Genomic DNA, 72089 nt, shown 5'->3' on the forward strand with positions numbered 1-72089 from the left:
TGGCATTGATAAGATAACCAAAAGCAAACATTTAGCAAATACCACCGAGTTGAGCATTCTAAAGACACCACACAACTTCACTCAAGATTCACAACGTGAGATGGCTTCCGCTATGGACGTTTCATAGCTAGGAACACAGTGGCTCAGCATTCAGGTCACTCACTCAAATCAGGTAGGAGGGGCCAGGACTTGGGTTATCACACACATCTCAAGTTCTGCTGTCAAACAGATTTCAAATTGAGTCTCTCCTAAGGATCTCAGGTCCTAAAACCAAAGATTAATCTTGTCTTCTACTTGACCAATGTTCCTTAAGAAAAATTTGAGCCAGATACCACACTCCAATAATGATATAATCCTTAGTACTTGACAAATGTTCCTTAAGAAAATTTTGAGCCTGATACCACACTCCAATAATGATATAATCCTAGTAGAGCAGCCCAATTTTACTTTATAGCATTTTGAAATCCTAGTATCAATTCATTAACATTCAGGACATAAAGATGTGCAGAATTTGCCTTTGGCACAATTATCATTCACTTTTTTCTTCCTATAGTCAAAGAAGTCTGGGAGAATATTACGTAAAAGTGAAACAGCACAAGTTTGGATATTGTCAATGTGGAGCAGGCAGGTAACGAGGTCCCCCTTCCCTCTTTGATGGGAGCATGGTAGGGTCCAGATGCTTCAGGACTGGGGCTTGTTAGCAGAGGGGAGTCCATGGCCCTGTGCTCTTCTGTGTCCTTCAAAGAGTTCCTCGCTAGGTCCTCTGCCAACGCCCTCAGGGAGACCACTTTGTAACAGGAAAAAAAGCTTTTCAAATGACATGCTCTTCACTCATTTTTAGCATACCTTTGAGAAATTAAGATACATACTTGTGACAAAATATGACATGATACTGTGTTCCATATAAACCAGGGAAGGGGGAAGAGATCAAAGAACTGTGCATGAAAATATAGGTGGCTGACTCAGAAAACAAATTCGCCACTAAGTTCAAGTGAACCCAGACAGTAAGAAAACTATGGACACAGATTAATCCCCATCTCCCCAAATGGTAGAGGAGGATCGTTCCACCTCATCACTCTATTACACAAATAGATGTCTCCAGGTTACAACTCAAAGAGTATTAGTATCTGTATTATAATCCATCTTTGGAAAACAGACTATTTGAAAGAAGCAAAACCAAAATGCAACCGTGTGGTTTCCAGAGCAATTTATTCAGGAAAATCTATTCAATATGCCATCAACAGTTCTCCTGTGTGTATTGTGCTGATAAATAGACACTGAGAAGATTTAACAAGTTCATCATTTAATAAGTCTGAATTCATTTTCACCACACGGTATTGTACACGGTCATCTGTTGAAACAGATTTCTTTTTTAACAGATCTTAGTTTAAAAAAGTCATAGGTACTGTGAGTTCTGTATAAACTGGTGGACAGTAAGTTAGTTCCTTTGTTTTAACTTATAAGCCTCAACTTCACCGCAGAATAAAGAATGTAGGCCAAAGAAAGCATAATCGGTCACTCGTATAGAACAGTATTGTTTCTATAATTTGAAGCTTTCTGAATGGACGGGTTCAGGCCTGATGCAACTGTAAAAAGATTACTTAATGAATAGACTATATGGAAATTGTATAAAATGTTATTACCTTTTATCATTAGTAGCTTAAACAGCACTATATCACTAATTGCTATTCAAAATCAAAAACCTGTTTTTGAATCCCCAAGAAGGCAGCATGTGTACACAACCATACCACCTTGTACTTAGGGGTGTGTCAAAACATAATTCAACAGAAACTTTGGCTTTAGGAAAGAGTCACAAATATTTAAAAGAATGGCTTTGTCATTTTAAGTATACGGTCGGGGAAAAGTGTGCTTTAATTAAATATACATCATACCAGTGATGCTGGCAAGGTTGAAAGTTACTCCTAATGTTGATAGCTATAAAAACTAGTTTGTACATAACAAGACAATGAGAGGAAAAAGCAATCCCTTTGAAATAAAATTCTCAAATAAAAAATGTTCACAGTGGTTTGTATCAACAGTATGCATTTTATGACAAGAACATGTACAGATTCAGAGCACCCTAGGGCTCTCTTTATGTCCTAAAGAAAATGAACATTTACATGATTATGGGTTGTACTGAATTAAAAAAGATCAATTGTACACTTACTCCTTAGACAGGATAAACTGTCCTGGGGTGTACAGCTTTAACACCATCATTAAAATTGTTTGCAAAAGGAACAGAGAATTAAAAAACAAAACACTTTTCTTTTTGGAGTGAAGAGTCTTTCATTTGCTGTTATAACCAGCAAATGCCATTCACTAAATCAAAAATGGAAGGAAGGGCCCCCACAAACACAGATCTATCTGAGCAAGCTGACCAGTACACATTACAGTCTTAAAAATGAAGGTTATATACTCTATGTTACAAGTCCCGACTAGGCAGTGTCAAAACGACATCTATTTCTTTGCTTGCTTTGTGATCATACCCCTTGGAGGCGTTACAGGTCTCGTGGCATTTGGCTTCTTTTTCTCTGCAGGCTTTAAAATCTGGAGATTCAAAAGACAGTTCATTTAGGAAATATACTCAACCCCAAATCTTAAGAGTCCTTAAATTTCATTCAGACCTTCTGTTCAGATGGTGTTTACAACTGCCCCAACAACTGTAAAAGCCCCCCTAGCATATTAACACAAGCTATGTTGAATGTAAACATTTGGTAATTAACGCTATGACGAACAGATAAAATCTATTATCTGGACAAATTATTTTGTCTCTGAGTATAATGACAATCTTCTGAAATCTACACCTGGTAGTATCTTTAGCTACTCCTTCTGATACAGGGGAAAAAGTTTTTTACAAAAGTGTTTCTCCAACCTGTAGGGGATCCTTGCACAATCTTTGGAATTTTGAAAGCTGCAAGTTCTCTCTGATAATTGGTAAAAAACTATTTTAATTCATTTAACTGATGTGTGCCACATGATTTGGTGGCTGTATTTATGTTTATGACTAGGCTGGCTTGAAGTTGTACAAGTATCATAATAAGCAAATGAGAAAAAGGCTGAGGCAGATTCTAAACAATGCTTTTGTGCCAACTGAAGGCCAAATGATGTCATGGTACATTAACAGAAGTTTTGTGGAAGTTAGACTAGAGGGCAGAACTAAGTAAACACATAGCACAAGGCACTCAGTACTTTTCACATTCAAGTGGTGATTTAATTTTAGCTGAACATTACATTGTCATTAAGGTTTTAGATTTACAGTAAAAGAGCCATAAGCATTAAGGAGCCAATATGCAATGCAAAAATTTATAATTCAACACTGGGAAAAGGTGCCATAATTAATTTTTTCTTTTACAAGGGATCCACACATTATTCAACTATAATACACACTGGTTAAGGGAAAATAAAAACTTAGCCTACTCAGCATAAGTGAACACTAGGCAAAAAGTAGCAATTATATTTTTCAATCAGCAAAGTGTAAACATATTAAAAGGAAATAATGTTGAAAGCATGCTGTACCTGAAAAGAACACATTAGTGTTTCATCCACACTCATCATGGCACCTGCATTGTCAAACTCTCCACAATAATTGGGCGCAGAAAACAGAGTGACCAACTGCCTCTTTGCAAAAAATTCATATCCATCTTCAACCACCTTGAAGAGAAAATTTTTTCAATATAAATAGGTGCAAATATTGGGTGAGTAAAACCATGTTTCAGTTTCCCATTGAGCCTGATATCTTGTGTTCCAGAAACACTTTGTATAAATAAGCAATACCTACCCACCAAAATCAACAAGGAGAATCTGTGCTCACACACATGCTCTTAAGTGTACATGTAAAATTCAAAATCAATACCTGATGGGCTCTACATATAAGATCCAAATCATGCTTATGGAGAAATTTTGCAACCACTTCTGCACCAAATGTGAAGGACACTCCTCTGTCATTTTCACCCCAGCCTAAGACATCTTTATCGGGGTCAGACCACAAAAGATCACAAAGAAGACCTTGATCTGGTACATCAGTTGGTCGCATAATTCGCCGAATCTGCTCCATAGATTGAAGATCTGGTGATAAACCTATTCAATGAGGAAAAAAAAAATGAAGAAAGCAGAACTTTTAAAAGGATACTACCCCTTCAAAAGTTCCATTTGTCTACAGAGAAATTCAATAATCTTGACATAAAAACTGAAATCTATGATTATATTTTATTTACTTTTGGTTAAAAGAAAAAAAAAACACAGAAAAAGGACAACTGGATACACACTAGAATTATATGCAGTAATGCATGGGGTGCAGTAGGTTTAAACAGTACATGGAAACAATTATATTATACAGAACACTGTAAAATAAAATCCAGTGATTTAAAAAACTCTTCTATGGGCTTCCCCCAGTTGATGACAATAATGAGCGATGTTATGATTGATGGCTTATAATGACTGAGCTGAGAAGATAAGGATGCTCAGTGTGAGGTAGTTCTCTAGGAAACCTGCACTGTTCACAGACCATTAAAATCTACAAGAGCTTATTGTATCGAGTTACAATATGGGATGCATATTGTAAGAGTTAAAAACCATGTATCCAACTCTACCAAAACCTAAGTACAGAAGCACAGAGATAAAAGACATTATGCAGGCTTTTTGATGGCTGATTAATTTCAGACCATATAGGAAAAGAAATTCTCTTTGCAATTACTATTTTAATTACATTATAGAAAGCACAACCACTGAGCAAAGCAAAACAGCTTATAACATATATATGTATATATTTTCAGAGATAGGGTCTTGCTCTGTTGCCTAGGCTGGAGTGCAGTGGTGCGATCATAGCTCACTGCAGCCTTAAACTCCTGGGTTCAAGCGATCCTCCCGCCTCAGCCTCCCAAATAGCTACGGCTACAGGTGTGCACCATTACACCTGGCTAACTTTTAAAACTTTTTCTAATGACAGGGGTCTCGATATGTTATAGGCTGTTCTCATATTCATGGCATCAAGCAATCCTCCTGGCTTGGCCTCTCCAAAGTGCTGGAATTACAGATGCGAGCCACTATGCCTGGCCAAAATAACTTTTAAAATCCAAGTCAGAGAAAGTTCCGAGAGGATAAAAAACAATCAAGGGAAAATCTATTCATATCTTGAGTGTTCTAGAGGATCTCTGGCACAGCAAATTACACATTGTTCATTTTATAGTTAAAAACACTCTTCTGCCGGGCGCGGTGGCTCAAGTCTGTAATCCCAGCACTTTGGGAGGCTGAGGCGGGCAGATCACGAGGTCAGGAGATTGAGACCATCCTGGCTAACTAACACGGTGAAGCCCCATCTCTACTAAAAATACAAAAAATTAGCCAAGCGTGGTGGCGGGTGGCTGCAGTCCCAGCTACTCAGGAGGCTGAGGCAGGAGAATGGCGTGAACCTGGGAGGCAGAGCTTGCAGTGAGCCGAGATGGTGCCACTGCACTCCAGCCTGGGTGAGAGAGCGAGACTCTGTCTCAAAAAAACAAACAAACAAACAAACAACTTTTCTAAGCCGGGCACGGTGGCTTACACCTGTAATCCAGCACTTTGGAAGTCCGAGGCAGGAGGATTGCTTAAGCCCAGGAATTTGTGACCAGACTGGGCAACATGGTGAGAACTCATCCTTACAAAAAATAAAATAAAAATAAAAATTTTCTGCTCTATTTTCAAACCTAGCTTACAGAGTCTAGAATTCCCTGTAATAAATCAATTCCTTAAGATTTTTATCCAAATGATCCTGGCTGTATCAGAGTGAAAGTGCAATGCAACACATCAACAAAGGAGAGTGTTCTGTCAGAGAAAGTCATCCCAATGATAACTCACAAATGTTAAAGTGTTCACCCTTTGGAAGGGATCAAAACCTATTTGGAACAAAAATCAGCCCACCTACCTCCATGACAGCAGAATATCTTCTCATCCACGATGGCTGCTATCGGTAAACAGTTAAAACAGTCTGTGAAAGTTTTCCATAGTTTAATGTTGTATCTTCTTTTACCTGTGATTAAAAAGAGAGTATTACTGTTCCGTAGGCTCATTCTCTCAGGATTAACTTCCCCCAAAGCAAGATTCTGGGTGCCTTTTAAGCAAATGAAACTATGTTTTTATTAAGAATCTTAATAAAACCATCTTATTTTAAGGCTCTTTTAAAATAAGAGCTGGGCGTGGTGGGTCAGACCTGTAATCCCAGCACTTCGGGAGGCTGAGGTAGGAGGATGGCTTGAGCCCAGGAGTTCAAAACCATCTTGGGCAACATAGTGAGACCCCATCTCTTTAAAGAAAGACTCTCCTAGAGGGAAGGGGTTTAGGAGAGACACATATCTGATCTAAAAGCAATGACTTACATTTTCACATGAAATCTTTTTAAATTCCACAGAAGCATGAAACCAGAATTCCAGATTTGATAATGATTAAGGACTGCCATCAAATCCCAGGAATTATCTGGGAGCATCAATTCTGTTTGAAATTGTCTGCTCCGTCCAATCTCACCGAAGCTAGTCCCCTACTTCTGAATTCAATTACGAACTTACACATGTGGCGTTATGACCTTCCTTCTGAGGAAACCTGAGAGTTAGCACCCATCCCCCATATACGCCCCTCAATAACCTACTGATACCAGAGGATCCCCAGCCCTCAGTACTCTAGCAGGAGGCACAATGATCACACGGCAGTGGCTGCCTCTCACAGGCACTACAGGGCATTTGTTTCCAACACTGCACAGACTCCACATGCTCCCACAGGCCTGATGTCACAGGATGGTCATGTTCCCTCAACAGCACAGGCATCCACACATTCTGGAGTCAGAGTGCAGTTCTGACAGAAATATGCCTCTATGCACTGTTTCTACAGGAAACTGATGTTCTGAGTTTAAAACCTAGTCACATACCTTGCAAGAACAAATTTCTCTGGATTGGTTGAGGACTGTCCAATTGTCCAGATGCCTTTGTTTCCTGTACTTACTATACTAAGCACAATCTTTAAAAACCAGGAGTTTGGCCAGGCACAGTGGCTCACACCTGTAATCCCAGCACTTTGGGAGGCCGAGGCGGGCAGACCATCTGAGGTTGGGAGTTTGAGACCAGCCTGACCAACATGGAGAAATCCCGTCTCTACTAAAAATACAAAAATTAGCTGGGCGTGGTGGCGCATGCCTGTAATCCCAGCTACTTGGGAGGCTAAGGCAGAAGAGTCACTTGAACCTGGGAGGCGGAGGTTGCGGTGAGCCTTGATTGTGCCATTGCACTCCGGCTTGGGCAACAAGAGCGAAACTCCGTCTCAAAAAACAAAACAAAACAAACAAAACAAACCAAGAGTTTGTCCTTCGTCTCTTTTCCTGGGGACTACAGGGACATCTAAAGGTTTAAACCTATACCTCTCCTTTGAGAGTTAGAGCCAGCCCAAGCAACTGACCTGAACCACACCTCCCACCCTGTAATGCAAATCAAGCAGCTTAGGGAGTTTACCACAGGGCTTGAAATGTAATGTAAATTCAACAAATGTTTGCCTTCTCTCTGCAGAGGAGTGTTATCTTTTCTCCTAATAATTTCTGGTTTCTCAATGACTGGGTCTAACACTGACTATGGTTCACCCTGTTGCATATTTCTTTAGAGGTCCTTCACTAGGGGGTTCGGAAAGTTTAACAAACTCCTCCCGCCAGGCTGAGGAAGGAAAATTGCTTGAACCTGGGAGGCAGAGGTTGCAGTAAGCCAAGATCGCACCATTGCACTCCAGCATGGGCAACAAGAGTGAAACTCCGTCTCAAAAAAAAGCAAACTCCTCCTTACGAAAGGCTGAAGGGCAATCTGCAAAACCCACCACCTCCCATTTCCAACAGCAATACTACTACTACTACTACCACCACAGGATGAGTATCCTTAATCCAAGATGCTCCAAAATTTGGAACTTTTTGAGCACTCAGATGATGCTCAAAGGAAATGCTCACTGGAGCATTCTGGATTTCAGATTTTTGGATTAGGGATGTTTAACCAGTAATTATAACACAAATATTCCAAAATTAAAACAAAAACAAAAACAAAAAACCTGCAACACTTCTAGTGCCAAGCATTCCAGGTAAGGAATACTTAACCTGTATTATAAAAACAGAGCTGCTGTCTTAGCTCCCCAGTGACAGTGACTTCCTCTTTCCCCAAGGTCAGCTTCACTTCTGGATATTTTTTTTGAGGTGGGGTCTCACTGCATCACCTAGGTGGAATGAAGCGACGCAATCTTGGCTCACTGCAACCATGGTCTCCCAGGTTCCAGTGATTCTCCTGCCTCAATCTCCTGAGTGTCCGCGACTACAGGTGTGCACCACCACAGCTAATTTTTGTATTTTTAGTAGAGATGGGTTTTCGCCATGTTGGTCAGACCTCCTGACCTCCTGTGATCAGGTTGAACTCCTGACCTCAAGTGATCCACCCACCTTGGCCTCCCAAAGTGCTGGGATTACAGGCGTGAGCTACCACGCCCGGGCTTTGATTCTTTAGTTATGCCACATACTCCAGCTTCTCCTGCCGATTCCGGCTGGCTTCTCCATCAAACATCAGTTTGTTTCCTCCTTTTCCCTCTCAGCACTTTAAGCGTGGGCCTGCCTCTTTCTATTCTCTCTTCATTTCCTCCCTAAGGCTACCTCAGACCACTAGGAACATCTGGCTCCTGAAAGGTTTAGCCAGGGTAATCGCCTAGCTTCCAAATCCTAAGATTCTGAGCCATAACCTGTAATGCGGTTTCCGCATTACTGTACAGACAGCTACGGCAGCAGAAACAGATCAACAAACACTCATGTTTTACCCAACAACATATACCTCAGCCTTTCCATCACATTTACAAAGTTTAAAAAAAAAAAAAAAAGAAATGGTAGTATAAAGTACTTATGTACCTGGAAAACAGGCAGTGGTTTTTAAATTGTCCCATGAAAATCAACATTTGAATACAACTTTTCATTTTAATAAAATTAATAAGTATTTTATATATATATTAAATGTCTGCAAGCCTTCAACCAAAAGCCACCTATGTCAAGGGCACTTTCATGCCCACAAGTAGACTGGATGGCAAATTATATCTGCCTGATGAGAGAGAGGAAGCTTGAGCATAAGATCTACAAATTGTGTTGATGACCAAACAGGAGTCGAAACTGATACCAACCAACACTGATCTTCTAAGTCATTTTTTAAAGGCCTCTGCATTAAGTAGAAACTGAAACTGATGCAGCCAGTATCATTACATTAGGACACACGTCACAACAATGAGGTCAACTGGATTTGAATTCATCAGTGCAAACATGAAAAGTATTTGCTGGGCTAACAGCTATGTAAAAGGAATCCTTTAACTCAAGAGTAGGCCGGGCGCGGTGGCTCACGCCTGTAATCCCAGCACTTTGGGAAGCAGAGGCGGGCGGATCATGAGGTCAGGAGATCGAGACCATCCTGGCTAACACAGTGAAACCCCGCCTCTACTAAAAATACAAAAAATTAGCCGGGCATGGTGGCGGGCGCCTGTAGTCCCAGCTACTCGGGAGGCTGAGGCAGGAGAATGGCGTGAACCCAGGAGGCGGAGCTTGCAGTGAGGCGAGATCGCGCCACTGCACTCCAGCCTGGGCGACAGAGCGAGACTCCGTCTCAAAAAAACAAAAAACAAAAAACAAAAACCAAAAAACTCAAGAGTAACACTTGGAATAAGTATCCAAAACACAGTGTTGGCTGGGTGTGGTGGCTCATGACTGTAATCCCAGCACTTAGGGAGGCTGAGGTGAAAGGATTGCTTAAACCCAGAAATTACAGGTGGTAGTAAGCTATGATCCCACCTCTGCACTCCAGCCTAAGGCTCTGTCTCAAAAACAAACAAAAAAACCCCATCACACCTGCCTTGCATTTCACTACCTAAGGAGTAGTAACTGGCTTACTGGTACTTCTCTGACACAGAATCACTGTTAATATTGAATATCTTTCATGTACAAGTTCAATGCTATCAGTCAGTCCAGAACCCATAGAATTTTTGTCCCTGATGATTCCTGCCACCCCATCTTATCAGCTGGATCTCAAGGTCACAGACCAAGCAAACATCCAGTTGTGGGAAAGGGTGGTAGTAGAAGGGCTCAGTCTGTGAATATAATCTTTCTAGGATGCACTTCTAACAAATGTGCTAGCTCAACACATCTATGTGAATTGAGATGGAAAAACACTGCATCTGGAGACTCTAGGTTACGATGTGGTCTAGGGGAGGGCCACAGGGACAACCCTTTGCTGATATCCCTATAATCATATTAGCAAATGCCAAGTACCTGAAGTTCCTTAACCACCTCTTCACTCCAAACCTGAAACCCGTCCTGGCAGCAATGATGAGCACAAAAGGAAGGTGAAGGTAAAGATTCAAAACCTTTTCTGACTTGAAACCCTTTACTGAACTGATATTTTCAAAGCTTTTTTTTTTTTTTGAGACGGAGTGTCACTCTGCCACCCAGGCTGGAGTACTGTGGTGTGATTTTGGCTCACTGCAACCTCCGACTCCTGGGTTCAAGCGATTCTCCTGCCTGAGCCTCCTGAGTAGCTGGGACTACAGGCATCTGCCACCATGCCTGGCTAATTTTTGTATTTTTAGTAGAGATGAGGTTTCCTCATGTTGGCTAGGATGGTCTTGATCTCTTGACCTTGTGATCCACACGCTGTGGCCTCCCAAACTGCTGGGATTACAGGCGTGAGCCACTGTGCCCAACCTATTTTCAAAGCTTTAAGAACTGTGTTTTGTCAATAGTCAAATCAAAGTGCACCTTTAATTAAACAATCCAAAATGGGTCACAAAATGTGTAAAATACTGTAAAAATAATCTTTGTTCAGCACATTTTACTTTTAGGAAAGTTATTGCCATTCTTCCTGGGTGTGGATATGCCAGAAGGAGAAAAACTATAATAATTTCAAAAACTAATTATTTACGTATTGCAAGATTCCATTTGCATGCAATGTTCTCTAGAAAAGACAAAAAGTAGATTAGTGGTTGCCTGGGGACTATGGTGATGGTCGCATAACTCTATAAATTTACTACAAATCACTGAATTGTACACTTTTAACAGAATAATTTTATGGAATGAAATTACATAATAAAGTTGCTTAAAAAAACTATTTGGAATGGTTCTCAGATTTCTACTAAGAATTAAGTTATCTGTGAATACAACAATTTAAATCTTAAAGCAACCATTACCATGATCATTACTTCCTAATCTGATCATCACATCATAAAAGAATCCAAGACCTTATTTTATTACAGCGGCAGTGTTATTTTTCTACCCAAGAGAGAAAAAACTGGCTGGGCACCATGGCTCATGCCAGTAATCCCAGTACTTTGAGTGGCCTAGGTGGGCAGATTCCTTGAGCCAGGAGTTTCAGATCAGCTTGGGCAACAAGGTGAAACCCCATCTCTTCAAAAAAATACACAAATTAGCCAAGCATGGTGATGCATGTCTGCAGTCCTAGCTACCTGGGAGGCTGAGGCAGGAGGACTGCTTGAGCCTGGGAGGCAGAGGTTGCAATGAGGTAAGATGGTGCTACTGCACTCCAGCCTGGGCAACAGAGTGAGACTCCGTTCCCCCACCCCCCTAAAAAAGCTAAGCTAAAAACAAGTTGATGAAATAGAAAACATGAGAGATGATACCACTGCATCTAAACTCTCACAATTCCTAACAGAAGTACGTGATAATTGTTTATGATAAATATCTTAATTTCAATAACTCTTCCTTAGATATAGAAAAGTACTTACATTCATCATAAAATCCATAAATTCTGTTGATGCTGGCACATTCATGGTTCCCTCTGAGAAGAAAAAAATTCTCAGGATATTTGATTTTGTAGGCCAGTAAGAGGCAGATCGTCTCCAATGACTGCTTTCCCCTGTCCACATAGTCCCCAAGAAACAGGTAGTTGCTTTCTGGTGGGAAACCACCGTACTCAAAAAGTCGCAGCAAATCATAGTATTGTCCATGGATGTCACCTGGAAGCAAGAATTTTGTTACACAGTGTTCCCATACTTAAAGCTCAATCCACTAACAAAGCTTTGGAAAGACATTCTTTAAATATTCATTGTACAATGGCATTGACCTCTAGTAATGAGAGTTTAATTGGGCAGCCAACACTAAGTAATTTCCAATCTTACATCATATTTAGTTCAATTGAGCTTAACAAAAATTTTAAGTATATGTGTATGTCCAGAACCTCACATAAAATTCAACTATTAAGAATTTATTCTGTGGAAAGGGTTATTATGCCCAAGCATGCATTCTTGCCAAGTAACATGGTATCCCTTTCAGGCTGACTGATCAATATCAGATCTCTGACAGCTCAGTCTCTGGGTACTGTGTCAGCAGAACTGCTGCAGTTCTAGTGAGTCTTGGCCCCATCTGAACAAAAGCACATACACACATACACACCACCCCCACCCCCCACCCATCAATGCATTTAGCTTTCAATTTCTCCCTGCTAGATAATGCCAAAGAACATTTTACTTTTAAAAACATGAACACAAAGTTTTATCAATGCAAATATGCTATAAGAATATATTACTCAAACGAATAAAGTTTAGTTTTACATTGAGTTAAAACACAGATTATTTGCTTCTATTATGCAGAAAACAGAACCACAAAATCAGCATCAAGGAAGTTCTATTTTTAGCTATAACCAGTGTTGCTTTAAACTTAAACATATTCCTATACATCCATGTAGTTCAGACCTTTCCTCAGCTCTCCATTCTTAAGTTTCATTTTTTCTTTTGCAATGTTTATTCCTTCAGCAAAATATTTTTTTAAAAAATCTGAAGTACATCTAAGTAAACTAAGTCCATTAGAGGTATTTATTCTAAAGCTACTATTTAACTTACTTTTAAGTAGTTCCAAGCTATTCGCAAACAGGATAATCATTCTGCTAGCTAATACAAGGTCATCAACATATCCTTGACTCAGTTAATCAATCATGTAACGAAAGATAACTTGTGTGCCCCAAACTTACCACATATTTTGAGTGGTGCTTCAAGTTCTAGTAGGATAGGCTGACTGAGAAAGATTTCACGAGACTTTAAGCACAGTCCTCTGATTTCATTCTCCTGAAGCTGGACATTCTTACCAGGCTTGGACCCTCTCACTGCAAGAGAAAAATCGCAATTAGTCCAATGAAGCCAAAATACAAAATACAATACGAGATTTAGATAAAGGGGCAAAAACATGGTTTAACTAGCTTTCTGAGTGGCTTCATTTTCAGGACACTTATAATAAACATGGTTTTAATGTCTAATTAGAATCTTAAAATCTTAGACAAGACTTAATTGCATCTTCGATACCAAGTAAGACTTCTTTTATAGTATTCCAAAAAAGGAGCCATCCTGTCTGTGCGAATGCTGTTAGAAACAGGACTGCAGGCCAGATGCAATGGCTCACGCTTGTAATCCCAGCACTTTGGGAGGGTGAGGCAGGCAGATCATGAGGTCAAGAGATCCAGACCATCCTGGCCAACATGGCGTGCACCTGTAATCCCAGCTACTCGGGAGGCTGAGGCAGGAGAATCGCCTGCACCCGGGAGGTGGAGGTTGCAGTGAGCCAAGATCGCGCCACTGCACTCCAGCCTGGCAACACAGCGAGACTCCGTCTCAAAAAAAAAAAAAAAAAAAAAAAAAAAAAAAAAAAAAAAAAAGAAAAGAAAAGAAACAGGATTGGAAATACTCAGAACCCTCCCCCATCAGTGTTTTCCAGAGGACCATGGGTATCTCCTCCTGAGGATCTCTGATTTAATTTACCTATGAAAAAATGTTAGTGCTGTTTTCATTTCATTAAGAAAATGTTGGTTCATTGTACTTATTTTGCCATGCATTTTCTGGGCCTGCATTTGTGTTTATGGTCATGTCTATATAGGGCAAAGGATGTCAGTCATGTGCTATACTGTAAGAAAGCACGTTCCCTAATAATTTGAACAGGTAAGATAATAATGGGAGAAAGAAATCATTGCACAGCATGGGGCATCCACACCACCAGAGCACTTAGGGTTCTTCTATCAAAGTACAAACTTTGCAACAGAATTCACTTGTCAGCACGTAGGTAGTTGTGGGAAAGAAATTTTGTTTTGGTTCCAGTTGTAACAGACTGGATAGTCATTAGATACAGATAAAGTAGCACGGAACTGCTAAATGTACCTTAATTTTACAGTTATAAAGTTCACTTTTGGACCCCAAAATATGTAACTAAGTCTCGTTCTGATAAAAATATTATACAACAAGAAGCAATAAAAGCATAGTAATAATAGTCTTCGAGGAAAGATATGAAACAGATGCATATTTAATAAAACAGCAACTGAGCAACAAAAATGTTTTTTCCATAAGTAATTTTTTTTCTCTCTAGACACACATACAGAGTTAGAACTCAGGAAATACTCCCGGTGAAAGATGGGATCCCCACTTCATTGGCCAGAAAATGCCAATCATTAGTGATTTCACCACAAGTTAACCAAAAACTTGGGCAGACTGCCCAGCAGGAAGCTTTATTTTTGGCTAGGAAGGAAATCCTAGAAGCTTCTGGTTTCAACGTGAATTTTTTTCAGCAGAGTCCCACACTTATGAATGAATAGCTGACTCTAAGTCTTCCAGGAGAGCATTTCTGCGATAAATAGCTCATACCATATAATGGCAAGCTTTGTTTTATGAATGCTATTGCAGTTAGTCAACGCCATCAGATGAAATCAATGTTGCTAACAATTTTTTTTTTGGCTTTGGACGCTCTCCACTGTCACCTTTGAACGTAGTTTATATTTGTTTTAACTCCTTTATTCTGTTTCTGTTTGTCCTCTGGGTGGGGACATTCAGAGATCAGTAAAAAGCAAAAGCAATACTAACAACAATTTAAAAATTCTTCTTTTTTGAAGAAGCCTGGTGCCCAGGCTGGAGTGCAGTGGCATGATCATGGCTCACTGCAGCCTCAACCTTCCAGGCTCAAGTGATCCTCTTGCTCTGGCCCCCCAAGTGCCGGGATTACAGGCATGAGCCACTGCACCTGGCCTTAAAAATTACTCTTAATATTAAGATTAGATGCAGCTTTTCCAGAGAAAATAAAGATTTGTATTTAAAGAATGGTGCTTATGAAAAACATCAACAAACATGGTCTGAAAGCTTCTTAAATTCCCTAAAATTAGCAGAAAGAAAAAAGTTATATAAAGATAGAAACTGCCAAAACCATCTTCCATCAGTTATCATACAACTGCTCAGACTTCAGGCCTCTGCTCAGATACCACACTTCACCCTGGAGAAAAGCTTCTCTCATCCATCTCCTCTCCCCTCACAAGCTTGCTGCATGCTTTTTGAAAGGCTCTCTCAACATCAGGTCACTACCCACCACACCCCTCAACCATGCTTGTATTTGTTTTATACTTGCCAGTTTGCTTCTGCCGGCTCATCTGGACCCACTGGTAGAATGTAAACCCACAGCAGTAAACTCACAGCAGCAGTCCTGCTCTGTAGTGTACACAAGCCATAGCCAGCACACAGCAGGTGCTCAAAATTTGTTGCATGACTGAAATCTGGATAAGTCTTTAAGTAGTGTTGACTGGTGGCATTAGAATTAAACATATATTCCAGACTATATATTTATTTATTTAGAGACGGAGTTTCACTCTTGTTGCCCAGGCTGGAGTGCAATGGCACGATCTCGGCTCACTGCAACCTCCGTCTCCCGGGTTCAAGCAATTCTCCTGCCTCAGCCTCCCGAGTACCTGGGATTACAGGCATGCGCCACCACATCCAGCTAATTTTATACTTTTAGTACAGACGGGGTTTCTCCATATTGGTCAGGCTGGTCTCGAACTCCCGACCTAAGGTGATCCACTGCCTCGGCGCCCAAAGTGCCAGGATTACAGGTGTGAGCCACCATGCCCAGCCCAGACTATATACTTTTGATGAGCAAAAAGCCTGTTTCTGCACTATAAAATTATAAAACAATAGTGCCACTTGCTTACCAGGCTTTACTGGAGTATTTTTCAAAGTATGAAAATCTAGAATTACTCTTAAATTTCACGTTGAATTGTCTAACAGAGATTTCAAATGGGGCTTGGCAGTCCAAGTGAACACTGGAGAGTTCTTAAAAGTTGTCATATCAGGCTGGGCGTGGTGGCTGGTTACTGCGGAGGCTGAGGCAGAAGAATCGCTTGAACCCGGGAGGTGGAGGTTGCAGTGAGCTGAGATCGTGCAACTGCACTCCAGCCTGGGCGACAGAGTGAGACTCCATCTCAAGAAAAAAAAAAAAAAAAAAGTTGCCATATCAGCCAAAAGCATACAAATTCACTTCACTATTTTTTTTCTTTCTTTTTTTGAGATGGAGTCTCGCTCTGTTGCCAGGCTGGAGTGCAGTGATGCGATCGTGGCTCACTGCAACCTCCACCTCCTGGGTTCAAGTGATTCTCCTGCCTCAGCCTCCCAAGTAGCTGGGATTATAGGCGTGCACCACCGTGCCTGGCCCACTTCACTATTTTCAATGTCCATCAAACAGAATTATTTACTCGTTGTAGTTAACATTTACTGAGCACTTATCCACTAGGCACTGTACTAAGGGCTTTATATTGACATTCAATCCTGTCAACGATCCTAGGAAGTCAGGCACTGTCATCTCCCATTTTACAGTGACTTAGTCCAAAGTCACAGAGCTTAAGGACACGAGGCTGCGATGCTACGTCTAGTGGTGCATCCACCATACCACCTTCCCAATTAAGAATTGTTCTACATTGAACTTCAAAACCAAAGGAGAAGGTTGGGCACGGTGGCTCATGCCTGTAATCCCAACACTTTGGGAGGCCGAGATGGGTGGATGACCTGAGGTTAGGAGTTCGAGACCAGCCTGGCCAACATGGTGAAACCCCATCTCTACTAAAAATACAAAAATTTGCTGGGCATGGTGGTGCACGCCTGTAACCCCAGCTACACAGGAGGCTGAGGCACGAGAATCACTTGAACCCGGGAGGTGGAGGTTGCAGTGAGCCGAGATTGTGCCACTGCACCCCATCCTGGGCAACAAGAAAGAAACTCCGTCTTGGCCAGGCACGGTGGCTCATGCCAGTAATTCCAGCACTTTAGGAGTCCGAAGCGGGCGGATCACCTGAGGTAAGGAGTTCGAGACCAGCCTGGCCAACATGGTGAAACCCCGTCTCTACTAAAAATACAAAAATTAGCCAGGCGTGGTGGCAGGCACCTGTAATCCCAGCTACTCGGGAGGCTGAGGCAGGAGAATCGCTGGAACCCACGGGGCAGGTTGCAGTGAGCCCAGATCGCATCATCACACTCCAGCCTGGGGAACAAGGATGAGACTTTGTCTCAAAACAAACAAACAAACAAACAAACTCCGTCTCAAAACAAACAAACAACAACAAAAAAGCAACACCAACTTAGACCTAAAGATGTGACTTTTCAGTAGAAGTATTAATATTTCTTTATCTGGCTAGAAAGGGAGATTCAGGAAAACGTATTATTACTGTTAAAAGCGAAGGTTGCTCTGTAGAAATGTATCTGATCAATTTTTCTGGCAAATCACTGACATGAGCAATAATAAAAACTTCCACACATTTTTATTGAAAACAAACTGGTAAAAATTTGAATTATAAAAGAATAGCAGCCAGATGCGGTGGCTTGGGCCTATAATCCCAGCACTTTGGGAGGCCGAGGTGGGAGGATCACTTGAGCTCAGGAGTTGGAGACTAGCCTGGGCAACATGGTGAAATTCAGTCTCTACCAAAAATACAAAATATAGCTGGACATGGTGGCGTGCGCCTGTAGTCCCAGCTACTTGGGAGGCTAAGATGGGAGGATCACTTGAGCCCGGGAGATAGATGCTGCATTGAGCCGAGATCATGCCACTGCACTCCAGCCTGGGCCACAGAGTGAGACCCTGTCTCAAAAAATATAAATAAATAAAATAGCATTGGTGATTATTTACAACACCAGCTCTTTCTCATAAGCAATACTAACTTTTGAAAGTTAGCTGCTGGCAAAAAGCAAAGCAAAGATGGAAACTATGGAAGGAAATTTAAGACAAGTTTGAGATTATTTATGAGGAATAAAAAAGTATTTTCCTTGCCACATAAAGGCCCCTTAATTGTTTAAAGAAAAACATATTAAAGAAATAGCATATACTAAAAAAGCCCTAGCTGAATTCTAATGAAGTTTCAGAACCTAAGAAAGGCACAAGTGGTATAAAAATAAGCCAACGAAGATTTTGCTGTTTTAAAATAATCCTGTTAAAAAGTAGGTGATAATTTTAACAATATGCCACATCATATTCATTTCAGTGAAATCAATAGCCTCATGATATTTGACAGATTTAGGAAAATAAGACTCAAACCAAAACAAAAAACAGTAAATATTTCCAACATTAAGCATTCCCATAAACGACTGAGTTCTTTTCTGCAAAAAGTATAAACCACAAAAATGTTATCAAGAATCCTTTGGGCCGGATGCGGTGTCTAACGCCTGTAATCCCCGCACTTTGGGAGGCCAAGGTGGGTGGATCAGCTGAGGTCAGGAGTTCGAGACCAGCCTGGCCAACATGGTAAAACCCCATCTCTACTAAAAATACAAAAATTAGCAGGGCATGGTGGTACATGCCTGTAGTCCCAGCTACTCAACAACTGAGGCTGAGGCAGGAAAAATCGCTTGAACCTGGGTGGTGGAGGCAGCAGTGAGCCGAGATCCTGCCACTGCACTCCAGCCTGGGTGACAAAGAAAGACTCAAAAAAAAAAAAAAAAAAAAGAAAAGAAAAGAAAAAAGAATCCTTTAGTTTCTCTGCAAAGTCACCAGCAGAAAGACTTCCATGTTCTGATTATCACAATTGTTTCCACACCCTGCCCTCTCCCATCCTGATTTTCCTAACTGATGGGGTTACACTTCAGGCATTGAGAAGTGACACCAAGGCAGGGAGCTGTGGTTCACGCTTGTAATCCCAGCACTTTGGGAGGCTGAGGTGGGAGGATTGCTTGTGGCCAGGAGTTAAAGAACAGCCTAGGCAACACCCCTGTCTTTAAGAAAAAAAGAAAAAGAAAAAAAAATTAGCCAGGTGTGGTGGTGTGTGCCTATAGATCCGGTAGCCAAGAGGATGAGGAGGAAGAATCGCTTGAACCCAGGAGTTCAGGTCTCCAGCCTGGGGACAGAGTGAGACCCAGTCTCTAGTAAAAAAAATAAAAGTGACACCATTTTTTTCAAGGCAGATAGGATGTGGCTGCAAAACACTGTCTACTGTTCTCAATAAAGCATCTTGAGTTTTCTACACCTCGAGTAAAGCCAATCCATTAAAAACTTTAATTTTCCACAGTCTAAGAACACATTTCGGTAATATACCACTGAGTAGACTACATTTTGAGTTTTCATTTGCTGTAAGCTTTACTGTCAGTGATGACCACTACCTTCTAGAAGAGGGATGACAGTAAACCCCAGTGAAGTGGGGAAGCTGGAGATTTCAGACAAATCACCAAGATCCACAAACACATCATCTGTTCTTGATGCTTTGGATACAGAGGTATGATCTTAAAATATCAAACTCTATCCTGGAATTCCATAAGCTCCATGGAAATGAAATCCTTCCTTCTTGGTCTTGAATGACTTTCCAGTTCTTTATCTACAAAGCGACTGACACCCAGAATATTATCTCCTTCATATTTCAATCTCTCAGGTCAACTAATGGCCTCAATTGTAAATTAAGTTAAATGGTGAAGTCCACATAACATCAATAATTTCCCTGCTTCACCATCAGGAATCCTCACCTAGTCAAGTGGGCTGACTGGTACTGTGATTCTGCACAACAGGTTACAGGTTGTAATAGGACTGTGCTTTCAAAGACATCAGATCACCTCACTAATTTCTACAGCTGACCACTGCTGGGCTACAACTGCATGTCCATTTGCCCAGTTATGAGGAGGAACACCCTAGGCTCAGAATGCAGAGCGCTCCTGTGTGTCACATCCCCCGCAAGCACAACGTCACACACAATTCTGTCAGATTTCACTGCTGCCTCCTGCTACTGACAGGCAAGAGGGCACTGCGGGCACAAGGAGAGTAATCCTTTTTCAATGCTGTGGTTTAAAAAAGGACTCCTGCAAGCTGCAGATCATCTGTCTCCAACAGAGCTTTCCCACCTTGCCTAGGAGGAGAGGAAGTGGGCATATGACCAACATACTGATGGGAAAGGAAGGGCAAGGGCTCACATCAGAGTTCTTATCAATGAGGGAATTAGAAACTGACAACTTGGATGTGAGTGTAAAAATTACCTGCTCTGTAAACAAATAATTACAGGCTGGGCACGGTGGCTCATGCCTGTAATCCCAGCACTTCGGGAGTCTGAGGCGGGCAGACCACTTGAGGTCACGAGTTCAAAACCAGCCTGGCCTCATCTCTACTAAAAATACAAAAACTTGGCCGAGAGTGGTGGTGCATGCCTGTTAATCCCAGCTACTCAGGGGGCTGAGACACCAGAATCGCTTGAACCCGGGAGGCAGAGGTTGCAGTGAGCCAGGATCCCACCACTGCACTCCAGCCTGGGTGACAGAGTGAGACTCTGTCTCCAAAATAAAATAAAAAAAAAATAATTACAGGTGTTCATTAGGAAAGATTACTTTTGTTTTTTTTTGGTTAGCATATTAAGAAACCTTCCCCTTTTTAAACCATTATGTTTGTCCTTTATTATCTTTAGGACCAGGGATGGCTAAACACCAGAATATGAACGTTTTATACTGCATCAAAAAGTTGAACACATGGGTTATTTAAACAATCTTAGAGTTTCAGAATATCTGAACACTCCCTACCTTCAGAACAACCCTTATGTATCAGAGGATTAAATCTGTAAGCACTTTCTGTGAGCCAGGGCAGAGATCATATTTAAATCACTAAAACAAGTCAGGCAATTCTGCAGAGCCTGACATGGTCTTGCACTTTGACAATGGCCTTCTTCAAAGCAAAGATGCTTCTTGCAAACCAAGATGTGAAGTAAGTTACAACCACCTGCTATGCAAAAAAAATGCTAGCCACCATGGCTCCTTGAAGGAGGTCATTTACAAAGTAAAACTGCCCCAAATCTCACTTGTCTTCAATACATCAGACCAAATCAACAGCTGGCTTATTTTCTCTCAAAATGCCGTTTTACTGTGTAGTTATTTAAATAACTAACATCAGTTATACTAAGGAGTTAACAACCTTAAGTTTTATCATCAGCAAGGCAGAGCTTGGATAAAAGCATCCATGGTGGGTTGCAGAGGTGATGCCTCGCTTACAGAAATACTCAGAGTTCAGAGAAGAAAAGAACTGCAAAGGTTAGTGACTAAGATCTAAACCAACATGCTGTTTTTCTTAAGACTTCACTTTTCAGTTAGCTTTTTAGTACTATTACTCAGCTACTTCTCAACTAGGTTATACTGCTCTCAAGCTTAAAAGATCAATTCTAAACACGTAAAAAAATCTACCAAAGTCACAAAAGTCATATTCCCTCTACTTTCAGATATACTTACATCTTAAAGTATTTAGGGAAAAAAAAGGTTTTGGGGGCATTACGAAAAGAATAAAATTTAGGCCGGGCATGGTGGCTCATGACTATAACCCCAGCACCTGGGGAGGACGAGGTGCGAGGATTGCTTGAAACCAGGAGTTTGAGAACAGCCTGGGCAACACAGTGAGACTCTCATTTCTATTTTAAATTATTACATTTAATTTTTTTAAATAAAAAATTGTAAAACACAGAATTTATTACCAACATCATTTAACTTAGATATCTACATATCCTCAATGGATCATCTTCAACTGTTTCTCTGCCAATTTAACACCAACGAGAAAAAAAGAAATTTAAGTATACTTTGCAGTTAGCCTATTCCCAAGGCATTAAAATGCACTGCTTTATTAATTTCAGCAAAAAATGAAATATAAGAAAACCTGGTTTTCAAGTGCCACATAACAAGAGGAACTATTAAGAAACAATGATCTCATTTTAGATGTATCATTACTTACCAAGCAAAGTACTTATTACGATTTTAAAGATCAAAATTAACAAAAGCTGTTTATGAATAGAGGCAGTTATGGGCAAACCAGAACTTAAACTAGCAAGCCTTAGATGATCTTAAAATTCTAATGTTTCTAATCCAAGCAAATTCCAACTTTTCCTGTTTCCTCAGAGAAATAAAGCCACACATATCCCTGCAGAGATAAGCAGAATTTTAAAATTTAGAAAGAAAATATTTAACAAAAAGTTCCTTTCTTACAGCAAACTATTTTAATCAGTTTCTGACCAACTGCTGCCTCGAATAAATTAAAGAACTATATTAACTAGTATGAAAAAGTATGGTTCTTATATAAATACCTGGCATTAAAAGAATGACAAGGTTTTCACCTACAATACAAGGTTTTCACCTGCAATAACATTTCAAGAGCATTTCAGGGGTCCTTAATGACATTTAGTGTTTTTTTGTTGTTTTTTTTTTTTAAAGACAGCATAAAAGGAAAGAATGCACAGATTAAGAAAAGGACGAGATATTTTCAGGAGCTTCATTTTAATAACTTACTTTAAAAGATCTGTAAATTCTAACACCAGAGCTGTCCAACTGTTCATGCCCTCGACTCCACCACTCACTGCATTTATAGTCCAACAATATTTTAGGACTGTATAAAGGCAAAAAGCAGTTAAAACTGCCAAGTTCCCATTATGAAGTGTCCAAGTTAGGGGATATGACTGAATTCTTACAAAGTCGTGGATAAGATGTTAGCATCCGTTGACATGCCCTTGAATCTGAAAGCAGCTCATTTCAGCTTCCGTCTTTAAAAGCTGAACCTCACCCCTCTCCCACATCAACATGAATCAATTGCCAGGCACCTCACAAGTCTTAGATGAGCCGAAATTTAAAGCTTTCTATTAACCTTTACTTAACCACTGGCCACCTTCCTTCCTACATAAGGTGACAGTGTTGTCTGTAGAGGGTTCTAGCTCCCGGCTATGTGGATTTGAAATCCAACTGTCACTAACTGTGTGACCTTGGTTAAGTGACTTCATCTCAGTTTCTTCTGTAAAATAACAAAAACAAAAAAAAATTGCAAATATCTTGCAATGGGTGGGAGAATTAAATGAAATCTGTCTTAAGTGCTCAAAGAATGCCTGACACACAGTAAGCGCTTTAGAAGCGTCAGTTATGATTACAGTAATAATTCATGCACGCAAAGTGCTTAAGACAGAGCCTGGCACATTGGAAAGATAATGATAGCGGCAGCCTCGTTGGCTTCCTCTTCAGATGCACGTTCAGGAAAAGAGCGCGGAGACCTCTCCAAGATTAGAACAACTTAAAAGGATTTGGAGGGCAGGCGAAGACAGGTTCTCACACCTCTTGAGACATGAACGCTTGTTACCAAGTAACAAGAAATGGGCCCCCCAAGACCCCAGAACCACGAAAAATAAAAATAAAAGCAAGCAGGAAAAGAGCCCCCAAACCCGGCGGAACTCATGCCCTCATCAAACTGCCTTCCGAGAGGACGAGCACCGAAAAGTCCATCTCGCACAGCACGGCACACGTCGTCCAGGAGGCTGGACTGGGATCCCCAACCATCGCTCCAAAGACCCGTCCAGTGCGCGGGGGCAAACGGGTAGGGGCGGGAAACGTGGGGGTGGGGAGCGGAGTTTTCAAATTCCACGGCCGGGAGGAAGCCTGCATCCTCGTGCAATGAATGAGCGGAGCCTGGAGGGTCCGCGGCTGGCGACAAGTTGGGAATCCCGGGCTGGCCTCCCTCCGGCTGCAGTCCCCGGCCCGTGGGCCAACTCGAGGAGCTCACTCCCCACGGTGCTGCAAGCCCAACCGGCCTCCCAACTCCCCTCCCCCGAGGCCCCGGGGCCGCCTGCCGCCCTCGGGCCCGCCTCCCCCTTCAGCCGCCCGCTGCCCCCCTTACCTTCCAGCAGCCGTTGGATAATGCTGTCGATGTTGAGTTTATCTAAATCCGCCATCGCCTTCCCACCGCCGACCCTTCCGCAGCGGCGCCGCCGCCGGCTCGCGCCCGGGACTCACACCTCCTTTCCCACGCCACGAGCAGAGGCGGTGGTGGCGGCGGTGGCAGCAGCCGCGGCGGGTCCCCCCCCTGCCACCCCGCTCCCTACTTCCTCCTTCTCTCCCCACTGGAACCACGAGAAGAACAAAATGGCCGCCGACTCCTTAGACAGCCTCGGGCGGCGCACGGATGCGCGCGGGGAGTGCAGCGGCCCGGCCGGGACTTCTTTATGGGCCATAGGGCGCGCGGGAGGGGGCGGGGCCCGGGCGCGGGAGGGGGCGGGGCCCGGGCGCTGGGCGGGGCGGAGATGGCTGAGCGCAACCGCGTCCCCGCATGGGATCCTTCCGCCAAACGGGCCGAGTAAATAGGCCCGCCCCCAATGCCGGGCCCGAGCGAGAGTTGCAAAGTTGCACGCGGGAGTTGGGGCTGGGGGAGGAAATGCAGCTGTGCACACCGCCGGTTGCGGCCATCGCCGGATCTTGTGCATTGAGGCTAGATGTTTGCAGACCTGGACAGGTGGGAGCTCACCGAGGGATTTCGGGGGTCCTGGAATTTACCCTTTAAGATAAATCTGGGGTGAGGATGGAAAAGGAGAATAATAAAGAAAAGAAGGTTGACTTATTTTGGATTCAGATATACTGGAACTTGGGACAAGAGAAAGGTTTATTTGGTAACTAAAAAGAAAAAACCCTCTTTCAGATAAGTCAAAATGTAACAGTTAACTCATTGTGAGTGGTGGGTATATGGGTATTTGTATATATATTTTTTGTGCACTTCTGTAACTTTACTTTAGGGGTAAAAAATCCATACTCAAAGAAAATTTTATCATTTCTGTCCCTTGGATTTATCTTTCCTGAACTCGGAAAGTTATGTAATCATCGGGACGGTTATCCCGATTCTAGCCAGGGCAAAGTTGAACGAGCGCGTGCAGCAGTTAAAAGGGGAATTTGCAGATTTCACGCGTGCAGGCCGGGGGCGGGAAGAGAAGATGCAAGCTGCGCGGGCGGTCCTGGGTTCTGCAGACACCCGAAGAAACTTTGGCCCATTCCTCTCTGGCTTCCCAGCCTCCCCGAGGGCACTCCTATCCAAGGGGCCCCCAAACTGTGCCACCTCCAGGGGCTGCGCGTCGACTTTGGCTGGGTTTGGAAGTACAGCCCACACTCAGCAAACAGATCGGCTCTCTTTCCTGACCTTTCCATGTACGTTGCTTCCTGCAGCGCTTTACATTTTGCAAAGCCCCCTCTCTCCGAGAAATTCATTTTGTTTCCCAAGGCGTGCAGGATGCACGAATCCCCATCTCAGCATGCCACGAGGTAATTGCACCACCCAGGCATCCTCTTCCAAAGCAATGTCCTCAGGGTGCGGGCTCCATGTCCCCTTACTTGGGCTCCCTCGCTACTGGTGCAGGGCCCTTGAGTTTCAGAACTCAGCCTATCGATCCACTTTCCTCAGGCACCAACTCACTTTCCCCTGCTACAGCTTTGTCCACCAGAAGTCACATAAGCGCCATTTGTCAGGCCAAGGCAATGAGCCCAGTTGGTGACATTCGGAGTTGGTGCCCAGCGCTGCTGTGAACATCTGGCTATGGAGGTCGGGGGGGCTCTTGCTGGAGTCCACAGGACTTTGGGCTACTCCAGGGCAGGGTGCATCATCGGAATGGCATTTAGGGTAGAAATATGAAAGACAGCAATTCATTCAGCAGACAAATATTTATGGAGTACCCACTCTGTGCCAGGCATTGTTCTAGACAGGGAAGCAGGGGTGATCAAGACAGACAAGGCTTTTTTCTATGGAGAGTCATTTAGTCAGTCAGATGGTAAGCAAAGATGCAAATAAAAATATCAGCTTCTGATAAGTGCAGTGGAGAAAAATAAACAAGAAAAAAAATGCTACTGTGTTCATTTCTTAGTATGTGCCAAAAAATGATCTCATTGAATCCCCAAGATAATCCTAGGAATTATGTCCTATTCCTATCATCCCCATTTACAGATGAAGAAAGTGAGGCACAGAGAGGCTAGGGTGGTTGCTGAAGGTCACACAGCCAGGAAGTTACAGAGTCAGGGCTGGAACTCAGGACAGCCTGAAACCACAGCCCTCGTTCATATTCAGTAAAACCCGGCAGTGAACCCCCAGCAGCGTTCACATCCCTGGCACATACTGGGCACATATCAATTTGGAACCCAGTGGAATGACTGAATTGTGTCTCTGCCCACAATATGAGTGCCATAATTTTCCTCATGCAAAATGGCAGGTGTGTTAACCTCTTGCAACATCATCAGGGCTGGAGGAGGACTTCAGACTGAGCTGGGACATGGGGAGAGCCTCTGTCCCCAGGCTGTTTTCTGCTGGGCAACTCCCCTCCAGAGTTCAGTTCTGCTGGCACATGCCTAAGTGATTAGCTGGCTCTGAGCCTGAGCATGGCATAGCTCACCAGGGTGGGCCCTCACAGCTCCCAGGAACCAGCAAATAGCCGGTGGAGGAAAGCACTGATTCCCTATTCGCCTTTTTCTGCCATTATCAGCACCAGTGGCTTTCCAAAGATGTGTTGATATAAGCATCCTGTCAGAAAGGATACAGCCTAATAAATGGAATGTCCCTTCCCCTCTCTAGGCCTCAGTTTGCCTATCTGTCAAATGAGGAGAGTGGATTAAAGTGCACTTTTCAAACTGTCTTTCCTGGCTCTACAGAGCTTTCTTAGGGGCTGCTGAAGATGATGGGGAGCTGATGATTAGAAGAGAGTGGCTGTGGCCAAATATTGGAAACTCAATAGTGTCTCTGAGGACACTTAGGCTTTGAGGGGGGATTCCAGTGCCTAAAGGGACCTGGCTGATAATACGAAAGAATTCAGCCTCTGGGTAGGGACTGGAGCAAACTGAGCCCACGTTTCATCCAAGGGGGCGGCCACTTCTCAGCTCCAGTCCCCTGGGGCCACTTGTGGCCAGATCCTCTGAGTTTTTGGTAAAACTTGAACATATGGATTTTTATGTTAAATGTTCCAATTTTAAAAAGTCGGTCATGAACTCAAAATCTTCTAAAACAGTGTGAGGCAGACAAAGCATATCTGTGGGTTACATTTGGCCCTAGGCCAGCAATTTGGAACTCTGTTCTAGAAGGCTGGGGATGAACTTTATTCTCTCCGTCCTTCCAATTTAATGAGCATTAGGATTGTGGTGAGATGATTGGAAGAAGTGTTGGTGGCTGGGCGCAGTGGCTCACGCACTTTCGGAGGCCGAGGTGGGTGGATCATTTGAGGCCAGGAGTTCGAGACCAGCCTGGACAATATAGTGAAACACCATCTGTACTAAAAATACAAAAAGTAGCTGGGCGTGCTGGTGGGTGCCTGTAATCCCAGCTACTCCAGAAGCTGAGGCATGAGAATCGCTTAAGCCCAGGAGGCGGAGGTTGCAGTGAGCTGAGACCGTGCCACTGCACTCCAGCCTGGGCGACAGAATGAGAATCCGTCTCAAAAAAAAAAAAAAAAAAAAAAAAAAAAAGAAAGAAAGAAGTGTTGAGTGTTGGTGATGAGGTTTGCCTGCAAATCTACACCTCCCTGGATATTCCGGGGGTTTTATACAAAGGAGGGAACCATGGGGAAAAAATACGGGTGAATGCTCTTTGACAACGTCCAAAGTTCTATCTCTGCATCCTGTAGTGCTACCGGCAGACGCTTGTATTCTTTTGGGCAACGTTTGTCGAGGCCGTACTGGGTGTCAGGCACTGTGTGAGAAGCTGGGGACATAGCAGTGAATAAGCCAGACTTAGTCCCTGTCCTCATGGAGCTCCCAGTCTAGAGAAAGACACAGAGGGGAACAGATAAACCATTTGAGGAGGATAATTTCAGAGTGGCGATTTCGTGAAAAAATTAGAAAGGGTCATGTGACCATATAGGAGGACTCTGAGGATTTGACATTTGAGTCAAAATGTGAAGGATGAAAAAGAGAAAGTCATGGGAAGGATGGCATAGGGGAAGAATATTCCCAACAGAAGGACCACCAAGTGCAAAGGCCCTGAGGCAGGAACAATCTTCCAGTGTTGGAGGAATGGGAAAAAGGCCAGAGTGGCTGGAGCACAGTGTGAAAGGTAGGAGAAGAGTGTCAGAAGTGGGGGTTGGAAGGCTGGGCGCGGTGGCTCATGCCTGTAATCCTAGCACTTTGGAAGGCCGAGGCAGGCAGATCACTTGAGGTCAGGAGTTTGAGACCAGCCTGGCCAACATGGTCAAACACCGTCTCTATTAAAAATATGAAATTTAGCCGGGAGTAGTGTCGGGTGACTGTAATCCTAAGCTACTTGGGAGGCTGAGGCAGGAGAATCGCTTGAACTCGGGAGGTGGAGACTACAGTGAGCCGAGATCGCGCCATTGCATTCCAGCCTGGGTGACAGAGAGACTCTATCTCAAAAAAAAAAAAAAAAAAAGAAGAAGAAGAAGGTGGGGATTGGAGAAGTGGCCAGAGGCCAGATCACTCAGGGTTTTTTTTTTTTTTTTTTTTTCTCTCTTGTTGCCCAGGCTGGAGTGCAATGGCACGACCTTGGCTCATGTAACCTCTACCTCCCGGGTTCAAGCGGTTCTCCTGCCTCAGCCTCCCAAGTAGCTGGGATTACAGGTGCCTGCCACCATGCCCCGGCTAATTTTTGTATTTTTAGTAGAGACAGGGTTTCACCATGTTGGCCAGGCTAATCTCAAACTCCTGACCTCAGGTGATCTGCCCACCTCGGCCCACTCAGGGTCTTATAAACCACAAGAAGACGTTTGGATTTTATTCTAAGCTTAATGGGAAGTCACTGCAGGGTTTTAGGTAGAGGAGTAACATGATCTTATTTCACTTTTTTTTTTAGAGACAGGGTCTTGCCCTGTTGCTCAGGCTAGACTACAGTGGTGATATCATGGCTCACTGCAGCCTTGACCTCCTAGGCCCAAGTGATTCTCTCGCCTCAGCCTTCCAGGTAACTGGGACTACAGGTGCACACCACCACACCCAGCTAATTTTTAAGTTTTTTGTGGAGACAGTGGTCTTGCTATGTTGCCCAGGCTGGTCTTGAGCTCCTGGGCTCAAGCGGTTTGCCCGCCTCCTCCTCCCAAAGTGCTGGGATTATAGGCATGAGCCACTGTGCCCAGCCTGACTTCATGACTTCATGTTTTTGTTGTTTTTTTTTTGAGACGGAGTCTCACTTTGCTGCCCAGGCTGAAGTGCAGTGGCATGATCTCGGCTCACTGCAACCTCTGCCTCCTGGATTCAAGCAATTCTCCTGCCTCAGCCTCCCTAGTAGCTGGCATTACAGGAATGCACCACAACACCCAGCTAATTTTTTGTATTTTTAGTAGAGACGAGGTTTCACCATGTTGGCCAGGCTGGTCTTGAACTCCTGACCTCAAGTGATCCACCCGTCTCGGCCTCCCAAAGTGCTGGGATTACAGGCGTGAGCCACCGCCCCCAGCCTCGTGTTTTTTTTAAATAAGCTTTTTATTTTGGAATAGTTTTAGGTTTACTGAAATGTAGCAAAGATGGTACAAAGAGTTCCCATATGCCTTTAGGTTTCCCCTTAATGTTAACATCAACAGCCAAGGCATTGCTCATAATTATTTCCTAACACCTAAATCATAAAGAAATGGTGGATCAGGCTGGGCGTGGTGGCTCATGCCTGTAATCCCAACACTTTGGGAAGCTGAGATGGGTGGATCGCTTGAACTCAGGAGTTTGAGACCAGCCTGGGCAACATGGCAATACCCTGTCTCTACAAAAAATACAAAAAATTAGCCGGGCTTGGTGGTGTGCACCTATAACTCCCAGCTACTCAGGAGGCTGAGGCAGAAGAATTGCTTGAGCCCCGGAGGTTGAGGCTGCAGTGAGCTGTGACTGTGCCATTGCATTCCAGCTGGGGTGACAGAGTGAGACCCTGTCTCCCCCACAAAAAAATGATGGATCATAAAATATCACATCACATATAACCCAGAGAGCATCTTCTTCAAAATAAGGTCTGATTGTGTGTATGTGTTTTGAAAGATCGGGTTTTGTTTTGTTTTGTTTCTGAGATGGAGTTTCGCTCTTGTCGTCCAGGCTGGAGTGCAATGGCGTGATCTCATCTCACTGCAACCTCCGCCTCCCAGGTTCAAGTGATTCTCCTGCCTCAGCCTCCTGAGTAGCTGGGATTATAGGCATGTGCCACCACGCACAGCAAATTTTGTATTTTTAGTAGAGACGGGGCTTCTACATGTTGATCAGGCTGGTCTCGAACTCCTGACCTCAAGTGATCCACCCACCTTGGCCTCCCAAAGTGCTAGGATTATAGGTGTGAGCCACCGAGCCTGGCCAAGATCAGGTTTTACTATGGTGCCCAGGCTGGACACGAACTCCTGGACAGTTACTTCCTACCCAAGTAACTGGGACTACAGGTGCACACCTCCATGCTTAGCTCTGATTGCATTTTTTTTTTTGAGATGGAGTCTTACTCTGTCACCCAGGCTGAAGTGCAATGGCATGATCTCGCCTCACTGCAACCTCCGCCTCCCGGGTTCAAGCGATTCTCCCACCTCAGCCTCCCGAGCACCTGGGATTACAGGCACCTGCCATCATGCCTGGCTAATGTTGGCCTGGCTGGTCTCGAACTCCTGACCTCAGGTGATCCTCCCACCTCGGCCTCCCAAAGTGCTGGGATTACAGGCGTGAACCACCGCGCACAGCCTACATTTTTTAAAGATTTCTTTGGTTTCTGTGAGGAGAATGGACTGTAGGTGAGAAGGAGAGGAAGCTATGAGACTAGAGAGCAGGCTGTTGAAAAATGTGGCTTTAGCCGGGAGCGGTGGCTCATGCCTGTAATCCCAGCACTTTGGGAGGCTGATGCAGGCGGATCACTTGAGGTCAGGAGTTCGAGGCCAGCCTGGCCAACATGGCGAAACTCATCTCTACATCTAATACAAAAATTAGGCGGGCATGGTGGTGGGTGCCTGTAATCCCAGCTACTCCAGAGGCTGAGCCAGGAGAATCTCTTGAACTCAGGAGACGGAGGTTGCAGTGAGCCAAGATTTCAGCACTGCACTCCAGCCTGGCTGACAGAGTGAAATTGTGTAATATATATATATGTGTGTGTGTGTGTATATATACACACATATGTATATATGTATGTGTATGTATGTGTATATATACACATACATATATACATATATACATATATGTACATATATACACATATACACACATCTGTATGTATACACATATACACACATCTGTATGTATACACATACACACACATCTGTATGTATGTATACACATATATACGTATATAGGTATATATGTGTATATATATACACATATATACATATATACATATATGTATATATGTATAAAGTATAAAGTATACACATGTATAAAGTAAATGTCCATTTTATATATTTATATATATAAATATATGTATTTATGTTTATAAATGTATATATATTTATATTTATAAACATATATACTTATAAATGTATATATTTATACTTATAAATGTATATTTATACTTATAAATGTATATATATTTATACTTATAAATGTATATATATTTATACTTATAAATGTATATACATTTATACTTATAAATGTATATATATTTATACTTGTAAATGTATATATATTTATACTTGTAAATGTATATATTTATACTTGTAAATGTATATATATTTATACTTGTAAATGTATATATGTGTGTGTGTGTGTGTGTATATTATATATATATGGTGGCTTTACTGATTAGTCTTAGTTTTCTCATCTGCAAAATGGGGACATTATTACCCATCTCAGAATGTGATCGTGAGAATGTATCTTCCAACGTACTTAGGGTGCTAACAGGAATAATGATGACAATAACAGTGATAATAGCTGGCATTTATTGAGTGTTTTCTGTGTGCCAATCTCTATGCTCATGGCCTTTCATGCATGCTCATTTTATTTTTGAAACGAAGTCTTACTCTGTCACCCAGGGTGGAATGCAGTGGCATGATCTCCGTTCACTGCAACCTCTGCCTCCTGGGTTCAAGCGATTCTCCTGCCTCACCCTCCAGAGTAGAGAGTAGCTGGGAGGACAAGCATGCACCACCACACCTGGCTAATATTTTTGTAGGCTGGTCTTGAACTCCTGACCTCAGGTGATCCACCTGCCTCGGCCTCCCAAAATTCTGGGATTACAGGCATGAGCCACCATGCCTGCCCTAATTTTTCTGATTTTTTTTTTTTTTGTAGAGATAGGGTCTCACTATGTTGCCCAGGCTGATGTTGAACTCCTGGGCTCAAGCGATCCTCCTGTCTCAGCCTCCCAAAGTGCTGGGATTACAGGCTTGAGCCATTGCGCCCTGCCTGCATGCTCATTTTAATCTTCACACTATTTTAGGAGTTAGGTTTCGCCAAGGGAAATAATTTATAACCCAGCTAGGGAGGGCCAGAGCCAGGATTTAAACCCAGGGAATCTGATGTCACACTTCTTCCTCCAAACACAGAAGTTATGTTCTTAGGGATCAGGAGAGCAGATTCTTTGGGATGTTCCCAGGAGCCTTCTTGGAGCAGGGGGATTTAGATGGGCTGTTCAAAACCTCTTGCACCAGCCTTGGCCTTCACAGAGCCTTCATTGTCGTTGGGTGTGTCTTTCTTTGAGAAGGCCCCAAATACACTTTCATCTGGAATTATCCAACAGTGAAACTAGGATGATTATCGCCTTGCTAAATGTTCCTTAGCATCACAAAATGACTCACTCTGTGGTCGGGAAAGAAACAAGCTGTCCCAGCATCTGGAGGGTGGATCGCACTGCCATTTGGAACAAAGTCTGGCAAAGGGAGGCTCACTTTAGAGCAGGGACTGTTGACCTGGGCGCTATTGACATTTTGGGCTAGATCATTCTCTGTCGAGCGGGTTCTGTCCTGTGTACTACATGGTGTTTAGCGGCATCCCTGATTTCTACCCACCAGATACAAGTAGCATGCCCCTCTTCTCCAATCATGACAATAAAAGATGTCTTCTGGCCAGTGTGGTGGCTCACACCTGTAATTCCAGCATTTTGGGAGGCCAAGGTGAGAGGATTGCTTCAAGCCCAGGAGTTTGAGACTAGCCTGAACAATGTAGTGAGACCCCATTCCTTAAAAAACATGTTTTGGCTGGGCACGGTGGCTCACGCCTGTAATCGCAGCGCTTTGGGAGGCCAAGGCAGGTGGATCCCTGAGGTCAGGAGTTCGAAACCAGCCTGGCCAACATGGTGAAACCCCATCTCTACTAGAAATACAAAAATTAGCTGGGTGTGGTGGTGGATACCTGTAGTCCCAGCTACTCAGAAGGCTGAGGCAGGAGAATCACTTGAACCTGAGAGGTGGAGGCTGCAGTGAGCTGAGACAGCACCACTGCACTCCAGCCTGGGTGACAGAGTGAGACTCCATCTCAAAAAAAAAAAAAAAAGAAAAAGAAAAAAACATTGTAATGAACTATTTAGAACTTGGAGCGAAGTATAGATTGGTAATGAAAAAAATGCAGTGAACTATTTAAAGCTTAAAGTACTTGCATATAGATACCCCTGTTCACACTCCAGAGATTCCAAATGTTAACATTTGGCCACATTTGACTTAGTTTTTTTTCTTTATTTTTTTTTTAGGTAAGAAAGGAAATGAAGTATTATGGTTGACACTTTTTTTTTTTTTTGAGACGGAGTCTTGCTCTGTCGCCCAGGCTGTAGTGCAATGGTGCGATCTTGGCTCACTGTAACCTCCACTTCCCAGGTTCAAGCGATTCTCCTGCCTCAGCCGCCCAAGTAGTTGGGATTACAGGTGCCCACCACACCTGGCTAATTTTTGTATTTTTAGTAAAGACTGGGTTTCGCCATGTTGGTCAGGCTGGTCTTAAACTCCTGACCTCAAGTAATCCACCCACCTTGGCCTCCCAAAGTGCTGGGATTACAGGCGTGAGCCACCATGCCCAGTCTACTCTCTTTGAATCCCATCTCCATCCTATTTGCTTCCCCTTTCCTTCCCCAGAGGTAGCACCAGGCAGCCTAATATTGTTGTGTAGGTGACTATGTTTTCACTAGGTTACAACATCTAATAAACAAACTAACAGTCAACAAGGAAGAAAACCAACAGCCTTAACCCTCAGGAGCAGGTGGAATGAGTTTTCATAAAGCCAGATTTATTTCGTTTAAAAGACCGGCTTTGCTTCTGAGAGCAGGACATTCTGACTTTATTTATATTAAAATGTCCTTCCAAGTAAGAAAGGTGGTAATAGTGAGAGAGCGATTTTTTAAATGTCCCATTTGGAAAAAAAAAAAAAAATCCAATCATAGGATGACGGAGAAATAACTTGCAGCATGTTTAGGCGGTGATGGAAAGGAAGGAAACTGAGCTACATGTATCAACATGGATCCATCTCAAAGCTAATATCAACGAAGCAAAAGCCAGCTGGGGGAAGCATTTGGGCTGGATGATGCTACTTACATAAAAGTTTAAAATGGGAAAACAATATCACATATTTAGGGCAGGGTTTTCAAACTTTTTGGGGGCCGCAATGTGCTTTAAGAAAGATATTTTAGGCGGGGCATGGTGGCTCATGCCTGTAACCCCAGCATTTTGGGAGGCCAAGGCAGGCAGATCATTTGAGGTCAGGAGTTTGATACCAGCCTGGCCAACATGGTGAAAACTGTCTCTATGAAAAATACAAAAAATTAGCTGGCACACACCTGTAATCCCAGCTACTCAGGAAGCTGAGGCAGGAGAATGGCTGGAACCTGGGAGACAGAGGTTGTGGTGAGCCAAGATCCTGGCCACTGCACTCCAGCGTAGGTGACAAAGCTAGACTCTGTCTCAAAAAAAAAAGAAAGGAAAAAAAAGATTTTAGGCTGGGCACGGTGGCTCATACTTGTAATCCCAGCACTTTGGGAGGCCGAGATGGGAGAATGGCTTGAGGCCAGGAGTTTGAGACAGCCTGGTCACAATAATGAGATTCCATTCCTATTTTTTTAAAAAATAATATGGACCAGGCACGGTGGCTCACGCCTGTAATCCCAGCACTTTGAGAGGCCAAGGTGGGCAGATCACTTGAGGTCAGGAGTTTGAGACCAGCCTGGCCAATATGGTGAAACCCTGTCTCTGCTAAAAAGACAAAAATTAGTTGGGCATGGTGGGCGCCTGTAATCCCAACTATTCGGGAAGCTGAGGCAGGAGAATCTAAAAAAAGACACCTATTTGGAGCCCGGCAACATAGTGAAACCCTGTCTCTAAAAAAAAAAAAAAAAAAAAAAAAAAAAAAAAGTTGGCTAAAATTGGTGGCCCACACCTGTAGTCCTAACTACTCAGGAGGCTGAGGCAGGAGGCCTTGAGCCCAGGATGTGGAGGCTGCAGTGAGCTGTGATTGTGCCACTGCACTCCAGCGTGGGCAACTGAGACCCTGTCTCAAAAAACAACAACAACAACAAAAAGAATATGTCCATCCATTCACCTGTTGGCAGGCATTTGGGTTATTTCCAGTGTTTGTATTATCTATCATTTTAATGCCTGAGATAGTTTATCAAAAAATAAATGTACTATTTGAGATGGTTTCCAAAAAGAAAAGAAACAAAAAAGCAAAGGGAAAAGAAAACACAAAAAACAAACAAACAAAATAAACACATCCTGTTATAACCCCCCCAACACACACACATTATTCTGGCAATTTTCCTGGTGTCCAATCCTCAAGTCAAGTCTTCCTTGCCAGCACTCTGGAAAACTACTGAAAGCTGTTCACAGCGGAAGTTGATGATCGGCCACTGGGCAGGGAAACCAGTGGTCCCCAGAGACCATCTAAGTTTCTGCACTGACCCGGCCTTTTCTCCTAGGAAATATTGATCAAAATAAAGGGGCTATTGGCTTGACTTAGAAAGCTGTCTTTAGACAGCTAGAACTGGAACATCTAGCCTTCCAGTTCCCTTGCTGGGCATCTAAGCCCCACATTGATGATTTCTGGAATAAGTGCTTTCCACCATCCCTTCCATCTGCCCACACACTGGCCTGCACCCAACCCTGCAGGGAAGCTCCATCCAGATTTTAGGGCCCTCCAGAGCCAAGAATAGGCTTCCAGGGCCTGCTCAGGGCAAATTGTCTTTTCTGCTTATGTGTGTTCAAACTTTTTCTTCCTTCTTCCTCCTTGCCTTCTCCTTCTCCTCCTCCTCTTCTTCTTCTTCTTTGCAAGTTCTCTTTGTATTGCCCAGGCTGGAGTATAGTGGTATGATCTTGGTTCACTGCAGCCTCAACCTCCTGGGCTCAAGCAATCCTCCTACCTCAGCCTCCTAAATAGCTGAGACCACAGGCACGTGCCACTACACCCTGTAAATTTCAAAAGTTTTTTTTGTAGAGAAGGGGTCTCACTCTGTTGGCCAGGCTGGTCTCGAACTCCTGGGCTCAGGCGATCTTCCTGCCTTAGCCATCCAAACTGCTGAGATTACAGGCATGGCCTCATGTTCTTATAGCCTTGAAATTAGAATAAAATCATGGCCTTAGAGCCAGTTGGGAGACTAAGGCTAACCCTAGAGAGGCCAGAGGCTGTGAGTAGGCCCAGAGCAGGCAGCTCTCATCTCTGGCTGCCCACTCTCTGGGTTAACCTCGGAAGACCATTCTCTGCCACTTCCAAGTCTTGTTTGGCTGCATTTGGCTTGGCCAGGTTCTTGCCAGTTACATGGAATCAGACTACTGGAATCAAAGTCCAGTTCTGTCCGCTTAGTGGTTGGGTGGCTTTGGGCAGGTGATGTGACATCTCCAAGCTTCAGTTTTGTCATCTATAAAGATAGTACAGAATGGAATGAAATAATGTAAGGGGGTGCTTCGCCTGCGACCAGACACATAATATGGGGATTGTATTTTCCGTATTTTCTAAAATTAGCCATGACAGTATTTCCAGTCTCACATGTTCTTCTAGAACCTTACCACTCCCCTAGCAAGAAATGGAATCTATGGTCCCTCCCCTTACCTGCGGGATGGGGTACGGTGGAAGTCATGCTATGCAGCTCTGGAGACTTGGTCTCAGAAGGTAATATAGCTTCCATCCAGCTTTCCTGTTTTCTTGGGATACTTGCTCCTGGAACCCTGCTGCAGTGCTGGGAGGAGGCCAAGGTCACATGAAGAGCGTCTGCGTAGGTGACCTAGGTGACAGCCCCAGGTGAGGTCCCAGTTAACAGCCAGCATCCACCACCGTTGCACATGTGAGTGAAGAATTTTCAAATGACTCTATCACCCTTCCAACCTCCCAGGGAATGCTGAGCAGGACAGGTTAGCTTTCCCCACAGAGTCCTGGTACAATTACAGATATATGAGCTCAATAAATAACTGGTATGGCTTTAAGCCACTAAACATCCAGGTGTTTTGTTATGCACAATAGATGAGCAGAACACGCAAAGGCCACAATCACCCTTGGTGCATCTCTCCATGCCTCTCTCTTGCTCACACTTCACACTCCCTATCCAGCAGTAAATCCAAACACATTCCAAATCCACCCCCCCCCCCCGCCCTTTTTTTTTTCTCTTTGAGACAGAGTCTCACTTTGTCACCCAGGCTGGAGTGCAATGGCACAATCTCGGCTTACTGCAAGCTCCGCCTCCCAGGTTCAAGAGATTCTCCTGCCTCAGCCTCCCGAGTAGCGGGATTAAAGGTGCATGCCACGATGCCCAGCTAATTTTTGTATTTTTAGTAGAGACGGGGTTTCACCATGTTGACCAGGCTGATCTCGAACTCCTGACCTCAAGTGATCTGCCTGCCTCAGCCTCCCAAAGTGCTGGGATTACAGGTGTGAGCCACGGCGCCCGGCCTAAATCCAACCCCTTTAAGTCCAAGCCACCATCATCTCTTGCTGGGAGGACTAAATGATTTCTCCTCTTGCCTGCCTACTGTCTCTTCTCCATGCACAGCCCAGAATGATCTCAGAAACAGAAATAAGATGTCACTCCCTGCTCCAAAGGTCCAATGGCTTCTTGTCAAACTTGGAATAAAATCCAAACTCCTGACTGCGACCTACAAAAGTCAGTGCTCCAAGAAGAAGAAGAAGGAAAAAAAAAAAAAGCCCTGATTTATAGCTTTTGCCAATTTTCATAGTGTTAATACTCCCATCACAATCAATTTCAAGCTTACCAATTTCAGGCAGCAGCATCCGGCATCTGGCTCCCAGGAGCCAGGGGAGTCTCTGACTCATCTCTAGCCTCAAACTCTTCCACCTTCTTGCTCCTGCCTTGAGCCACACTGGCCTTGCTGTGCCTGAAGCATCCCAAGCAAATCCCCATCCTAGAGCCATTCCTTCCACAGGAATGCTCTTCCCCAGCTATTTATTCCTTCAATCCATTCAGATCTCTGTTCAACTGTCACCCTGGCAGAGAGGGTTTCCCTGACCACCGGAATAAAATGCTCCCTAGCCCTCAATCCTTCCATCACACTTTTTCTTTTTGAAACAGGGTTTGGTACTGTCACCCAGACTGGAGTGCAGTGGCACGATCAGGGCTCACGGTAACCTCATCCACCCAGGCTCAAGTGATTCTGCAGCCTCGGCCTCCTGAGTAGCTGGAACCACAAGCACAGAGCACTGCACTCGGCTAATTTTAAAATTTTTGGGCCGGGCGCGGTGGCTCATGCCTGTAAACCCAGCACTTTGGGAGGCCGAGGCGGATGGAACACTTTAGGTCAGGAGTTCAAGACCAACCTGGCCAATGTGGTGAAACCCCGTGTCTACTTAAAAAAATTAGCTGGGTGTGGTGGTGCATGCCTGTAATCCCAGCTACTCGGGAGGCTGAGGCAAGAGAACCCCTTGAACCCGGGAGGCAGAGGTTGCAGTGAGCCGAGATTGCTCCATTGCACTCCAGCCTGGGCAACAAGAGTGAAAAACTGTCTCAAAAAAAAAATTTTTTTTTTTTTTGTAAAGACAGAGTCTCACTATATTGTTCAGGCCGGTCTCAAACTGCTGGGCTCAAGCAATCCTCCTGCCTTTGTCTCCCAAAGTGCTGGGATTATGGGCATGAACCACTGCACCCAGCCCCCTTCCCATTTTTCTGTTTTTCTCCATGTGATTCTTCACTGCCTGACATTGTGTTATGTCTTTGATTGCCTGTTTTCTGTTTCCACGTGGGTGGGGATTTTTGTCTGCTTGCTATTCTTGCTTTTGTGCCTGGGCCCGTGCCTGGCACATACAAGGTATTCAGTAAAAAATTCTTGAATAGGCCAGGCATGGTGGCTCATGCCTGTAAATCCCAGTACTTAGGGAGGCCAAGGTGGAAGAATGGCTTCAGGCTAGGAGCTCAAGACCAGCCTAGCAACATAGTGAGACCTTGTCTCTACAAAAAAATTTAAAATTAGCCAGGTGGGGTGGGTGCACTGTAGTACCAGCTACTTACGAAGCCGAAGCAGGAGGATCGCTTGAGCCCAGAAGTCAAGGATGCGGTGAACGGTGATCATGCTGCTGCTCTCCAATTTGTGTGATAGAGTGAAACTCTGTTTCTAAAACAACAACAAAAAAAGTTGAATAAACATAAACAAATGGGCCAGGTGCAGGCTCACGCCTGTAATCCCAGCACTTTCGGAGGCCTAGGTTGACGGATCATGAGGTCAGGAGTTCGAGACCAGCCTGACCAACATGGTGAAACCCCGTCTCTACTAAAAATACAAAAATTAGCCAGGTTTGGTGGCACGTGCCTGTAATCCCAGCTACTCGGGAGGCTGAGACAGGAGAATCACTTGAACTCGAGAGGTGGAGGTTGCAGTGAGCCGAGATCACGCCACTACACTCCAGTCTGGGCAACAGAGCGAGACTCCGTCTCAAAAACAAACAAACAAACAAAAAACAACAAAAACACAACATTATAGTTGTAAAATTGGGATAATAGTTGGGGAAGAATTGAATGAAGTAATGCAGGTAAGAGCTTAACACAGCACTGGGCTCCCAGTGGGTATGCATGGGAACCTTGCTATTCACCTCACATCACAGGCCTGGCAGGGCCTGGGAGCTGATGGCTGTTTCTGGGAGGAAGAAAGGCCATTTGTGGGCCATCTCACCGGGCAGAACAGGCCTCTGTCTGGCCCAAGAGTGCCCATCACTGCAGCCGCCGGGGCAAGGGACAGTCTCTTTTTGACTTTGCTGCTTTATAGATTAAGGAAGAGAAACCACCCAAGGGAGTTAAGGCTGGAAAAAAAAATCTTAATTATTTTGACAGTGGGAGTGGGAGAGGGAAACAAATGGCTCATTATTGATTTAATTTTCCAAAGTCCAAAATCAGCATGGCAACATCACCAAGGTAAATAAAAATTAAAAGAATAATCATCCCTCTCCTTTCATACTCATTCTATGTATTTGTTGCTGTTTATTTCTTTGTTTTGTGCTTATGTTTAAAGATAAAAACAAACTCCTGATCTTTTAGTGATAGCTATTCAAATATTTACAGATGAAATGACATGACATCTGGGATCAGCTTCAAAATAACCTGTTGCAAGTTGGGTTTTCCAGAAGCAGGCACTGAGATGGAGCTTGAGGTGCAAGATGTATGACAGGCTTTGAAAATATACAATGATTTATTTATTGTTCAGTGTAAAAAGTCACATTGCAGAGCAGTATATAAGTCATAAACCTGTTTGTGTAAAATAAAAAAGTATGAGGTGGTTATATATCCTTGTCTAGGCAGAGAAAATTTCCGGTAGGGGGCTGGGCAGAGTGGCTCACACCTGCAATCCCAGCGCTTTGGGAGGCTGAGGCAGGTTGATCGCTTGAGCCCAGGTTTTCAAGACCAGCCTGGGCAACATAGCAAGACCCTGTGCAGTGGCTCACGCCTGTAATCTCAACATAGTGAGACCTCAACAATAAAATAAAAATCTCAACAATAAAAATAAATTTAACAAAAAGAAAATTTCTGGCAGGATATACACAAAATGTCAACAGTGGGGAGTGTGGCTGGCTGGGAATAGGTGCTGGTGTTCCCCTTGTTATCTTCTATACTCTTTGAATTGTTTTAAAAGTATCAGACAGATATTACTTACATAATAAAAATTTCAGATTAAAATGTTAGTCATGATTTTTGGTCTACCTTTTAAAAATTTTTAGCAGTTTACTGTCCATGTTTGAATAATGCAAATACAATATGTGCTATGGGCTGAACTGCATTCTCCCAAAATTCCAAGGTTGAAGTCTTAACCCCTAGAACCTCAGGATGTGATTGTATTTGGAGATAAGGCCTTGGAAGAGGTGACTGAGTTAGATTGGGGTCATTATGGCAGGCCCTAATCCAATATGAATGATGTTCTTATAAGAAGAGAGATTAGGGTCCGGGTGTGGTGGCTCACGCCTGTAATCCCAGCACTTTGGGAGGCCGAGGTGGGCAGATCATGAGGTCAGGAGAGCGAGACCATCTTGGCTAACACAGTGAAACCCCATCTCTATTTAAAAAAAAAAAATTAGCGGGGCATGGTGGCGGGTACCTGTAGTCCCAGCTACTTGGGAGGCTGAGGCAGGAGAATGGTGTGAACTGGGGAGGTGGACTTTGCTGTGAGCTGAGATCGCGCCACTGCACTCCAGCCTGGGCAACAGAGCGAAGACACATTAGGCCAGGCATGGTGGTTCATGCCTGTAATCCTAATCCCAGCACTTTGGGAGGCTGAAGCAGGAGGATTGCCTCAGCCCAGGAGTTTGAGACCAGCCTGGGCAACATGGTGAGACCCCATCTCTAAAAAAAAAAAAAAAAAAAAAATTAGCCTGGTGTGGTGATGTGTGCCTATGGCTTATGGCCCTAGCTACTCAGGTGACTAAAGAAAGAAGAAAGAAGGGAGATTAGGGGCCAGGCATGGTGGCTCACTTGAGAGTGTCACTTGAGTCTGGGAGATCAAGGCTGCAGTGAGTCATGATTGCACCACTGCACTCCAGCCTGGGTGACAGAGCAGAAAAAAAAAGAGCGATTAGAACACAGCAAACACACACAGAAGAAGACCCTGTGAAGACAGGTGGAAGACGGTCATCTAAAGCCAGGGAGAGAGCCTCAGAATGAAACTGCCCTGCTGACACCTTCGTCTTGGACTTCCAGCTTCCAGAACTGCGAGGAAATAAATTTCTGTTGCTTAAGCCACCTGGCTTGTGGTATTTTGTTATGAAAGCTCTAGCAGACAAATATAATGTGTTAAATATTTAGAAAACATGGAAACATGGAAAGGATGGAATCACACATAATTCCACCATCCAGCAAGACCCACAGCAAGATGCTGCTTCTGGCTCAGAGTGAAGTTGCCGGGGGCTTGGCGTCCATGCTCCTCACCTCCCCACTTGCCTTCGGAAAGCTGGGGGTAGATTTTGCATCTGAAGAGCCTGCCTCAACACAAATGGGATGGCAGGGCAGTTTGGCCCTTTCAGCTTGCTGTGGACTTTCTATGAAAAGGTGATGCTTCCTTCTATAAGGTCATAAAATTCCATACACCAGAGAATTTGAGTGTGACATGATTTAGAGCAGGAGATGGTAAACTTTTTCTGTAAAGCTCCAGATAGAAAATATTTTTGACTTTTGCAGGCCCAGTGGTCTTTGTCATGAATACTCATCTGCCAATGTAGCATGAAAGCAGTCTTTGACAATACATCAAAGAATGAATGAGTGTGGTTGTTTCCTAATAAAACTTTATTTACAAAAATGTGGTGGGCCCATGACCCTCATCAGACAGTGCTTGCTTTAGAGCAGTGATATATTTTTAAATTTAATTTAATATTTTAATTAGAAGCAATGATTACTTTAAGGAGAAAGTATCATTGCTTTCTTTTTGTTTTGTTTTGTTTTGTTTCTGAGACAAATAAAGTTTTTTTGTTTTGTTTTGTTTTGTTTCTGAGACAGAGTCTCCCTCTGTCGCCCAGGCTGGAGTGTAGTGGTGCGATCTCAGCTCACTGCAACCTTGGCCTCCTGGGTTTAAGCGATTCTCCTGCCTCAGCCTCCTGAGTAGCTGGGACTACAGGCACCCACCACAACCACTGGCTAATTTTTGTGTTTTTAATAGCAACAGAGTTTCACCATTTTGGCCAGGCTTGTCTCAAACTCCTGACCTCAAGTGATCTGCTCACCTCGGTCTCCTGAAGTGTTGGGATTACAGGTGTGAGCCACTGCACCCAGCCTGATGCTAATAAGTTTTTGTTTTTGTTTTTGTTTTGAGACGGAGTCTTACTCTGTTGCCCACGTTGGAGTGAAGTGGCATGATCTCAGCTCACTGCAACATCTGCCTCCCGGGTTCAAGTGATTCTCCTGCCCCAGCCACCTCAGTAGCTGGGATTACAGGTGCCCACCACCATGCCTGGCTTTTTTTGTATTTTAGTAGAGACGGGGTTTCACCATGTTGGCCAGGCTGGTCTTGAACTCCTGACCTCAAGTGATCTGCCTGCCTCCAACTCCTAAAGTGCTGGGATTACAGGTGTGAGCCACCGCGCCCGGCCGGTAATCTCTTTTTAACAAAGAGAAAGTAGACCTCAAGTCCAGTCGTTAGAAGGTGTGAAAATACCCAGTCTGAATGTAAGAAAACTGGCCTTCAAAGTGTATATATTTACAATTATCTTCTATTTATGGCACGTGACACTGATTTTACATTTATGATTTTTTTTTCTTTTTTTTTTTTTTTGAGACAGAATCTCACTCTGTTGCCCAGGCTGCAGTGCAGTGTCACAATCTTGGCTCACTGCAGCCTTGACCTTTGGGTCTCAAGCAATCCTTCCACCTCAGCCTCCCCAGTAGCTGGGATTACAGGTGCCCGCTACCACGCCCAGCTAATTTTTGTATTTTTAGTAGAGAAAGCATTTCACCATGTTGGCCAGGCTAGTCTCGAACTCCTGATCTCAGGTGATCTGGCTGCCTCAGCCTCCCAAAGTGCTGGGATTACAGGCGTGAACCACTGTGCTCAGCCAGTACTCTTTATTTTTCTATTAAAAAAAATTTATTGAGCACCTGCTACCTGCCAAACCCTATTCTAGGTGGTAAGCAACAATTAAAAATAATAAAAAATCGGCTGGGTGCAGTGGCTCACACTTTGGGAGGCTGAGGTGGGGATATCACCTGAGGTCAGGAGTTAGACCAGCCTGGCCAACATGATGAAACCCCCATCTCTATTAAAAATACTAAAAATACAAAAATTAGCTGGGTGTGGTGGCGGGCACCTGTAATCCCAGCTACTTGGGAAGCTGAGGCAAGAGAATCACTTGAACTAGGGAGGTGGAGGTTACAGTAAGCCGAGGTTGCACCACTGCACTCCAGCCTGGGCAACAGAGTGAGATTCTGTCTTTAAAAAAAAAAAAAGACATTCAAGTGCGGCTTGATCCAGGAGCTCAAATGATGCTATCTGGGCTGGTCTCTGTGTGTCTCTTTCTTCCCATCACTTAGTTTAGCTTCCTTTTGTGCTAATGCCACTCTCTCAATCAGCTGTTACCCTCTGGGTGGAAAGGTGGTTGCCAGCAGCCCCCACCATCCCACCCTCACAGCCCCAAGACCAGCAGAGAAGGGAGTTACCTTTATCTTTGCAGGAGATGAAACAAAATCCTGGGCCTGACTCTCAGTGGTCCAAATGGAGACACTAATCACTAAGGCCAGAGGCCTGCGAGGCTCTGATTGGCCATGTGCAAATCACATGACTACATTGGGTGCAGAAAGTAGAATTTCCATCACTCAGACCAAATGAACCAGTAGCGGGGGTAAGAAGCTGTTCAGAGGAAAACTGAGGTATTGTTACTTGAAGAAGTGTGAATAGGTGGGGGTGCATGGGTAAAGAAACAATGTAAGTGGTTGGAATTTGGCAGCTGAATTTAAGGGGGGTGGTGGATCTCATTTCTCTGAGTTCTAACTTGGCTATCCTTGGTTGCATCAGAACATTATTTCTGGACCAGGCACAGTGGCTCATGCCTGTAATCTGAGCACTTTGGGAGGCCAAGGTGGGAGGATCGCTGTGGCCAGGAGTTCCAGGCTGCAGTGAACTATGATGGTGCCACTGCACTCCAGCCTAGACGACAGAGCAAGATTCTGTCTCAAAAGAAAAAAAAAAAGACTAGAAAAAAATTATTACTAAAAAATTTTTGGCAGTTGTGGCCTGGTGTCCCTTGCCAAGAGATGCATTCATCAGGATGAAAAGGTCCAGCTGCGTAATGAATGAACCTAGTGGAGAGATGGGCAGGTCTACCGTGAGTGGAATGGGTGCCCACTGAGCTCAAGGGAAAGGGGGACTTGGTGTTGGGGCAGCTCATATCCTCGTGTCTGGACCAACCTCAGGGCTGATCTGACATGGATGGGTGTTTCTGATTTGTCTCTTTGCAGAAAGCAGAAGTCACCGGGCTAGCACAGAGCAGGGGTTGAGGCCTTTGACAGGAGATGGAGATAAGGTAAGGGACAGCCAGATCCCAGGGGCATGGGCAGAGGAGCCACACCCTGCAGGAGGCAGCCTGGAAACTGTCTCCTCTTTGCAAGACTTGAGAATGTTCCTCTGCAATCCCCAGAAAACACGATCTTCCACAGTGCCGTGCCCAGAGCATAAAAAATAATAAAATAAGGCCAGGCGTGGTGGCTCATGCCTGTAATCCCAGCACTTTGGGAGGCCGAACAGGTGGATCACCTGAGGTCAAGAGTTCGAGACCAGCCTGGCCAACATGATGAGACCCTGTCTCCACTAAAAATACAAAAATTAGCCAGGCTTGGTGGTGCATGCCTGTAGTCCCAGCTACTCGGGAGGCTGAGGCGGGAGAATCACTTGAACCCAGGAGGCAGAGGTTGCAGGAGCCAAGATCATGCCACTGCACTCCAGCCTGGGCGACAGAGTGAGACTCTGTCTCAAAATGAATAAATAAATAAATAAAATAGGAAGGGCGTGTACCATAGATTTCATTTTTGCTGTGTATAACAGAAACTCAAGCACTTATTGATTTGTTTTTCTCTCATATTAAAATAAGTTCATGGAGGGGTAGGGGACAACTCAGGGCTTCTGTAGGAAATCCATAGAGTCATCAGGGACCAAGTTTTTCTAACTTTTCCCTTGGCCTCCTTTTGCTTTTTTTTTTTTTTTTTTTTTTTTTGTGACAGGGTCTGTCTCTGTTGCCCAGGCTGAAGTGCAGTAGCATGATTTTGGCTCACGGCAACCTCCACCTCCCAGGGTCAAGTGATCCTCCCACCTCAGCCTCCCTAGTAGCTGGGACTATAGGCATGTACCACCATGCCTAGCTAAGTTTTGTATTTTTAGTAGAGATGGGTTTTCACCATGTTGGCCAGGCTGGTCTTGAACTCCTGGCTTCAAATGATCCACCTGCCTCAGCCTCCCAAAGTGCAAGGATTACAGGCATGGGTCACCATGCCTGGCCTTTTTTGTTTTTTGTTTTTTAAAGACAGGGTCTTGCTCTGTCACCCAGGCTGGAGTGCAGTGGTGTGATTACAGCTTACTGCAGCCTTGACCTCCTGGGCTCAAGCAATCCTCCTGTCTCAGCCTCCTAAGCAGCTGGGACTACAGGCATGCATCACTATGTTTGGCTAATTTTTATTTTTACTTTTATAGAGATGGGGTCTCACTGTGTTGCCCAGGCTGGTTTTGAACTCCTGGCCACAAGCAATCCTCCCTCTTTGCCTTCCACAGTGCTGGGATTACAGGCATGAGCCACTGCGCCCAGACTCTGTCTCCTTTTGTACGTTCTCAAGGTTGCTGGAGAGTTTTCATAGCCCATTCTAGAGAGGAACCACAAAGTCACAAAGCAGAGGGTGTGGACGTGTGATTCTATTAAAGGAGAAATGGAAGAATTCCAGTCTACCACCAGGACCAAGACAGAGTGTTAATATTTCTTTTTAATGGCCCTCACTTCCCATCTTAGTGCTTTGCATCTTGCAGGTGTGCAATAAATATTGCTGCCTGAATTATAGCTTCCTGGCCACTCCAACATGGCAGGAGCTTCCTGCTTGCATGCGAAATTGAACACCCAACAATCACACCTAAGATTTATTGCACACTTGACTTCAAGCCTGGCACAGCGCTTAGAGAAACACCTTGCATACATCTTTTAATTTTATTTAAAGCTTTAAAAATTGTGGCTAAGTATCTTATTATTAAATAATAATTTTTATTTTTATGAGATGGGATCTCCCAGCCTGGGCAACATAGCAAGACCCTATCTCTTCAAAAAAAAAAATTAGCTGGGCATGGTGGCATGTGCCTGTAGTCCCAGCTACTTAGGAGTCTGAGGTGGAAGGATTGCTTAAGCCTAGCAGATCGAGGCTGCAGCAAGCTGTGATCACACCACTGCACTCCAGCCTGGGCAACAGAGTGAGACTGTGTCCCCCACCCCCCCGCCAAAAAGTAAGAGATGGGGTCTTGCTATGTTGCCCAGGCTGGTCTCAAACTCCTGGGTTCAAGTGATCCTCCTGTCTCAGTCTCCTGAGTGGCTGGGATTACAGGCACATGCTACCATGCCCAGATTAATAATCATTTTTATTAGAGACTTGAGGTCCAGAGAAGTTAAGTGATTTGCCTAAGGTCACATAACAAATTGTGGACTGGGGACTTGAACCCACATCTGCCTGAGCCAAAAGGCTCTTTTCTTAACTATTAGGTGATCTTGCTTCCTTGATCCTCAAAAAACCACCAGGGCTGAGCGAGGTGGCTCATGCCTGTAATCCCAGCACCCTGGGAGGCCAAGGCGGGTGGATCACCTGAGGTCAGGAGTTCGAGACCAGCCTGGCCAACATGGCGAAACCCCATCTCTACTAAAAATACAAAAAGTAGCCTAGCATGGTGGCACGTGCCTGTAGTCCTAGCTATGAGGGAGGCTGAGGCAGGAGAATCACTTGAACCTGGGAGGCGGAGGATGCAGTGAGCCAAGATGGCACCACTGCACTCCAGCCTGGGGAACAGAGTGAGACTCCCTCTCAAAACAAACAAACAAAAAAACCCCCAAAAAAGCCTACCAAGATAAATGCACTATAACGTTCATTGCAATGTCATCAAAGCTAATGCTTATGGGAGGCTTATTTTGTGCCCAGCTGTGTTCTCAGCATTTGATATGAATCATCCGTGTAATCCTCTCTAACAGTCCTATGAAGTAAGCACTATAATTATCTCAGTTTACAGATGTGGAAGCAGAGTTATAAGGAAGTTAAGTGAGTGTCCCTTGAGTGGCTGAATTAAGAATCAAACCCAGGCAGCCTGCCTGCCTGCAAAACCTGTAGCGGACACTGTCAGTGCCTCCCCCATAGCCTTTCAGTAATCACCTTTCTGTGCCAGAAAGGTTCAAACTGTCCACTCTGCAATTGCACAACCCCAAGAGTAAGTGCCTCCTTAAATTTTGCACCCTAGTCACCTCACTTGCCTCCCTCTAGTCGTGGACCTGCTGCCAGCACCTGTACTTGGCTCTGTCTACCAGGGCTTGCTCAACAAGTCTGGGGGCAAATCAGTAGTGCCAAGAAGTTAGTTTGCCCTGGGAACATCCTTCAACCAGTGACTGACAGGGGTTGGCGGATAAATACCCCAGCTCCCTCGCCCCTCAGATGGGATAACTGTATGTATGTATGTATGTATTTATTTATTTAGAGTCAGAGTCTCGCTCTGCTGCCCAGGGTGGAGTGCAGTGGCGTGATCTCGGCTCACTGCAACCTCTGCCTCCCGGGTTCAAGTGATTCTCCTGCCTCAGCCTCCTAAGTAACTGGGATTATAGGCACCTGCCACCACACCCAGCTAATTTTTGTAGTTTTAGGAGAGATGGGGTTTTACCATGTTGTTCTCGAACTCATGACCTCAAGTGATCCGCAGATGGGATAACTCTGAAGTGTGTTCTACCCAGCTCCTGGCATTCCCAAACAGAATGCCCCAGTTGCCACAGTGGTAATTTGCTTGATAAAATACCCTTATATTAACTTCCTTCTCTTACCCTCTTCCTGATGTTTCCTGGAATTACCCTCCAAATAAACAACTTGCAGTAGAATCCTTGTCTCTGAGTCTGTTCTGAGTTCAGTCAGAGCCTAAAGTTACACTCTCTACACATACTGCCTATACACGTCAATGTCTTTTGTAACTGCAAACAGAACAAGCAGCTTAGAAAAACCCCGGAAGTCACCTAAGTAGGAAACTGGCTAAGAAAATCTTTGCCGGGTGTGGTGGCTCATGCCTGTAATCCCAGCACTTTGGGAGGCTGAGGTGGGCGGATCACAAGGTCAGGAGTTCGAGACCAGCCTGACCAACATGGTATAAACCCCATCTGTACTTAAAAAAAAAAAAAAAAAAAAGCCGGGCGTGGTGGTATACACCTGTAATCCCAGCTACTTGGGAGGCTGAGGCAGGAGAATTGCTTGAACCCAGGAGGTAGAGGTTGCAGTGAGCTGAAATCACGCCACTGCACTCCAGCCTGGGCGATAAAGCAAGACTCTGTCTCAAAAAAGAAAAAAGAAAAAAAAGAAAATCTTTGTGTGCATGTATATATAAGTGGTTGTATACACATGTATATAAATGATTGTATATGCATGCAGGTTTGCGTGCATTGGTGTGAAATTGTGTGTTCACGGACCTCTTCCACACCATAAAACTTGCTCAATAGGCCACTTCCACAACATAAAAACTTGCTTTAAAGTTCGAGGTCATCCAGTCAAGCCAAGAGCAGGCAAACTTTGAAGAGTGGACCAGCTTTGCTTCCCAAACAGCCCAAGAGGAAGGACACCTATTGATAAGATAAACATGAACAAATTTGCCATTCTTTGTGAATGATCATGGTTCAAGCCAGCCTTAAGCAGCACCTCAAGCTGTGGGCTTTCTGTTCTTGTGTTGTTATTTTATTTTTTGGTGGGAGAGGCCTGAGGTTGGGAAGAGGAATGTGGAGGAAAGAAGTTGGTGAGTTGGTGTAGCTTTTTAAAAAAAAAATTTTTTTTTTTTAATTTTTTAGATGGAATCTTGCTCTGTCACCCAGGCTGGAATGCAGTGGTACCATCTCAGCTCACTACAACCTCCACCTCCCAGGTTAAAATGATTCTTCTGCTTTGGCCTCCTAAGGAGCTGGGATTACAGTTGTGTGCCACAATGCCTGGCTAATTTTTGTATTTTTAGTAGAGGTGGGGTTTTGCCTTGTTGGTCAGGCTGGTCTCGAACTCCTGACCTCAAGTGAACCATCCGCTGCGGCCTCCCAAAGTACTGGGATTCTAGGTGTGAGCCATCATGCATGGCCGGTGCAGCTTAAACTGGAGGCAGTTGTGGGGTTCTTGTCAACCCAAATTATGTATACATATGTATATATACACACACACACACACACACACAGGCTAAATAATCTATATATATATATATAGCTATATATATAGATTATTATATATAGATTATCTATATATCTATATAGATATATAGCTATATATATAGAGATATATATAGCTCAGCAAAGTTATAATTCCACTTTGAGATCAAGGTCAGGCCTTGGTCAGGCCTGGGATCTGAATATCAGCTGAACTTGTCCTTGTACCACTATTAACAGAGCCCTTTCTCAACTCCAAGCCCTTTGTGGACAAGATCTCATCTAATCCTTACCATAACCCTATGACGTATAAGCAGTATCATTATCCTTATTTCACAGATGAGGAAAATGGAGTCCCAGGAGGTTAAGCGACTTGTTCAAAGTCACCTAGGATTCGATGTTGGGAAGAGCTGGGATTCAAACTGAGGTCCATCTTCTTCCACATCCTTTGGTGCTTCCCAGAACGCTGGGGCAGATGTGTAAGTCAGCTTTGCTGCATAACAAACAATCCTCACATCTCAATGGTTTACAACAATACACGTGGATTTCTTGCTCTTGTTAATGTCAGTGGCTGCAGCTGTGGCTACGCTGGGCTCTGCTCTGTGTGTCTTTTCATTCTGGGGCCTTATGGGACATGCCCATTCTTGTTGCAGAAGGGAAACTTGTAAGAAAGCAGGAGAAAACCCTAGCTATGCCTCTTACAGCTCTTAGGTGGATGTGACGGGCATTACATATTCTGTTGGCCAAAGCATGCCATATGGCCAAGTCAGTTGGCGGAAAACAGAGAAAGGAGTGAAAAATTAAAAACAATAATATATTCCACCATGTTTGCCCGCTTGGTTACAAAGATTTATTTCTGTCCCATCTGCTCTCAAAATACACCTCCCCATCACCCAAGGAAGACACCTCAAAAAGTCACATCCAGTCATGACAGAAGGCTTTGAGTCTAGGATCTTGTGCTGGTCTCCAATTCATTTGCAGAGAGATCATTGCCTCCAAGAGCCTTTTCTGCAGGCCCTTGTACTGTCTGAAAGGAATAGAACAGACTGTCACTGTTTCAGGTTCCCACGGGACAACTTGGGGGAAGGCATTTCAGTAGCAGGAGAGCTGGAAGACTAGCTAGGCCAGTCACAGCAGGAGATAATAGTAATAGTAATAATAATAATTACTAACATATATTGTGTGCATCCTGTGGGTCAGGCAGCATGTTAAGAACTGTGTCTCTTTTCATCATCACAACACCATTTTATTATTTTATTCCATTTGTTAGCATTATCAACCCATTTTATAGAAACGGAGGCAGACGCTTGTCCCTGACCCCAGTTCACAGAATCACTCACTTAATTCCTGAAATGTCTCCTCACTGCTTACCTCTGATGGCTGATGGTCCTGGGCTATTAACCCTTTAATCTCTACCACTGCTGTCCCACTTCTAATGCCTTCCACACTATCTGAAGCAGTCTAATGCCCCACCATGCTCTCCCAAAAGTCTCACTGATCTTTCTTTCCCCACTCCTCTCAATCTACAACTTGTCGCTCTGAGCAATGGTCTGTATTTGTTTTTTTTTTCAGGCAGGGTCTTACTCTGTTGCCCAGGCTGGAGTGCAGTGGTGCAATCATGGCTCACTGCAGCCTCGACCTCCTAGGCCCAAATGATCCTCTCACCTCAGCCTCTGGAGTAGATGGGACCACAGGTGTGCACCACCCTGCCTGGCTAATTTTTTTATTTTTTGTGGAGATGGTGCCTCACTATGTTGCCCAGGCTGGTCTTGAACTCCTGGGCTCAAGCAATCCTCCTGCCTTAGCCTCCCAAAATGCTGGGATTACAGGTGTGAGCCACTGCACCTGGCTTGTATTTTTTTTTTTTTCATTGTCTGAAATTTCTATAAACTTGGCCTGTGTTAGTTTTAAAACAACCAGGCTGAGAGCGGTGGCTCACACCTGTAATCCCAGCACTTTGGGAGGCCAAGGTGGGTGGATCACCTGAGGTCAGGAGTTCAAGACCAGCCTGGCCAACATGGCAAAACCCCATCTCTACAAAAAATACAAAAATTAGGTGGTGGCAGGTGCCTATAATCCCAGCTACTTGGGAGACTGAGGCAGGAGAATCGCTTGAACCTGGGAGGCGGAGGTTGCTGTAAGCTGAGATGGCACCACTGCACTCCAGCCTGGGCAACAGAGTGAGACTCAAAAACACAACAACAACAAAAAACCACTTTAGTTACTTTAACAAATAGACACCAACTAGCAGTGACCAAAATAACATAGAAGCTTATTTATCTTTCATAGAAAGGTACTGTGAAAGGAAAATATCTTGGGCCCCCAAAATTACTAAGTAAGGGAAAAATCAAGCTGGGAACTGCTTGTGGCAAACCTGCCTCCCATTCTGTTCAAAGTCACCCCTCTGCTCACTGAGATAAACGCATATCTGATTGCCTCCTTTGGAAAGGCTAATCAGAAACTCAAAGAATGCCCCCCATTTGTCTCTCACCTACCTGTGACCTGGAAGCCCCTTTCTTTCCCCCACTTCCAGTTGTCCCGCCTTTCTGGACCTAAACAATGTTCATCGTACATATGTTGATTGATGCCTCATGTCTCCCTAAAATGTATAAAACCAAGCTGTGCTCTGATCGCCTTGGGCACATGTCATCAGGGCCTCCTGAGGCTATGTCATGGGCACACATCCTCAACCTTGGCAAAATAAACTTTCTAAATTAACTGAGACCTGTCTCAAATTTTCGGGGTTCACAGTACATATGGGCAGACTTGGGCTCAATGGCAGTTCCATAATTATCAGATACCTGGGCTCCTTCCATCTTATTTTTATGCTATCCTCAACAGTTGTCTGCCCTCTTGAGACACAAGACAGCTGCTGTAGCACCTGCCATCATGTGTGTATTCCAGCCAGAGAGAAGCTTGCAAAGGGGAAGCAAAGAGCATGCCCCTTAGTTTTAAGGACACTTCCTAGAACTTGTACATACCATTTCTGTGTACATCCCATTGGCTGGGAGGTAATCATAAGATCATATCACTACCACAGAGCTGCAATTGTTACCAGAAAGGAGTCCTGATCCAGACCCCAAGAGAGGGTTCTTGGATCTTGCACAAGGAAGAATTCAGGGCAAGTCCATAAAGTGAAAGCAAATTTATTAGAGAAGTAAAGAAAAGAAAAAAAGAATGAGCCAGGTGCAGTGGCTCATGCCTGTAATCCCAGCACTTTGGGAGGCTGAGGCAGGCACATCATTTGAGTCCAGGAGTTCAAGACCACCCTGGGCAACATGGCAAAACCCCATCTCCACACACACAAAAAAATTAGCCGGGCATGGTGGCATGTGCCTGTAGTCGCAGCTACTCAGAAGGCTGAGGTGGGAGGATCACTTGAGCCCAGGAGGCAGAGGTTGCAGTGAGCTGAGATTGTGCCATGGCACTCCAGTCTGGGTGACAGAGTGAGACCCTGTCTCAAAAAAATTAAAACAAATTAAAGGCTGGGCCCAGTGGCTCACGCCTGTAATCCCAGCACTGTGGGAAGCCAAGGTGGGTGGATCACGAGGTCAGGAGATTGAGACCACCCTGGATAATACAATGAAACCCTGTCTCTACTAAAAATACAAAAAATTAGCTGGGCGTGGTGGCACCTGCCTATAGTCCCAGGTACTCAGGAGGCTGAGGCAAGAGAATCGCTTGAACCCAGGAGGCGGAGGTTGCAGTGAGCAGAGATCATGCCACTGCACTCCAGCCTGGGTGACAGAGTGGGACTCTGTGTCAAAAAAAAAAAAATTAAAATTAAAATAATAGCTTCTCCATGAACAGAGAAGCTGTGAGAGCTGCTGGTTGGCTATTTTTATAATTATTTATTGATCATATGCTAAAGGGATGGATTATTCATAGGTGTTTTGGGAAAGGGGGAGGGATTTCCTGGAACTGAGAGTTCTTCTTCCTTTTAGACCAACACAAATTAAAGAAAGAGTAAAGAAACATGAAAGGTGGCTCACCAGTCAAGACAGGTTTATTTTAGAGAAAACAAACCTGAGAGGAGCTTCTGGCGAGTTGTCAAAGGCACACTCTCTTACAGACTAAGAGTTTTTAAGGATTCAGGGTGGGAGAGTTTATCAGAGGCTTGGGCTGCTTCTGTGTCTCTTTGTTGTGCTTATCTGGGAGGGAGAGTTGTGTGTTTGTTGCCAAACATCTTCCTGCAGCTGCAGGCATATCCTCTGAGTCTGCTTTTAGCTTCCCTATCTTAGTGCACCTGAAGGGAAAGGAATATGCTTATTTAAGGCCCACTGTTTTACTGGGGCCCATTGTATGAGGGTGAAGTTTGGCAGTTACCTAAGAGACTTTCCCCCCACCTCCCTCTGTGCCCGAGCTATCTTATCTGTGTTTTACTGTCTGCTCTTTCTGGCTGCTTGTAGTTAGAAGAGAAGTGATCTCCTTGAAATGAATGAAGCTAGAAAGGGAGATGGAACTTAAAGCAGCTTTAAGCTGCTTTAACAAATCTCTGTTTGTCAGAGATTACGGTGCTCCTGCTCTGTCAGTAGCTTCCAGACGTTGCCGTGGCATTTGTAAACTGTTGTGGTGCTGGTGGGAGTGTCTTTTAGCAGCTAATGCATTATATTAAAACACACACACACACACACACACACACACACACACACACACACACACACACAGAGGGGTGAAGTCATTTGCTCAAAGTCACATGGCCAGGAAGCAGCCATTGCTGCTATATCTATCTATCTATCTAGACAGATATAGATAGATAGATATATAGATTTTTTTGTTTGTTTGTTTTGAGACAAAGTCTCACTCTGTCATCCAGGCTGGAGTGCAGCAGCACAATCTCAGCTCGCTGCAACCTCCGCCTCCCAGGTTCAAGTGATTCTCCTGCCTCAGCCTCCCAAGTAGCTGGGATTACAGGTGTGTGCCACCATACCTGGCTAATTTTTGTATTTTTACAGGTCATAAAAACCCCACTGATAAAACAGGATGCAGTAAAGAAGCCAGCCAAAACCTGCCAAAACTAAGATGACAATCAAAGTGACTTCTGGTCATCCTGACTGCTCCTTATACACTAATTATAATGCATTAGCTTGGCCAGGCACAGTGGCTTACGCCTGTAATCGCAGCACTTTGGGAGGCCAAGGCAGGCAGATCACCTGAGGTCAGGAGTTCAAGACCAGCCTGGCCAACATGGTGAAACCCCATCTCTACTAAAAAATACAAAAAATTAGCTGGGTGTGGTGGTGGGCGCCTGTAGTCTCAGCTACTCGGGAGGCTGAGGCAGGAGAATGGCGTGAACCCAGGAGGAAGAGCTTGCAGTGAGCCGAGAATGCCCCACTGCACTCCAGCCTGGGCGACAGAGTGAGACTCCATCTCAAAAAAAAAAAAAGAAACTAACACTTACTCTTCAAATGTAAACTCCATATTAATTCAGAGCAGGGGCTGGGCCTTGCAATGGGTAGGGCAGAGAAGCAGGTATGGAATTGTCTGATTGGTTTCTCCTCTGGCCCCCAAACTAACAAAACAACACCCCCACCCCCAAAAGGCTGTGGATGAGGACGGGCACAGTGGCTCATGCCTGTAATCCTAGCACTTTGGGAAGCTGAGGTGGGCAGATCACATGAGGTCAGGAGTTCAAGACCAGCCTGGCCAACATGGTGAAACCCCATCTCTACTAAAAATACAAAAATTAAGCTGGGCACGGTGGCTCACACCTGTAATCCCAGCACTTTGGGAGGACGAGACGAGCGGATCACGAGGTCAGGAGTTCAAGACCAGCCTGGCCAACATGGTGAAAACCCGTCTCTACTAAAAATACAAAATTAGCCAGGCGTGATGGCAGGCACCTGTAATCCCAGCTACTCAGGAGGCTGAGGCAGGAGAATCTCTTGAACCTGGGCGGCAGAGGTTGCAGTGAGCCGAGATCGAGCCACTGCACTCTAGCCTGGGCGATAGAGTGAGACTCTGTCTCAAAAAAAAAAAAAAAAAAAAGCCAGGTGTGGTGGTGCACACCTATAATCCCAGCTACTCAAGAGGCTGAGGCAGGAGAATCACTTGAACCGGGGAGGTGGAGGTTGTGGTGAGCTGAGATCATGCGACTGCACTCCAGCCTGGGTGATAGACCAAGACCCAAAACTCCGTCTCAAAAAGAAAAAAAAAAAAAAAAAAAAGGGCTGTGGATGAGATGGGTTTGTATTATCCCACTGGAACCTGGCTTTTCCAGGACTTTCTTCTGACTATATTCATCTCTGAGGCGGGTCCCTGTGAATGATTTTCTTGTCCTGTCATCCACAGGGTTAATCCCATGAGGGATGTGTTCAGATTGCTGCTTGGCTGCTTCCTGGCTGTGTGACCTTGGGCAAATGACTTCACTTCTCTGAGCTTCAGTTTCCTCCTCTGCAAAATGGAGGTAAGAATAGTGCTTAGCTTATGCAACTGTTGTGAAGGAATGGAAGTGATAAGCAATGGGAAGTGTTTAGCCTACAACCTCATCTTAGAGCACCTGATACAATCGAACTATCATTACCATTCTCAGATAATTTTTTAAAATAGTGTCTCCTCAAGCAACTGTTTAGAACAGCGCTATCCATTAGAAATAGAATTCAAGGCCGGGCATGGTGGCTCACGCCTGTAATCCCAGCACTGTGGGAGGCCAAGGCAGATGGATCCCTTGAGGCCGGGAGTTCGAGACCAGCCTGGCTAACATGGTGAAACCCCGTCTCAACTAAAAATACAAAAATTAGCCAGGTGTGATGGTGGGCGCCTGTAGTCCCAGCTACTTGGGAGGCTGAGGCAGGAGAATCGCTTGAATCTGGGAGGCAGAGGTTGCAGGGAGCCAAGATCTTGCCACTGCACTCCAGCCTGGGCAACAGAGTGTGTTTAAAAAAAAAAAAAAAAAGAATTCAAACCACATATGGACTTTTAATTTTTCCAGTAGCCTCATTAAAAAAGCTGAAGTTAATTTAAATGATATATTTAATTTAACCTGATATATTTTAAAAATGACCATTTTAACACGTAATCAATATAAAGAAAGTATTCTGGTCAGGCACAGTGGCTCATGCCTGTAATCCTGGCACTTTGGGAGGCCGAGTCAGGTGGATCACCTGAGGTCAGGAGTTCAAGACCAGCCTGGCCAACATGGTGAAACCCCGTCTCTACTAAAAATACAAAAATTAGCCGGGCACGGTGGTAGGCACCTGTAATCCCAACTACTTGAGAGGCTGAGGCAGTAGAATAGCTTGAATCTGGGAGGTGGAAGTTATAGTGAGCCAAGATCATGCCATTGTACTCCAGCCTGGGCGACAAGACAGTCCATCTCAAAAAAAAAAAAAGAGAGAGAGAGAAAAAAGAAAGTATTTCAAGGCTAGGTGCAGTGGCTCATGCCTGTAATACTAGCACTTTGGGAGGCCAAAGTGAGAGGATTGCTTGAAGCCAGGAATTTGAGACCAGTCTGGGCAACATAGTGAAACCCTGTTTCGAAAGAAAGAAAAGAAAGAAAGAAACAAAGAAACAAAGAAAGGAAGGAAGGAAGGAAGGAAAGAAAATTAGCTAGAAGTGATTACACATACACAAGTCCCAGCTACTTGTGAGGCCATTACAGCTTGGGTGACAGAGTGAAACCCTGACTCATAGAAATAAAAAAAAAAAAAAGAAAGAAGGAAGGAAAGAAAAAGAATGAATGAAAGAAAGAAAGAAAGAAAAGAAATTAATTTAGCACCATAGGAAAGGTTTTTTTTAAAAAAGCATGAGCTATGTTATCCTCTTTTTTTTTTTTGTTTAAGGCTACAAAATCTGGTATTTTGCACTTATATCCCATCTCAGTTCGGACAAGCCACATTTCAAGGGCCCAAAACCCCATTTGGTGAGTGGCAGCCATATCGGATAGAGACAGCCCACCTTCTCTGGTTTTGTCTCTGCAGACAGCCAAGGAAACCTAATTATGCATCCAACTCGCTGGCCCATTGGCTGAGTCACCTGCCGGGAAGCTTTCAGAATATTTATAGGTAACTGATCTACAGAAAACAGAAAGTGATACCATCTCCAGCCCCCACAACCTTTCTTCAGTCTCAAGTTTGCCGTCTCAGCTACTGTTTTCTAGAGGCCCAGTGGGAAGAGTATGCAAAGTGGCAGTAAAGTACATATGTAAACGTGTAGGCAAAAGGCTGAGAGGATTCTTACCAAACTACTCACAGTGGAAAATAAGAGTAATGTCCAAGCAGAGTTTAGTTTTGTCAGTCATGCCCTAATTTTGTTTTTGTTTTTTAGAATGTATTCATTCACATATTACTTGTGTAAGTGAAAGTCAATTGATATATATAGAGATAATGGTAAAGAAAAGTAACCATGATTTGCGGTAAATCCCCAAGAAGTTTAATGGAAAGCAGTGAGTGCAGAGATTACAAGGTGGACTCTGGGGCCGGCTGCCTGCCTTTGCATCCTAGCCCTGCTGTCTACTAGCTGTGTGACCTTGGGCAAGGTTCTCTTGCTTTCTGGGCCTCAGTTTCCTCATCTATAAACTAAGGATAATGATGGGACCTATGTTACAAGGTTGTCACGATGATTTGATGAGCAGGTGTAAGGTGTTAAGATGGGATCTGGAACACAGAGTGTCAGCTGTAATAACTAAAATAATTAGTATTATCACTGTTTTTGGTGGAGGAGTAAGTAGCAAGAAACTCTCGGTGAAAATACAAGAGCTGCGGTGGCTCACGTCTGTAATCCCAGCACTTTGGGAGGTCGAGGCGGGCAGATCACTTGAGGTCAAGAGTTTGAGACCAGCCTGGCCAACATGATGAAACCCCATCTCTACTAAATATAGAAAAAATTTGCCGGGCACGGTGGCGCACCCCTCTAGTCGTAGCTACTCAGGAGGCTGAGGCAGGAGAATCGCTTGAACCTGGGAGGCAGAGGTTGCAGTGAGCTGAGATCACGCCACTGCACTCCAGCCTGGGCGACACAGCGAGACTCCATCTCAAGAAAAAAAAAAAAAAAGAAATAATACGCTGGAGTGAGAGCTGCAAGACCAGCTGCTAAGCCTGGATCTGCCATTACCTAATTTGTGTAAACTTGGGCCTCAGTTTTGTACTAATTCTAACAACAACATACATTTTCTAGTCCTTACTATCATCTCGGAACTCTACATGTCTCGTTTCATCAGATCTTCACAACACCCCTCTGAGAGAGAGATACTGTTGTTGTTGTTATTATTATTATCTTGAGACGGAGTCTCGTTTTGTTGCCCAGGCTGGAGTGCAATGGCATGATCTCGGCTCACTACAACCTCTGCCTCCCGGCTTCAAGTGATTCTCCTGCCTCAGACTGCCGCGTAGCTGGGATTACAGGTGCCCGCCACCACACCCAGCTAATTTTTGTATTTTTAGTAGAGACGGGGTTTCACCCTGTTGGTCATGCTGGTCTCGAACTCCTGACCTCAGGTGATCCCCTGCTTCAGCCTCCCAAAGTGCTAGGATTACAGGTGTGAGCCACCACGCCTGGTCGAGATACTGTTATTATTACCATTCTATAGATAAGGAAACCGAGGCTCAGAGAGCTGACATGGCTTGCCCAAGTCGGCAACTTCTAAGTCCCAGGAAAGTGATTTGAACTCAATGTTGTCTAGCCGACATGAGAGGCTGAGGCAATGCTCTCTGCACCATGCAGTCCCATGTGTGAGGTCTTTTCCAGCTTTGCTTTGTCTGTGATGCTGGCAGTTGAGTTGCATGATAAGAGCTAGGAGTTTGGGGTTGGAGTACAGGTTCTTTTGAGCTTTTGGACCCTAGAGTTTTTTCATCTGTAAAATGGGGCCAAGAACAATGCAGTGCCCTGAATTTGAGTTTTGTATTTGCTTTTGTTTTTGTTTTTTTGAGACAGGGTCTTGCTGTGTCGCCCAGGCTTGAGTGTAGTGGTGTGATCTCGGCTTACTGTAACCTCCACCTCCTGGGTTCAAGCAATTCTCCCACCTCAGCCACCTGAGTAGTTGGGATTACAGGTGCCCACCACCATGCCAGGATAATTTTTGTATTTTTAGTAGAGAAGGGATTTCATCATGTTGGCCAGGCTGGTCTCGAACTCCTGGTCTCAAGCAATCCACCCACCTTGGCCTCCCAAAGTGCTGGGATTACAGGTGTGAGCCACCATGATTGGCCCTGAATTTGAGGGTTTTCTTTCCAGCTCTCTCCAGGGCTTTCTTTAGACTTTCTTCCTCATTTTGTCTCATCTTTCCAAACACCTCACTCACAAGATCACTTGAAGATCACCGGATGCCAGTGGAAGGTATCTGAGATGATTAAACAGCACCAGGTTTTTTAGCTATGTTATGTAAGAGGAGGAAAAGAGGGAAGTTGCAGGGGAAGAAATTTGAATCAGATTACATTAAAGGATACAAGTGGGGCTTTCAGACAATGGTGACTTTTGCACAGGGTCTCATGAGGCAACACACGGGGGCACACACGTGCGTGTCTTCACGTAGACATGCTGTGTTAGACACCCCCGCGGCGGATGTTCTGGGGAAAACAAGGAAGCTGTTAAATGATCCAGCTGTTCGGTCTGAATACGTTGCACATCTGGTGGCCTGGAAATCTCCAGGTGACTTTTCACTTTATATTCACTGTCTTGCTGCCTGGCCCCAATCTTGAGACTCTAGAGGAGGGGAAAAGGGAGGGAAAAAAGAGAAACAGGGGTGGATTGGAGGCAAGGGGTCAGGGGAGGGAAAAGAGCAGAGAGAGAGAGAGACAGAGAGAAATGGAGAAAGGGAGAGGAAAATCAAGAGAAACTGACATGGAGGGATAGGGAAACACAGAGACAGAAAGATAAACTTCACAGAGAGAGAGACAGACAGAAAAAGAAAGCTAGATGATATAGAGTCACATAGAGAAAGTCGGTCATATACAACATACAGCGTAAGAGAGAAATAGACAAAGATTGAGAATGAGGGATCCACATACAGAGATGGAGACAAAGAAAGTCAGAGACAGCTGGGCACGGTGGCTCACACCTGTAATCCCAGCACTTTGGGAGGCCGAGGCAGGCAGATCACTTGAGATCAGGAGTTCAAGACCAGCCTGGGCAACACGACGAAACCCTGTCTCTACAAAAAATACAAAAATTAGCCAGACATGATGGCCGGCGCCTGTAGTCCCAGCTACTTGGGAGGCTGAGGCGGGAGGATAACTAGAGCCCAGGAGATTGAGGCTGCAGTGAGCCAAGATCGTGCCACTGCATTCCAGCCCGGGTGACAGAGTGAGAACCCATCTCTAAATAATAATAATAATAGAAAGTCAGAGACACACCCACAAACACTCCATGAGAGAGATTCACGTAAAGAGATGGACTGCCAGCCCTTTGAGGAGGAGAGCGACAGAGGAAGAGATGAAGAGATTGAGACTGAGAAAGACAAATGCACTCACAGAGATACACAGAGAGATAAAAGAAATAGAGACAGAAAGAAAAAGGCGCAGAAACAGAGATCCACACAGAGAAGGAAAATAAATTGTTTAAACGAAAAGAGCCAGGAGGGGCTTGGCGTGGTGGCTCATGCCTGTAATCCCAGCAATTTGGGAGGCTGAGGCATGTGGATCACTTCAGCCAAGGAGTTCGAGACTAGCCTGGGCAACATAGTGAGACCTTGTCTCTTAAAAAAAAAAAAAAAGCCATCAGGATTTTCTGTTCTGCCAAAAAAATCCTGAGAGTCAGAATGTGTTAGGCCTTAATGCAAAACATTCATCTCTTCAGAGGAAAGAGTGGGTTTAAAAAATGTTTTTAATATAAGTAATTACTCCCCAAATGGAAAAGTATTTTGTTCATTTTTTTCTTCTTATAACATCAGAACTTTCTGAGCCACACCAAAGACAGTATTCACGTGTTGTTTATCTACTTTCTACTAACATCTAGCATCAGCGGTTTCTTTTTAAGAGGAGAAAAAAGTTTCTGGGCAAGACTGAGGCCTCTTGCTGAATGTTGTGGGCTGCAGAGCAGGCTGCCATGTAGAAAATGCTAGAACAAGGAAGGAAATCCCCTTGCACCTCCTGTGTGGATGGGTGATGAGGAGTGGCTGCTGGCGGGGCTGTGTGAGAGACAGTTCTGAGGCTGCATCTCCGGGAGAAAGAGTGCTATGATCCATTGCTGATGTCTGCCACAATCAGGGAGGGGGCAGTCACAGTGGGCTTGCCATGTATTTGCCATTCCTATACCAGAATCTAGAACTTGCCTGAAATATCAGCATGGTCTGGGATAAGAGTATAAATGGAGGCCACATACCATACATGTAAATATGTAAGTTAGAAAAGTCAGAAATCAGCCGGATGTGGTGGCTCATGCCTGTAAGTCTAGCACTTTAGGAGGCTGAGGCGGGAGGATCGCTTGAGCCCAGGAGTTCAAGAACAGCCTGGCCAACATAGCAAAACCCTGTCTCTACAAAAATACAAAAATTAGCCAGGTGTTTTGGTGTATGCCTGTGGTCCCAGCTACTTGGGAGGCTGAGGTGGCAGGATGACCTGAGCCCAGAAGGTTGAGGCTGCTGTGAGCCGTGCCACTGCATCCAACCTGGGTAACAGAGTGAGACTCTGTCTCAAAAAAAAAAAAAAAAAGAAAGAAAGAAAGAAAGAAAAGAAAAGTTTGAGGCCAGGCACGGTGGCTCACACCTGTAATCCCAGCACTTTGAGAGGCCGAGGCAGATGGATCACCTGACATCAGGAGTTCAAGACCAGCCTGGCCAACATGGTGAAACCCTGTCTCTACTGAAATACAAAAATGAGCCAGGCATGGTGGCAGGTGCCTGTAATCTCAGCTACTCAGGGGCTGAGGCAGGAGAATTGCTTGAACCCAGGAGGCAGAGGTTGCAGTGAGCCGAGATCTCACCATTGCACTCCAGCCTGGGCGAAAGAGCCAGACTCTGTCTCAAAAAAAAAAAAAAAAGAAAAGAAAAAGTAAAGTTCAAAACCAAGTTATTCCAATGGCCTGGCCATGGGATCTTCCTCTAGGTCCCAGCAGCCCAGCCCCTGGGATTTCTCTGACAGCCTGTGCACAGGCTAAAGGAGCTGAAGTCTTCCCTGGGCCATCCTTGCCACCCACAATCCTGAGTGGTGACTGGATGTGCAGGGCAAGGCATGGTGACGGGACCTGCGGGCGCCTGCAATGGGGACTTCTCTAGGCGATTTTACTCAGGATTTCCAGGCAGTTCTAAATTACACTATCCCAGTAGTGGGGAGGAAGGAAGCATGGTTATCTGGGGAGTGTGATCTAAGACATCAACTTTGGGCGATTAGAGGAAGTCGGCTTCAAACTGAAGGAGCCATTTTTCCTTCAGTGCCCAGCTCAATGTCTGGCACATAGTAGTTGCTCAGGAAATATTTGTTTCAAAAAAATGAAAGTGTCAATGTCAGTGTTGTAGGATTTTTAAAGATGTTGTAGGACTCTCTCTGTAGTTCAGCTAAGAGCTGGATCATTGTCACACGGCCACAAAAAATTAGGCTTGCAGACAATTTGAAGGGTGAGGAAGGCAGGGTTTATTGGGTGAAAAGGAAAAAAGGGAAACAGAGACCCTCCGCAAGGTCAGAGTTCTCCTGACATGCTTCCTGCCTCACAAATTGAATCCCAGGTTCCACCCAGGAACAGGAGGGGCCAGGCTCCTCCCCGCTGCAAATGGTGGCAGTTTCTGTGGCTCCACCCCAGTGCACACTCCTCCCAGTGGGCAGGCTAGTTGGAGTTTTTTTGGGGGACCCCCTTACACTTGACTGTCTCATTAGGTCCTGCAACTCAGTACTCCCTCCCAAAGGTGAGGGACCAGGGAGTGCAGAGAGGTGCAGGGGGCTGATTTTATTTTATACAGGTGGTCAGAGGAGGACACACAGGTAAAGTGACATTTGAGCAAAGACTGAGGGAAATGAGGGAGTGAGCCATGAAGGTATCTGGGGGATGAGGTGGTAGGCAGAGAGAACAGCCAGTGCAGAGGCCCCAAGGGCAGGTGCCTGTCATGTTTTAAGAACAGAAAAGTGCTGGGCACGGTGGCTCATGTCTGGAATCCCAACACTTGGGCAGGCTGGGGCCGGCAGATCACCTGAGGTCAGGAGTTCGAGATCAGCCTGGCCAATATGGCGAAACCCCGTATTTACTAAAAATACAGAAATTAGCTAGGTGTGGTGGGGCATGCCTTGAGACACGAGAATCACTTTTCCAGTTCTCTGTCAAAAAAAAAAAAAAAAGAGACAAAAGAACAGCAAGGAGGCCTGTGTGGCTGGAATGGTGTGAGTGAAAGCGGAGCAAGGGGTTGTGTGATCAGAGGAGGCTGAGGCTTATTCCCATAGGGCCCTGTGGCAATGTTACAGGCTTTGGCTTTTATTCTGAGTGAGATGGGTTCATCTGAGAGTTTGGACCCCAGAACTGCCTTGCCCAGGTGAGAAGTGATGGACCAGTAACTTGGAGATGGGGAGAAGTTGTCAGATTTTAGATCTACAGTTGTCCCCCGCTTCTCTGCGGTTTCACTTTCTGTGGTTTCAGTTACCCATGGTCAACCGCAGTCAGAAAATCATAAAATAGAAAAATTCCAGAAATAAATAATTTGTAAGTTTTAAATTGAGTGCCGTTCTGAGTAGCATAATGGAATCCTGCCTGTCCTCCTCCGTTTTGGGACGTGAAACATCCTTTTGTGTCACTTGGTAGCTGTCCCAGTTATCAGATCAAAAAAACATAGTCTATGCAGGCTTCAAGGACCGTCCTCAGCTTCCGGCATCCACAGGGAGTCTTGGAGCATGTCCCCTGAGGATAACGGGGGACTGCTGTGTGTTGGAGGCAGAGATGACAAAATTCGGTAAGGAATTGGGCATGGAATGGGAGAAAAAAGAGTCTGGGAGGATCCAAAGTTTTAGCCTGAACAATTGGAAGGATGGAGTTGCCACTATTTCCTGGGTCTGGGAAAAGGTGTGGGAGGCACTCATTTAGGGCCACCAACCATAAATTCAACATCAGAAATGGATTCAGGGCCAGGCACAGTGGCTTACGACTGTAATCCCAGAACTTTGGGAGGCTGAGGCTGGTCTCGAGCTCAAGACCAGCCTGGCCAACATGGTGAAACCCCATCTCTACTAAAAATACAAAAAATTAGTTGGGTGTGGTGGTGCGTGCCTGTAGTCCCAGCTACTCGGGAGGCTGAAGCTGGAGAATCGCTTGAACCCTGGAGGCAGAGGTTGCAGTGAGCCAAGATCACGCCACTGCACTCCAGGCTGGGCGACAGAGAGACTCCGTCTCAAAAAACAAAAAACAAAAATAAAAAAAAAAGAGAAATGGATTCAGGGGCCAGATTGTGCAATCCAGTTGCAGTAAATACCACATAAGATAATTGCATTTTTTTTCCTTCTAGGACTTCCTGGCTTCTCATCTTTATTTTGATTCCCCCTCTTCTCTCTGCAAATAGGTTTTTCCCTGGTTGTCAGCATGCCTCAGGCTGAAACCACCCATCTCTTCCCTGATTCCACCACTGTTTGGCCAGCTACCGCCTTTGTCTCTCAGTTTACACCCTGAAAGCAGCAATTTTCAAATTGTGGACCAAGGCGCTGGGGTTCCCCACAAACTCACAGGTTCAGCAGGGGATATTTACATTTTCAAAGCAAATACAGTGAAAGTTCACATCTCTCAGATGCTTCCCAAACTACTGGCTGAAGGAGCTTACAGTTTCAGCGTTGGACCGCACTACATCCCTTTCCACAATGTCATCTTTTCGCAAACTGGGCTTTCTGTGATTGCTGTAATAAAAAGCAATTAGTAGCCGAAAATCAGCATGGAACAGGAAATGAGGCAGTGCCCCGATCTGATTCCAAGGTTCGAGAATTTGTGCAGTGCCCAACAGACACACACTTTCCATTCGACAGCAAGTATGGATATTTCAGAATGAATGAAAAATATTTTTTCTTTCAATTTATCTTTTCAAATGGCTGCTAAGTTGTTAGGCCACAAATAGTTATTAAGTTGCTTGATGTAACTACTTAACAAGTGGTACTGTTAGGTATTTCTTTTGGCCTAAGGCTACCCTAAAAAAATATAGAAAACCCTAAGATTCCATTTTTTTTTTTTTTTTGGAGACAGAATCTCGCTCTGTCACCCGTCACCCATGCTGGAGTGCAGTGGCACAATCTCAGCTCACTGCAGTCTCTGCCTTCTGGGTTCAAGCAATTCTCCTGCCTCAGCCTCCCGAGTAGCTGGGATTACAGGCATGCACCACCGCACTCGGCTGATTTTTGTATTTTTGGTACAGATGGGTTTCACATGTTGGCCAGGTTGGCCTTTAACTCCTGACCTCAAGTAATCCACCACCTCAGTCTCCTAAAGCGCTAGAATTACAGGTGTGAGCCACTGCACCTGGCTGAAACCCTGACTATTATTTATTTATTATTATTATTTTGAGACAGTCTCACTCTGTCATCCAGGCTGGAGTGCAATGGCATGATTTCGGCTCACTGCAACCTTCCTCCTCCCAAGTCCAAGCGATGTGATTCTCCTGCCTCAGCCTCCCGAGTAGCTCAGATTACAGGCATGTGCCACCATGCACAGCTAATTTTTTTGTACTTTTAGTAGAAACAGGGTTTCACCATGTTGGCCAGGCTGGTCTTGAACTCCTGATCTCAAGTGATCCACCCGCCTTGGCCTCCCAAAGTGCTGGGATTACAAGCATGAGCCATCATGCCTGGCTGAAAACCCTGACCTTCTAAGGACACCAGGAATGGAGAAAGCTTGAGAGCCTCTGCTCGTGGGAGAGGCTCTACTTGGCTACTGGCCAGCCAATGGGTTGATGGCTTTGGATCAGGTGGCCATGGCTGCCCCAGTCAGGGGCCCATCTGGTCCAGAGGCTTCATCTGGGGAAGGGAGTGTGAGCTGGCAGGTAAGATCCTTTAGGGACGGTCACAGCGGCTCATACCTCTATTTCCGGTGCTTTGGGAGGCTGAGGTAGTAGTTTGAGGCTTCAGCTTCCTGAGGCTTGAGCCCAGGAGTTTGAGACCAGCCTGGGCAACACAGTGAGACCCCATCTCTACAAAAAATACAAAAATTAGCCAGGCGTGGTGGTGTGTGCCTGTAGTCCCAGCTATTCTGGAGGCTGAGGCAGGAGGATCGCTTGAGCCCAGGAGTTGAGGCTGCAATGAGCTATGATCACACCACTGCACTCCAGCTAGGCAACAGAGCAAGACCCTTTCTTAGAAAAAAACAAAACAAAACAAAAAAAAACATCCTTTAGGACTTTAGGATCCACTTTGGTGCCTGCCCCTAGTCTCTGACATACCTGGCAAAGTAAACACTGTGGGCTTTCCATGTTTCCGCTGCTCAGCGATTGTCTCCCCATGCTGAATTTGTGACTTCTCTGGTTGATGGCTCTCAGGGGGACAGGCAGAGCACACCTCAAGGAAGCCGGGTTGCCTGTACACCCTTTCCCAGCATCCGTTGTAACCGACTAATCAGCTGCACCCACCGATGATTTTTTTTTTGACTGGGGTCTTGCTATATTGCCCAGGCTGGTCTCGAACTCCTGGGCTCAAGCAATGCTCCTCCTGCCTTGGCCTCCCCAAATGCTAGGATTACAGGCATGAGCTGCTGGGCCTGGCCCATCCACAGAGGATTTGGACCCCAGAGTGGGCAGAGAAAGGGACAAAGAGAAATTTGGGGTGAGGGATTAAAGGTGGGGTGGAAGTGGCAGGACTGTCCATGTTCCAGGGTCAGCAGTAGCAGTCAGTGGGCTGGCAGCGTTCAGAGACACAAGCTGGGGGGTTCTTAGCAGCCTGGTCCCAGGCGGGTTTCTGGGTGTGTTTCCCACTGTGTGTCTGTCTTGTGTGTGTGCCTTCCAGGCAATTGTGGGAGCTCACTACTCTCCGTGTTGAATTCCTTTTCTGCTGAATTTAGTGAGTCTGCTTATATGTCTGGAGTTGCTACTAAAAACCCTGAAGAGGCCGGGTGTGGTGGCTCACACCTGTAATCCCAGTACTTTGGGAGGCCAAGGTGGTCAGATCACTTGAGGTCAGGAGTTCAAGACCAGTCTGGCCAACATGGTGAAACCCCATCTCTACTAAAAATATAAGAATTAGGTGGGTGTGGTGGTGGGCACCAGCTATTGAGGAGGCTGAGGCAGAAGAATCTCTTGAACCCGGGAAGCAGAGGTTGCAGTGAGCCGAGGTCGCGCCAATGCACTCCAGCCTGGGTGACAGAGTGAGATTCCGTCTCAAAACAAAACAAAACAAACAACAACAACAAAAACCCTGAGCTGATACTGGTACCCACCTCTGAGAGTGAGGAAAAAATTGAAAAGTTTTTCAATTTTCAATTTTTTCATTTTCAGTTTTTTCCTCTGCTCTCACTCTTCAACTGCAACAATCACAGGCGACTTCTGTGACCATATGCATAGGGGTTTCTCTCCACCACCAAGCAAGCAATCGAGTCTGCAGTGGGCACCAACTGAGCATCCTCCAATTCGTTTCTGACACTATGTCCTTGCAGGTGGTGTCAGATCCAGGTGTCAGGTTGGGGGCTCAGTCCCCAGGACTGCCCCCCACCTTCAAACACCAATCGCAAGTCCCAGCGTCCAGAACTTCTGCTGACCTACTTCAAGATGGGGTTCCCATGACCTCCTTTTTGGGTTTGATTAATTTGCTAGAGTGGCTCACAGAACTCAGGGAAATACATTTACCGGCTTATTATAAAGGATTTTACAAAGGATACAGATGAAGAGATGCATATGTTGAGGTAAGGGAGAAAGGGCATGGAGCTTCCCTGCCCTCCAACAGCCTTGGGGAGAGAACACCATTCCCTGGGAATCCCCACATGCACGGCTGTCCAGAAGCTCTACAAACCCTGTCCTGTTGGGCCTTTTTTTTTGATGGAGTATCGCTCTGTTGCTCAGGCTGGAGTGCAGTGGCACGATCTTGGCTCACTGTAGCCTCTGCCTCCCAGGCTCAAGCGATTCTCCTGCCTCAGCCTCCCGAGTAGCTGGGATTACAGGCACATGCCACTATGCCTGGCTAAATTTTGTATTTTTAGTAGAGACAGGGTTTCGCCATGTTGGCCAGGCTGGCCTTGAACTCCTGACCTCAGATAATCTGCCCTCCTCGGCCTACCATAGTGCTGGGATTACAGGCTAGCACACGCAGCCGGCCCTTTTATGAAGATTTTATGGGATAGACATGACCGACAACTGTGTAGAAAGGTGATTGGACAAAAAGGGCAAATGGTCTAATGCTGGTAGACTGAGGGGGGAAACCCAGCAAGCCTGTCTGTTCAGATTCTTCTTGGCCTCTCTGTGCAGCCTTCTTTCCTCTGCGTTATGGGGCAGGACCCCTTCTGAAATGAGGGTCTTATGATTTTACTATCAGACAAGGTAGGTCAGAGAATTTCCTTATGGTCAGCTCCAAGATAGAAAGGTGGGGGAAGATTTCTGCTTTGGGGAGAGAATGGAGCAGATGAAAGAAAGGGAGAAGGTCAGATAGAGATTCTGTTTCTGAGGCTGGCTTCTGAGGCCTAAAGCACCCCAATGTTACAAAAAAGGCTATGGGGGCCAGGCGCGGTGGCTCACGCCTGTAATCCCAGCACTTTTAGAGGCAGAGGTGGGCGGATCACCTGAGGTCAGGAGTTTGAGACCAGCCTGACCAACAAGGAGAAACCCTGTCTCTACTAATAATACAAAAATTAGCTGGGTGTGGTGGCACATGCCTGTAATCCCAGCTACTCAGGAGGCTGAGGCAGGAGAATCGCTTGAACCCGGGAGTTGGAGGTTGTAGTGAGCTGAGATTGTGCCATTGCACTCCAGCCTGGGCAACCAGAGTGAGATTCCATCTCAGAAAAAAAAAAAAAAAGGCTGTGGGAATTCTGAGTCAGGAACCATGGACAAAAACCAACATCTATATCATAATGTCATACCACCTTATTCATTTATTGGTTGAAAAAAAGTCTATGACGTATATAAGACATAGAAAATGTATATATACACTTTATTTATTTTTATTTATTTTATTTTTTTGAGCCAGGGTCTGGCTCTTGTCGCCCAGGCTGGAGTGCAGTGGTGTGATCTCGGCTCACCACAACCTCTGCCTCCCCAGTTCAAGTGATTTTCCTGCCTTAGCCTCCCAAGTAGCTGGGATTACAGGTGTGCACCACCAGGCCTGGTTAATTTTTTTATTTTTAGTAGAGACGAGGTTTCACCATGTTGCCCAGGCTGGTCTCAGACTCCTGACCTCAAGTGATCCACCTGCCTTGGCCTCCCAAAGTGATTGGATTACAGGCATGAGCCACTGTGCTCGGTCCTATACGTCCACTTTAAAAAGCACTAATAAAACAAATACCCATGCCCACACCAGCCAGGCCATGAAATCAAGTGGGATGATCCAATGCTCTGGGTTTGCCTGGGACAGTTTTGGTTTGCACCTGTTTTCTGCCATAATCATTACTAACAGCCTCCCTTTTTGTCTGCAAAGGTGGGCCAGTGAGGTAACAAAATATATGGTCCCTTCGCCCAGAAGATAATGATTGGATATAATTTGGATCCATGTCTCCATCCCAATCTCAGGTTCAATTGTAATCCCCAACAATCATGCTTCCTGTGCAGCCTGCAGAACTGTGAGCCAATTAAACCTCTTTTTTTATTTTGATTTTTTATAAATTACCCAGTCTCAGGTATTTCTTTCTAGCAATGCAAGAATAGACTAATATGGCTGGGCATGGTGGCTCATGCCTGTCATCCCAGTACTTTGAGAGGCTGAGGCAGGCGGATCACTTGAGGACAGGAGTTCGAGACCAGTCTGGCCAACATGGTGAAACCCCATCTCTACTAAAAATACAAAAAATTAGGCCGGGCGTGGTGGCTCACGCCTGTAATCCCAGCACTTTGGGAGGCTGAGGCTGGCAGATCATGAGGTCAAGAGATCGAGACCATCATGGCCAACATGGTGAAACCCCGTCTCTATTAAAAATACAAAAAGTAGCTGGGCGAGGTGGCGCATGCCTGTAATCCCAGCTACTTGGGAGACTGAGGAAGGAGAATTGCTTGAACCTGGGAGGCAGAGGTTGCAGTGAGCCAAGATTGTGCCATTGCACTCCAGCCTGGTGACAGAGCAAGACTCCATCTCAAAAAAAAAAAAAAAAAAATTAGCTGGGCATGGTGGTGCATGCCTTTTTTCCCAGCTACTTGGGAGGCTGAGGCAGGAGAATAGCTTGAACCTGGGAGGCAGAGATTGCAGTTAGCCGAGATGGTGCCACTGCACTCCAGCCTGGGAGACAGGGAAGTCTCTGTCTCAAAAACCAAAAAAACAAAAAACAATGGACTAGTAGGCCACCTATGTTCTCCACTTCCCTTCCTCAATTGCAGCCCCTTCCTTTTATCAAGGAACTACTATCTGGAAATTTACTTTACTTATTTTTCCCTTTTCTTTATAGTTTAAATACCCAAACAATGTGTTGCTTAGCTGTACGTGTTTTCAAGCTTATATAAACGGAATAATCCCATTCATTTCTTTTGTGACTTGCTTTCTCCCACTTAATGTCAAGTATGTGAGATTTATGCTAGTTGTTGCAAATAGCTATGGTTTATTCCTTTCTCCCACCATATAACATTCCATTATGTGCAGAGACCACAGTTTATCCCTTCTCCTTTTGGTGAGAAGAGACTTGTTTCTAGGTTTTGTTGTTATAAACAATGCTGCTAGGAATGTTCCTGGATGTGTGTCTTGGCTGACTTGGGCAAGCATTTCTGCAGAGCTTATCTCAAGGGGAATAGCTGGCTCATTGTCATGCACATAACCAACTTTATAATTTAGTTTTGCCAAACTGTTTTCCAGAAAAGAGGTACCATTTGTGTTAGTTTCCTGAGCCGCTGTAATGAATTACTACAAGCTTGGTGGCTTCAATCAACAGAAATGTATGCTTTC

At 44.9% G+C, this 72089-nt stretch overlaps 1 protein-coding gene across 1 annotated transcript; it reads right to left on the reverse strand.

Moving 5' to 3' along the window:
- Positions 1–1192: 1192 nt before the first annotated feature.
- PPP1CC (protein phosphatase 1 catalytic subunit gamma) lies at positions 1193–24270 on the reverse strand. Its single transcript, XM_003832473.6, has 8 exons — positions 23918–24270; positions 12996–13127; positions 11755–11985; positions 5900–6004; positions 3854–4077; positions 3517–3651; positions 2487–2547; positions 1193–1586 (listed from the first exon to the last, which is right to left on the reverse strand). Exons 1-8 carry the CDS (start codon positions 23970–23972, stop codon positions 1516–1518), a joined length of 1014 nt encoding a protein of 337 aa, XP_003832521.1. The 5' UTR covers positions 23973–24270; the 3' UTR covers positions 1193–1515.
- Between the last annotated feature and the right edge of the window lie 47819 nt (positions 24271–72089).

This window comes from Pan paniscus, chromosome 10 (assembly GCF_029289425.2).
Source record: "Pan paniscus chromosome 10, NHGRI_mPanPan1-v2.0_pri, whole genome shotgun sequence".
In the NCBI taxonomy this organism is placed as follows: domain Eukaryota; kingdom Metazoa; phylum Chordata; class Mammalia; order Primates; family Hominidae; genus Pan; species Pan paniscus.

Excerpts from the sequence above, each read along its gene's own strand:
- PPP1CC (XM_003832473.6), bottom strand. The coding sequence starts at position 23,972 with ATGGCGGATTTAGATAAACTCAACATCGACAGCATTATCCAACGGCTG. Across the intron at positions 6,005-11,754 it reads TTATGGATTTTATGATGAAT|GTAAAAGAAGATACAACATT; the intron begins GTAAGTACTTTT and ends TTTTAATCACAG. Across the intron at positions 1,587-2,486 it reads ACCTGTAACGCCTCCAAGGG|TTGCATCAGGCCTGAACCCG; the intron begins GTATGATCACAA and ends ATCTTTTTACAG.